Source organism: Equus asinus, chromosome 5 (genome assembly GCF_041296235.1).
Source record: "Equus asinus isolate D_3611 breed Donkey chromosome 5, EquAss-T2T_v2, whole genome shotgun sequence".
Taxonomy (NCBI): Eukaryota; Metazoa; Chordata; class Mammalia; order Perissodactyla; family Equidae; genus Equus; species Equus asinus.
This window is the reverse complement of record NC_091794.1, coordinates 101,100,490-101,170,773: the sequence shown is the minus strand read 5'-3', so window position 1 is coordinate 101,170,773 and position 70,284 is coordinate 101,100,490. Positions and strand designations below refer to the sequence as shown.

The 70,284-nt window shown below is 51.6% G+C and overlaps 1 protein-coding gene across 1 annotated transcript; it reads left to right on the top strand.

Moving 5' to 3' along the window:
• The first annotated feature begins 64,511 nt into the window (after positions 1–64,511).
• ACTL8 (actin like 8) lies at positions 64,512–67,844 on the top strand. Its single transcript, XM_014836258.3, has 2 exons — positions 64,512–64,859; positions 67,092–67,844. Exons 1-2 carry the CDS (start codon positions 64,512–64,514, stop codon positions 67,842–67,844), a joined length of 1,101 nt encoding a protein of 366 aa, XP_014691744.1.
• Positions 67,845–70,284: the final 2,440 nt, after the last annotated feature.

Genomic DNA, 70,284 nt, shown 5'->3' with positions numbered 1-70,284 from the left:
AGGAGCTGAGGACAAGCTTGGAAGTGAATTCTCCAGCCCCCGCTGAGCCTGCAGATGAGACAGCAGCCCCAGCTGGCGGCCTGACTGCAACCTCGTGGGAAACCCAGAGCCGTCCAGCGACGCCACTCCCGGATTCCTGACCCTCTGAAGCCACAGGAGATAGTCAATGTTTGTTGTCTTAAGCCGCTAGGTTTTGGGGTAATTTGGCACACAGGGGTGGATAAATAACACGTGGGGATAGTATCCATCTTGTAGATTTTGTGAGGCTGGGAGCCATGGAAGCACTTTGCACAGCACGTGGTGCGTGTTGAAGGCTGCGTGAAATGTACCAAGGCAGTGACAGCATAAATAATAAGATCACTGACAACCCCCAGGGTCACAGAGCAAGGGGGTGACAGCATTGAGGATCCTGTGGTTCCAGCTGCCCAGTTTTAGCCCTTTGTGCTCCTTAAACCTTCCTGACCTTGGTGGGCACTGAAGGCTTTGCCAAAAAGGAGACCGCAGGGTCAGAGGGTGGAGGGGCAGAAGACGTGATAGTGGCGGTGACAGTCACTGGGCCTCGGGGATGGGGAGCAGCCACCGTGTGTGCTGGAGGTGGGGAGGGCTGAGGCACAGGATTGGGGTGTGTGTGTGTGTGTGTGTGTGTGCAGGTCAGCTCTGAAGACCCTTCAGCCCAAGATCAGTTGATTATGTGATTCACGGCTTGTTTCTGGGCCTGCTCTCTGTGGAAGGCTCGGAAAAACCATGGCAACCAGGGCTAATTAATGAGCGGGGAGGGAGGAGGCCAGGAACCTGGGCATCTGTGAGGCCACAGAAAGAGAAGCTTGGGAGGAGTGTCTGCCACGTGGGTCTTCTTTGGTAGACAGATATCAGAGAGGGTCTGAGTGGGAGATAAGCCCCTGGACCTCCAGCCCCAACATTCCAGGAAGCACGGGGCTCTTTGGGCCCACCAGAAGGCTCCTTTGGGGTCACCTGCTCCAAGGTCCTGGACTGCTGACGTTAGATGCATTGTTCTTGGGAGGCTATCCATGGCTTCTACTAGGTTCTCAGATAGGTCTGTGACATGAACCGTGGAGACCTCCTGGATATTACTCATTGTAGAGACAAGAGAAATGGAGGCACAGAGAAGTTAAGGGACCTGCCTGAGGTCACACAGCAGGCTGTGGCAGAGTCAGGGCTGGAATCCAAGCCTCCTTGCTGAATACTCTGTCCCAGAGTGGGGCCTATGGTGGATGTTCCAGAACATGCTGGCCCAGAGGGGTCCTGTGCGTGTGGATCCCTTGGGCTGGTAGAGCCTCTGCCAGGAGAGCTGGCCCACCTCTGCTCCCTGCCTGGACCAGACAGGCAGGCTGCTCACCCCTCATCTTCTCCACCCTTGCCTTTTCACAGGGAAGAGCTGGGGCAGAAAATTCTGAGGGAGCATAAGGTCTGCCAAGCGTGAGCCTGGCACCAGCCTGGCCACCTGGATGCCAGGTGGGTTGGAAATAGACCTGGTAAGGCGGGGTCCCTGGGAGGCTGAGCTCTGGGAGCAGCTTGGCCACTGCCTCTCCTGGATCCTGCCAGACCTTCTGTTCCAGGGGTGTCTCCTCCTGCCAGATCTGGCCTGCCATGTGCCAGGAACACCTGGAAGAGATTTTCCTGGCAGATCCTGGGGACAGAAATGGGTTACAGGGGTCTCAGTCCTGTGTTCAATCACAAATGTCTATCAAGGAAAGGGAACCGGTGTGTGTCTGGAGCACCAGCTTGTGCAAGGCCCTGGGTGAGGGCCTGGTCCGTCCTTCGCTTCACTTCTCATCATGGGATGCTACAGGAGTCCCCATTTTACAGATGAGGAAACTGAGACTTGGAACTCTAAATGACTCGCCCATGGTCATCCAACTTTGAACTGGTGGAGCTGAGATCTGAATCCAGGTCCGTCTGACTCCCAAACCGTCCTTTTCATGTCTCTGAAGCTCTCTCTGAGTGTCCTCGACACCCACTACCTCCAGGATCCGTCTGGATACTGGACGTATGGAGGGAAATGAGCCATGGGCCTTGCCCTCAAAGCACTCATAATTTCGCAAGTGTATCAGCTATTGTGATTATGTTAACGCCGCCTAACAAAGAGCCCCCAACTCTCATGGCTTACATCTCATGGTTACAACTACAAGCTCCCAGAGGCTGGGTCAGCTGGGGTGGCTCTGCTTCAGGCTGTGGTTGGATCCGGGTCGGCTCACATGTCTCTCATTCTTGTACCAATGGCTACTCAGGGCCTGCTTTCACAGCTGGACAGAAATATGCTGCATCTCCTAAGGCTTCATCTTGGAAGTGGTGTGCTCTCCTGGCCAAGGCAAGTGACATGGCCAAGCCCTACATTGGTGGGGCGGGGAAATTTTCTTTGCCTGCTCTAGTGGGAGGCACTGCAAAGTCATGACAAAAGCACAGATGTCTATCTCTAACCGGGATGCCAGAAGAATAGGGAACAATAATCCAATCGTCCGTGGTGGGGAAGACAGACTTGAGATGATAATAGTGTAGTGCATGTCATCAAATCGAAAGAAGCCATCAGCTGTAAGACACACCATTAATTTATGTGCCACTAAGAAAGAAGGGCGGCTGCCAGCTGAAGAATGGCATCCTGCTTTTCAGCTCATCCTATTTGCATTTTATTCATAATGAAAGGGCTATTTGATGCTTAGACATGGAGGTGACAGCAGGATGGACTGTTCTGACCAGCTTTGCTCTCTCTCAGGCAGTGGTGTCTACATCACAATTGCCACTGCCCAAGGGGATCATGAGATGCCTTCAACGGTGGGACACATTCTGATCTCGGGGATGTTAAGATGTGAAAACCCATGTGGATCTTTTATGTGGATAAGATCACTGGTACCCCATGACGACCCACGGGGACAATCTTATTATCCCCATTTCAGAGATGAGTCGAGCAAGGCTCACAGTGGGGGGAACCGTTGTCTTGCCTATGACCCACAGTCAGCGAGGGGAAGAGCTGGGGTTGGGACCCAATATAGTTTGACCCCAGAGACAAAGCAGTTGAGAGTGTGGACATCGAGACAAACTGTATCTCAGTTTCCTCATCTGTAAAATGGGGATGATAGAAGCAACGACTGCATTGGTTGTATGAATTAGAGTTTTGAAGACAGTGTCAGGCACAGAGCGCTCAAGACATGCTGGTCACTTGGGTGGTACCTGGTACATTTTTCCTCTGAAGCTAATGCCAGCGTAATAAGAGCTGTGCCTGGACTGAGAGCAGAGGGCTACGGCTCAGTGATTTGGGGAAACAGTCAGAAATTTAATGTGAGGAAAGCAAAATGAGTGTGTGACTCATGAATGTGTTTCTTTGCTCAAAAATATTTGTTTGCCTACTGTGTGCAGGTAGTACACAGAGACTAGGCTGGAAACAAAAAATTGGGGGGCTAATTTTTAAAAATCGAGGTATAATTTATCTACAATGAAATGCACAGATCTTAAATGTTCAGAGTGAAGGGTTTTTGCAAATGTATACACCTGTATACACTGCCCAGATCACAATAAAGAGGAACTTGCAGAATTTGCTGTTTGGTGTGTTCTTTCACTCAACATCATATCTCTAAGATTAAGTTGTGTATCAGTAGCTCCTTCTTTTTCATTGCTGAGTGATATTTCATTGTTTGCTGGTTATTGATGATTACGTCTCAGCTCCCACTTCACCCTTCTTTGCCTGCTCCGTGAAAATGGAGCTGGGCCCTTTAAATTTCTGTCCCGGCCGGCTGGCGTGCTGCTCTCGGCCAGCAGAGGGCGCTGGGGGCCCGCCCCCCGAGGGCCCCTTCCTGCTCCGCGTGCTCCCAGGCGGCTGCACCCTCCAGGGCTCGGCTCCCGCGGCGCACGGCGGTCGGCGGCACCCTGCGGCCGGCAGCAGCTCCCCAGCACCCCCTTTCAGGCAGTCTGGCAATAGGGTGCCTCTTCTGACACCCCTCCCGGGAGCAGCTTTTGTGGCATCCTCCAGGGCTGATTTCTGGTAAGTTCCACGGGCTGGAGTCCTGGCTGGCTCCACCGTGTGGCCCCAGACCGGCTCTGGCACACGTGAGCCGTGGGCCTGCCCTGTTCCGCGGGCTCTGGGGGTCAGCCCTGGAGCAGGGGGTGTGGGCATTGCTTTGGGGGTTCTGCCTCAGCCTTGGGGGGGGCCCTTCCTTGGGAACTTTATTCCAGCTTTAGGACAGGACCCTTCCTTGGGGGCCCTATCTCAGCCCTGGGTGGGAGCTCCTCCTTAGGGGGGAGGTCTGTCTTGGTCTCGGCGGGGGGTGGTCTCTTTTTTCAGGCTGTATGCTCTCTATCAGCCCCGGGGGCTCCTCCTTGGGGACTCTGTCTCACTTTGGGGAGATGCTTTCTCCCCACCTCAGCCTGATGTGGGGGGCTCCATCTCAGTCCTGGGGTGGGGTCTCTTTCTCCGCTCTCTGGGTTGTGGCTGCTCCGTATAGCTGCGCCTTTTACGTTAGTTATAGTTGTCCTTATTCTCTGTTAGCCAATGCCTTGCTCATCCAATCCCCTATTATAAGCTAGTAATTCTTCATATGAAACTTCGCCAGTTAAAATATGTGTGGTTTCTTTTTTCTTGATTGGACCCAAACCATTGCAGCGTTGGTGTCAGGAGTGGTACCAGGAGGTGGGCCTGCTAAGCTGAGCCTTGTGGACTGGTTTCCTCAGCCTTGGGGCTTGAGCGTGGTGCTGAGCTCCTTGCCAGTGGGCAATGGGGTGCTAGGAACCCAAGGCGTGTAGCGGCCCTGCGGTTCGTCAGGCCGTCACCTGTGGTGGATCGGGATGAAGTGCCACTGAGGCACGTCCCTCGGGAGCTGCAGTCACGCTGCGCTTGACTGTTATGGCGGTGATGATGTCCGTGAGGACGGTGGGGTGGGACGGATTCTGCTGAGGGCTCTTGAGCACTTACAGAGAGAAAACGACAAGTGCAGGTCCGTTAACTCTCACCTCAAGTCACGGTCTGAGGACCAGAGAGCGTCCACGACAGCCCTTACGGAAGCTCTTATTTCTTGCAGCCCCTGGGCTGATACTGCGGAGAATCAAACACATAATTGAATTGTGCTCATGGCTGAATTATAACCACAACTGAATTCACATCTCGACAGATTTCTCATGTGAAAATTAGGGCATTAATTGGGAAAGAAAGGGGTCCCGAGAGGTGGAATGGTGACTCTGTGGGACCCAGATGACACTGATGGCCTTAAACCCCAAGTGGCTCTGAGCCTCCTGTATCATGGTGGTGGTTTAAACTCCAGTGTCTTCCTCTGTCTAAGACCCTGTGAGAACCTCAGCGAGGGCGATGCTCTGAGAGGGGTTGCCCGTTCTCCTTAAGGCTCACCACGACCACCCCCGTTGTCACTAGATGCTAAGCGTCAAATCTCAGCATGTTCCCTGGTGACAGGGACACACTAGGACCTATGAGGAAACACCAAAAGAATTGCAAGACTTTGCTAACATATTAGCAGGGACCGAGGGAATGTGGGGGAGTGGATTCCAAGGGTTTTAGAGCAAAGAGAGCAGCGTGTGGCACTGCAGTGGGCTGACTTCATTGCTGTGGGTGCACTTGCTGGAGAGTCTGGATTTGGTTGTTAGCATGTGCAGCTGGGGGCGGCTCTAACGACTTACCTGGCGGGTTGACTGAAATTTGGACTCAACAGTGGCCTGTGGTTAATGAGGCTGCAATGTCATGATGTGGAAGAGGGAATCCAAAAGCTTGGGGACAGGAATGTTGGGCTGGATGTGTTGTTACATGCCATCTGCACACCACTGTCCCCACCAGCTATGTTCCACGAGAAGGAGCAGAGGACGGCGGCAGGGAGAAAGCCACGAGTGCGGGGACCACCTCATCCTTGCAATGCTCTGTGGCTGCTCTTATTGTCAGGGGGCTGTGCCTGTAGAGGTCCCTCCAGGAGGATGGGCTCCTGACTTTGGTGGGGATCAGGGCATCCTGGGGGAGCAGAGACCAAGCGGCAGCACTGCCCTGCCGTGGTCAACGTGGGCGCACCTCCTGTGAGGCAGTAGAGATGTGCAAGTGACCAGAATGCCTCGGTCTTGGGGACCTTTGGTGGCAGCTAGTGGATCACAGTGTCCCTGGGAATGAGACACACAGGCAGCCTACTAGGGTGTCGCTGGAGATATACGACATCAAAAGCTCTGGGTGTGGTAGCCAAAACCTGCCTTGAGCTCCTGCAATCCTGGGGAGGCCAGGCTCCCTGCAGGAAGGAGCCTGAGTCATTGCTGCAAGTACTTGCTGTAAATCTTCCTCCAAACCTCCCCCAAAGGGACGTGCGGCCGTTTATCAGAGAGATTGGGCCCCAAGGAAGAGGGAGCATCCGATGGGTCTGTGATCAGGCAGCGGCTCTGAGTAAACATGAATTCCTAGGGATCTACAGTGCCCCCCCGTAAGTCAGTGGGGGCTGCTGAAATCAGGTGGTAGAAAGAGTCTCAGCTTCCGTCTGACTCCCAGTGGGCCCGCTCAGTCCACGGACCCACCCTGAGGTTACCTTCCCTGTTCCTGAGTGAATAATTAGAATAAACACCCCTGGTAGTGAACCATTTTCTTCTCATTCCTTTCCATTTTTATTTCATATGCAAGTTTTTGGAAGTTAACTTTGCAAGTTAGCTTCAGGGGACAGAATATTCTGTGGAACCGTGGCTGAAGTTGGGGAGTAATAAATGCAAGTCAGCGATGACTTGCGGGACTGCCGTTCATTTTATGCAAAGGATGAGGATGTCTCCGGAACGGATGAGAGCTGTGTCTTCTTAGGTGGAAATACAGAGTTGTGTTGTCATCCAGGAGTTCAGTTGTGTGTGAGGGGCTCGTGTGGCAGCTGAGTTGTCCAGGGGATGGAGGTTGCTGGTTATTGATGATTACGTCTCAGCTCCCACTTCACCCTTCTTTGCCTGCTCCGTGAAAATGGAGCTGGGCCCTTTAAATTTCTGTCCCGGCCGGCTGGCGTGCTGCGCTCGGCCAGCAGAGGGCGCTGGGGGCCCGCCCCCCGAGGGCCCCTTCCTGCTCCGCGTGCTCCCAGGCGGCTGCACCCTCCAGGGCTCGGCTCCCGCGGCGCACGGCGGTCGGCGGCACCCTGCGGCCGGCAGCAGCTCCCCAGCACCCCCTTTCAGGCAGTCTGGCAATAGGGTGCCTCTTCTGACACCCCTCCCGGGAGCAGCTTTTGTGGCATCCTCCAGGGCTGATTTCTGGTAAGTTCCACGGGCTGGAGTCCTGGCTGGCTCCACCGTGTGGCCCCAGACCGGCTCTGGCACGCGTGAGCCACGGGCCTGCCCTGTTCGGGGGGTCTGGGGGGGTCAGCCCTGGAGTGGGGGTGTGGGTATTGCTTTGGGGGTTCTGCCTCAGCTTTGGGGGGGCCATTCCTTGGGTGCTGTCTTGGCCTGGGGTGGGGGATGTCTCCTGGGGTCTCCGTTCAGCCCAGGGTGGGGGGGCCTGTTCCTCAGGGGCTCCATGTCAGCCCCGGGGGGGCTCTTCCTCCGTGCTATTCTCTAGAGCTCTCTCTGCTTTCTCTAGCCAGCCCCTTGTTAATTCCATGTCCTATTAGAGTTAATAATTCGTTATATGGAGCTTTCCCTGCTCCGATGACGGTGTGGCTTCTCCCTCCTCATTGGTTGCCAGGGGATTCGCGTTGTGCGTACAGATCAATTTCTTTGTCCATTTGTGTAGTGAGAGTGCTAATTTGGGGCTATGAATAGTCTGCTGTGCATATTCTCGGATGGACAGGCTTTTTGTGCAATGTTTCTCTCTCTCGGACCGGTACTTCGAGTGGGTTCCTTCGTGACGGCCAGGCTGAGCGGCTTTGCCTCTGTCCAGTGGGTGCTGAGCGTTACTGGGAGTTTTGTGGGTTTGTTTTTGCTGCCGTGATGGGGTTTGACGTGGGTTTAGAAGGGTCCCCCGGCCTTGTGTGAGCGGGAGAGGGGACACCGGCTGTCAATTCCCCAGATGAAGCTGGCAGCTCAGCCTAGTGACTCGGGGCCTGTGACTTTGCTCTGTCATCTATTTGCGAATCTGTGAAATGGGAATGTTCACGTGCGTCTTTAGGATTGTTGGCAGACTGAAGGGGATGAGGCCCACAGGGCAGTTGGCACGGGGCTGGCACGGAGAGGCGCACAGCAGATGGCAGCCAACGTGCTGTTATTATTGGGTGTTGAAGCCAGGACGTCCCAGTTTCTCCCTGGCCCCAGCCATCACGCGTCCAGAGACCAAGGCCTCCGGACCCAGAAAAGGCGGCACAGCTGTCTGTTGCTGCCCAGCGTCTGGCACTTTCCAACACCTTCTTGTGGCTTCCCTCTGAGGAGTGGACCCTCAAGGTGGCCTTGGGGCCTGGGCTCTTTGCCTGGCCTCCTGACAGTCACCTCAGATGGCGCCCTGCCAGTCTGCGCCCCGAGCCACTGCACCCCGGCAAGTCAAACGGCCATGATTAGTCAAATAAAATTCCCATCTGTTGAGGAATTTACGAGAGTTATTACCGGCTATAAAAGTGATTGGAGGAGAAGGATGGATCCGAGGGCTAAGTGCCTCTAATTACGTGCAGTAGTGACTTTTAAATAAGGTTGCAGATGTCCTTATCGGAGTGAGGCAGATCCCTACACTGTCTGGGCCGGAGCGGGGTGGGCTGGTGGCGGTGGGTCCTCCACCGCAGGGGGAGGGAGTGGAGGGGCCGCTGTCTTCGAACCTTGGGGGTCATCGTGGCGTTTGGAAAGACGCTGGATGCAAAGGGCCGTGCGCAGGGCCTGGCATGCTCCAGGTGCTTAAAGACTGCATGTGTCTGCTTTCCCTCCTTTCTCCCCTGGGGACCGCGCCGGGCTCCTGGACAGAGGCCGCAGTCTCTCCGGCCAGCTTCTTGCTGTCACAGACTCTGTGTGAACAGTCCCTGTGACCTTGCCAGGCCTCTACAGCTGCATCTTTAAAGTGGGACAGATGATTACCAAGTGTCTGTCCCAAAGAAACGGTGGGAGGGGAGGTTTTGGGGAACGTGGACCCAACCTTGTTCTGCTATTAATATAGGGCTCTGCTCCAGCACCCGACTCGTTTTAACCCCTCTGCTTCTGGGGACAGAGGTCCCCCATCCGGGACAGGAAGGTTTGGGGTGCCGAGGGGCTCATCTGGGGTCACCTGGACCCCACATGCTCCTGCTTTCTTGGAGGGACGTGGCTTTGGCTTTAGAAGTCCAACCCCTCCTTCACCCCACTGGAGATGCTGAGAACAAGACTGCTCTTTGGGGGCACATTTGGGCTCCTGGTGGCTGGGGAGGGCCAGGGAGGTGGTCCTGGGGGAAGGGGCTCAAACGTAGCTGAGTCCCCAGGCTGAGGGTGGAGGGCGTGACCCACCCCAGAGAAAGCCGCTCACAGGCTCTGAACCCTCAAGTGCGGGGCTTGGGCCTGAGGGTCTGAAGGCACAAGGTCTCCCGACCGCTAGGCCAGGGGTCTTCTCACGGCCACTCTCTGTCCCTCCCCTGCCTCCCTTGCCTACCTCCCCGCCAAGCACAAACCAGCCCCCGTTCCCTTCGGGCCCCTTAAAACCACGGGCACATGCCCAGGCCCCCCCGGCCTGTCACATGCTCATTCCTTAGAGTCGGCCATTGAAAAGCCCACACCTGTGGCCAGCAGCCACCGGGAGACAGTCGTCCCCAGGCCCCGGCTCACCTCCGGGCAGGTAATTGCCCCCTGGGTCCCTTTCCCTCTGCTGGGTGGTTTGGGTGTTACTGTTTAGCAGCGGTTTGCACTGTGTCTGGGGTCCCCTGGTGCCTGACTCGAGAGCCAAGGGCGCTGGGGCTGGGGTGGGAGGGCAGGGCCTGGCCAAGCCGGGCGGCTGGGTTTGCAGCCGGGTTGTCTGAGGAGCTGAGCCCTCCGGCCTGGCTGTGCCTGGGTGGGGTATGGCTGCTTCTCCCTGCGCCTCCCCAGTCTGTTAGTCCTCCCTGACGACTTGGTCCTTTGGGCTGATGGCAGGCGTGGAGGGGAGAATCCAGCCATGCCGGGCTCTCCGCTCTGCTGCTGGCTGTGTGACCTGGGCAGATCCCCTGACCTCAAGGGAACTCAGTTTCCCTCCCTGTGAGTGGGGATGACAAGGCTGCCTTGCAGGGGCCGGGCAACAAGGAAAGGAGAGCGTGTGTGTGAGGGACCCCCAGCCAGGAGTGGGTCTCTGATTTCTCATTCGCCTTTTCGGGTCAGGCCTGGAGGAGGGGCAGGGAGGTGCCTGCCTTGTCTTAAGCTGATGTCTCTGGGGACTGAGACCCATGGGAAGGGAGGCTTTTGGGGCTGGAGTGAGCTGAGTCTCTGGAATTCTCCCTGGCACCCTGTTGAGGATGAAAGGACCTGGAACGAGGCGGGCACCAGGGAAAGGCCGTGGTGCCTGTGGGCTCGGGAAAACAGTGGGATTTTTGTCTTTGGGTGAGCTTCCGTTGAGCTGATGACTTCATTCCTGCCTGGGGTTCATGGTGTCCAGTGGGTGGGAGGTGGGGTGTGTGGGGCCTTGTCGGTGTAGCTCTGTGGTTGTCCAGGGCTGGGCCCGTGACACACGTGTGTGCGCTCACTTGTGTTCCCCCCACCTGCTCCCGACCTCTTTGACTTCAAGGTGGCGACACAGCATCGTCACTCCTGTTTTACAAATGAGGAAACAGATGAGGGGTTCGGCTGTGTGGAGAGAGGGTACCATGGGTTTCAGGCCTCTGAGCTGGGACTTCCTGTCACTGTAAGGAATTCAGCACTTGTTTATGGAACTTGCTGTACCACGTGCTGTACCAGGGGCAGGAGAAGCAAGGGTGGCCGGAAGCCGGCCCTCGTGATGCCTCTGGTTGGGTCTCGAGACAGACGATGAGTGAGCAAACCCAGGCATAAAGATTCCAGATAATGGTCAGCGCTGTGACCTCTATGCCTGGATGTCATAGACGAAGCGTGGGGGGCGGGGAGGGGGTGCTTGGTGCTGTGGTCTTCAGAAAGGCTCCCCTGGGGAGATGACGTCCCTGTCATAGTACCCTTCGCATGTCCGTCCCCCACGGTGCTCCCAGCTCAAACTCGGGAAGGATGGGATCCTGTGCACCTGGCCTCCCCCTGCCCAGGTGCTGGGAGCCCCAGGCCTGGAGCCCGGCACCTCTGAGCCCCCACTGGGGCCTTCCCCAACCTCCTTCCCCATCGCTGAACCACGGAGGAAGGACCCCGGCCCCTCCTTCTGCCACGGCCAGGGCCCTTGCCTCCAGCCTGGGGAGAGAGTCTGGTGATTTCCCTCCCAAAAGGATGGCTTGGAGAGGCTTTTATAAGCTGCTGATTTCATTTTTCTCTTCCTAGGTCCTCACTAGCCAGAGCCCTTCCTTCTCCGTGAGGGGGATCCCTGGCCTTGGGCACGGGGAGGCTGGAGCAAAGTGTTCCTTAGTCTCTGCCCTGGATTCCCTCCACCCCCAAAGAACGGGAGGTTTGGAGCTGATGAGGTGTGTGGCGTGGTGGGCATCTGCCCTCAGGAAACCTGGGGCTCTGGTCTCACCAGCCGGGAGTGGGGACGGTGACCTCGCGGGGTTGTCACCAGGACTGTGAGACAGTGATTCCTCCGACGCTCTCTATCATCATCGTCGTGATTTTATGATGTGTCCCAACCCACATAGCCGAGGATGCAAACAGGGCCATGCGGGGTGGCACTGAGTGAGGTGCAGGGAGCCGGTGGCCGAGCTGTCGAAGGTGCTGGCCCCTTGATGTGGGCACGAGCCTCTGGCTGGCCCCCGCCTCGGGGTGCAGCTGTCTTTCCCTGAGAGTCTGGGTCCCCTGGCCCCATCGGCTTTGCAGTTCAACAGCGTCCCCTTCAACTCTGTGTTTCCCTTCTTGACCACAGGGAGGAATCAGAGCCCTTTCAGTAGGAGGCTGACAGCAGCTGTTCTCTGACCAGTTCCCTGAGGGCGAGGACTGTCCTGAACAAGCAGGTGACCACGTGGGACCAGGACCGCGTCCCGCCCACAGAATGCTTCGGGGAGCTCTCCGGTGGAGTTCGACGTGGAAGCACAGAATGTGCTACTTCCCCGGGGGGGGGGGGGGGAGCAGCAGGGAAGGCTTCCTGGAGGCGGTTACATCTGGCGTCTTTCAACACAGACAGAGAGAAGCCAGGCAGACAGGGGGGTTGAAAGAAGGACAGGCCAGGAGGCAAGAGGGCCCCCTGGGCAGGGATGACCTGTGCTTTGTTTGGCTGGAGGGTCAAGTATGGGGCAGGGAATGGGGAGCACTAGGCAAGGGAGCCAGGTCACATGGGCCTTGAATGTCAGGCCAGGGGTCATGGGCTCAGGGAAGGTTTGAAGCAGGGGACCAGCCAGTTCAGGCTTGTCCTTTAGTTGCTTTTGTCTCTTTAGCCCAATAGTTTTTTTTACTGGCAACAGTTTTGTCCTCCAGGGGACCTGTGGTTGTCATAACCGGTGCGGGGGGAGGGCTGGGGGATGGGGGGTGCTACTGGCATCCAGCGGACAGAGGCCAGGGATGCTCCGAGCATCCTACGGTGCGCAGGCCGGGCTCCTAACAGAGACCTATCTGGCCCCAAGTGTCATTAGTGCCAAGGTGAGACATCCTCCAGCTCTGGGCCTGGCACACCGCTGGCTCCTGGTGAAGGATCGGGGGTGATGCCAAGGGACGGCTGTGCGGTCACCCTGGAAGCTGGCAGTTTCCTTCCTCTTCGCACGTCATTCCTTCCTCCTGCTCTGTTGGTGGGGACAGGAACATTATGAGATTCTGACAGACCGGCTCCAGCCTGGGCATCCTGGCAGGGGGCAGGGCTGTGACCCCAGTGACCCACTTCCTGGGGCTCCTCTGCAGACGCCCATCCTGATGCTAACGTCCCATGCAGCCTCCTCCTTGTCTCCTCCACCTGCTGCTGGCAGCCCACCAGCCCCACTTGGTATGCAGGCCCAGGGTGGCCCCGAGCTTGGGTTTTAATAGCTGAATGTTTCTTTAAAAAAATTCTGCTTGTCTGGAGGCCCTTATTCCTCCAACTCCACCCGCCCGGCTCCCGGGGGGAGTTCGCGCAGAAACTGGTGTATTAATAGGCCGCAGAGGCTCTCTCCATGCCTCCCCACTTGGCCTCCTGCGGCGAGGGTGGTGGCCTCTCTGCTCGCTCGCTGCGCCCCTGCCCACAGCCCGAGAAGGGGCTTGATGTGGTCCCTGCGTCCAGGCAGCGGGGGCTGGGGGACATCAAATGTCAGAATCCGCCTAGGAAAAGCTGCCTCATGGAGACTTTCTCAGCCGTGTTGGTGGCGTGAGCTGTGGCCACCCAGGACTGCCAAGCTCTGGTCCGTTCTGGGGCGTGGTCATTTAACTGTGACTTGTCTGGCCAGCCCCTCTCTGTGAGAGAAGTGCAGGGAGGCCCTCACGGCTGTTCTGAGGACAAACCCGCCTTCCTTACCCCAGCGTTCAAGGCCCCGGCGTCTGCTACTTCCTACCCCTCCCCTCTCCTTGTGAAATTCCCCAGGCACTTAAACACGTGCACGGGGCACTGCGCTGGCCCCAGCCTGCCTTATGGTATTCAGTCCTCACGACAACCTCCCATAGTCACGGGCAGGCTATTATTTGCCCCATTTTAAATATGGGGCGGCGGAAAGTTGGAGGGTCACTTGCCCCAGGCTGAGTGGCGTTGTGGGGCTTGGACCCAGCTTGGTGCCCATGGAGGCTGCCGCTTGGGGCCATCTTTCGTGTGTCAGTCCTGGCAGGTTTCCTATTGCATCCCGTAGCTTCAGTTGGATGCAACGAAGAGCAGCCTTAATCTGTGGGGTCAAAGGGCACGACTGGCTTCCTGAGAGAGAACTTTCTAGCAATAGACCAGCCTGCCTCACGTTGTGATGGGATTTCTAGTGAGGTGGTGAGCATCCCATTGCTGGGAGTATTCAAGCAGGAGCCGATGACTATTGTTCAGGTGGAACAGAGGGGACCCTTCTCAGGGGTGAGGGGGCTGGACTGAAAGGTCTCTGAGCGGCCTTCGTGTCTGAGGAGCAAAATCCTCTGAGCCTTGAATTGTCCGAACCTTAGAGGGGATGGAGTCAATGCTCCCATTCTCACGATGAGGAGCTGAGGCTCAGATGCAGGCATTTCTGTGCCCAGGCCGCCTGCCCCTCCCCTACCTTCCACTCGCCCAGGTGGCCAGGTACAGAGCAGGTCACCCTCGTGTCTTGCTTGGTGGCAGCACAGTGGACCATTGGTGACCTGAGGTGGGGGCAGGCGGTTTGATCTGGACAGATTAGTTCTCGGTCCACTCTGCTGAGCATTCCGCTGACACCTACTGTGCGCCAGGCCCTGGGCGCCAGGCTGAGGGGAGGTGACTTCTGCACTCAGCGGGCTTGTGGTTGAGTGTGCTGGATGGGTGGGTCTGCTTGTGGTTCCTGAGCATCAGAATGAAGTGTTGGCCTGTCCTCAGGACCGCAGAATCCGTCACCTGGGGCAGGGCCCCGGCATCTACATTTTGTCACACGCTCCCCAGGGGATCGCGCTGAGGCCCTGATTCAGGAGCTGGGACACACAGCTCTCAGTGGGCAGCAGCTAGGGGCTCGGCTTGGGGGGAGATGGGAGGGTGCCACTGGGATCTAGAGTCGGTGGAGGGTCGGGGCTGACTGGAGGTGCTGGACGCTCCCCACCCCGTGGAGCGCAGCAGCAAGGGGCAGCGAGCTGGGGCTCTGGCGGGGGCGTGGCGGTGGGGGGTGGTGCTTTCCTTCCGCCTGGCTCCCTGGGGGCCAGGATTTTTATCTGCTCTGGTTCACTGCTGTCTCCCAGTGGCTGGGACGGGGCCTGGCAGCCAGGAGGGGCTCACACCTTTGTGGGGGTTGGCTTCATAAGGCAGCACAGCCCCTCCTTGTCCCCAAACCACAACTCTGCTTGAGCGCTGGGGACCAGACCCCGTGCTGTGTGCTTTGAAGTGGGCACCATAGTTATACCCATCTGATGGAGAAAGAAACTGAGGCTCGGGGAAGTGGGCTAACGTGCCCAAGGCCCCCTCCGTGGCCAGCTTCTCACCATCCCTTGGGTCTCAGCTGGGATTTGCCTCTTTGGAGGGGTCTGCCCTGAGCCCTGGGCCAATTCCACGGACATCCTCCTCCTCGCTTCCTTCACGTGTATAAATGTCTCATCTCCACTCCCCTGGGATGTCAGGTCTCTGAGGACACTGGCTGGCTCGTGGTGGCGCAGGGAGGGCAGGGCCAGCTGGTGACTTGACATCTGTGTTCCCAGCCACTAGGCTTTCTGCCGCTTGGCTTGGCAAGAGCCGTGAGTCCGTTAGATGACATTGGCGTCGTTTCCCAGGGACCCTGATGTAAGGTGGAGGTTCCCCGGGTTGCCCCCCACAACTCCAGGGAGTTAATTTCACCCCAGGTTTCGGATCAGCCGAAGTTCGCGCAGCCAGCCCTCCTGGAGTAATTACTGTAATTTCCCCTGCAGAGCCCTCTGCTCTCGGGTGATATTGTGAGCAAAATCTAAGATGCGGTGACACTCCCTGCCCTCATAATTGAGGCTTTGAAAGTGCTGCCGACGTCTCCAGAGGGAGCTGGGCTTGGTGGTGTGTGTTGGAGGCGTCGCTTTTGAACTCTGGCTTTTTGACTTTGTGGCTGCTCTGCAAATAGAATAATGACTAACGGGCGGGACGCGTCGATTACGGTCCCCCCAAGGTTGTGTTCACATCCCTGGTCCAGTTTGGAGGCTTGTGGCAGCCCTGTGAGCGGGGAGCGGCGCTGGGCCCTGACTTACGGGGTGGAGAAGTTGTGCGTTCCCCAAAGTTGCACAGTGTGTGAGTGGCAGGACCTGGCTCAAACCCGGGTCTCCTGCCCCACGTCACGTGTTCTCTGTCCCCATCCTTTCTGCTCAAATGTCCCATTAAAGAGGACCTCTGATGAGCCCTCTCATCAGGATGAAGAGCAATAACACAAGCAAAATGATAACGTTGGGCACCGAGGGTTTCCCAGGCACCGGCCTCCTTGCCTTGTAGGGGGTGACGCGTTAGTCCCCCCAGCAGCCGGCCCTGGTGGGGCTGTTATGACCCCCAGTTTACAGAGGAGGGAACTGAAGTCCAGGGAGGGCGTGCTGACCCGAGGGCAGGGAGCCAGGATGGGACAGAGCCCGATGGGAACCCTGGCCGTCTCTCCAGCCCACGCCTCTGACCATCCCGCCACGCACACTGTGCAGAAAGTCAGCATTTGTGGACATGCTGTGTTTTCCTTCGGAGAATTCCCTTGTTCACTTGTTCGTCCAGCCCTTGTTTACAGGCTCCTGTTACGTGCCAAGCATCGTTCTGGGTGGGGGGTATTTCGTCTTGGACAGAACCAAGTGCCCGCCCGTGTGCAGCTTCCATTCCAGCTGGGGGAGACAAACGCAAGAGACAAATAAGGCAGCTTCGGGTCGGGAGAGCGACGGAGAAAAACGCTTGGAAAGGGATACAGTGATGGGAGCGGGAGGACCGGAGTCCTCGGGGACGGGCTAGACAGACGCCTGGGGGCAGCAAGACGCAAGCCCGTGGGAACATGGTGGGAGGAGGGTCCAGACAGAGGGCGCAGCGTTGCAAAGGCCCTGATGTAGGACCGTGCAAGGCCCGGCAGGGACGGTGGTGGACGTGAGGCCAGGAGGAGGAGTCAGGAGATGCTGGCGGTGGTGGGGTTTGAGCAGAAGAATGAGGTGATCTGACTTCTGCTGTTGAGGACAGGCTGTGGGGGTGAGGCAGAGGCAGGGGACCACTGGGGGCTGTTGAGGTGGCGCAGGGGAGAGGTGACAGGGTGGCTCTAGGAGCCTCCTTTTCGCATCTCCCTTCTTCCCTCCCCTTGCCTGGCCGAGTTCTCCGCGTCCTTTCCTCGCGGCTGACACCTTCCCGCACTCCCGGTGGCATGAGTTTGGCTTCTTCTGTGCCCACGGCCCACGGGCGCTACTCTTTGGTGCCCGCTGGGCTGTTCGGTCCATTAGCCCCTTGGTGCATGGGAAGCCCTTTGCCCTTTGGATGGTGAATGAAGATCTGTGCACGCCGTGTTTATCCTACGTTGGCGCTCAATTCTTATTTTCGACATCTGCAGAAATACCTGTTTTATGTGTCATCTGCTCAATTGCATGTCCTTGTTGCCTTTGTTTATTTATTTTTTCAAACAAGAGGCACCCTCCCCCCGCCCCCGCCCGGGGTCTCGCCTCACTTGAATTCCGTTTGCTGACGCAGGGGAGGAGTTAAGCTGCTCAAGCGCTTGGCAGCTCGGCGTTTTCCCGGCTGCGTGATCATTTCGGCCTCTGGCTGTGCAGACGTGGTGCCCACGAGAGTCTCCGAGGGGGCTGGGGGTCCGTGGGTTTCGCTCTGGGAGGTGGATGTGAGCGTGCGTGTGTCATGGGGTCTAGAGAAGCAGTCGGGGCTCTTTTTGGGCAAACAGCAGAAACAGGCTTCGGCCAACTTTGGCAGGAAAGGAATTGATCAGGAGGAAGGGGGTGGGGTCTGAGGTGCTGCTGAAGGACTGGCGTGGAAGGGCCGGGAAGGGCCTCTGGGATCCCACCAGGATGGGCGGCCCAGCCTGCTTTTAAGGATCTTGCAGGACTGGAATTCCATGTTCCGGGAGAGACGGGATCAGTAGACAAGGCTTCAGCCATGTGACCAGTCTTGGCTCGGGAGTGTTCAGGGCCTCTTGATCAACACTCCCAGAAAACTGCATTTTGGAGGGGGGATCAGTCCTGGAAAGGCATCTGGGGTTGCTGGTACCAAAAGCAGAGGGGTGGGTGCTTGGCGGATGCAAATACCTAGTGTCCCCTAAGAAGATCTCACAGACGTGTGCCCCCGTGTCCTGGATCTTCGAGATGCTCAGGACAGAGGGCACCGCACGGCATGTGAAAGAACAGGACCAAATTCCTCCCACGGTGAAGCAGCTGCGCTCAGAGCGGGCGGAGGCTCCCGGGTCTGGGGAGGTGGGGGAAGCTCTGGGTCGGCTGGGCCTTGAGGGCTGGGGGGCATTGAGGGCTGAAGGGCCTTGAACGGGAGGGAGGGGGTGGGGCCGGTGCTCTGAGTGAGGCTCCCTGCGTGGCCAGAGTCTCGGAGCCTGGGACGTGCCCGCTGGCTTTTGTCGGGGTGGAGACGGGCTGGTGATTCACGGGTGGGGTGCTGGGAATGTGGCTGGAGCTGCGGGCTGAGGATGAACTGAACGCTAGGCAGAGGAGCCGGGACTCGGGAGGTGGCTGTGTCTGGCTGGGGTGGAAGCAGAGTTTGGGGAGTAAGAGAACACATTGCTTCCGTGGAGGCAGCTGCTGTGTACCTACACTCTACTAAGTGCTTGGTTGTGGCCTTATTTAACCTTCACCGCAATCCTACCTGATACTGCTGCTGTTACCGCTACTACACAGATATAGAGGGAGGGGCTCAGAGAGGTTAAGTGACTTGGCCAAGGTCACACAGCCAGCAAGTAGCACAGCAGGGATTTGAACCGAGGCCTGGCTGACATTCTCCACTTGTCTGCATTACAGAATCATCAGCTGTGAAGTTGGGGGCAGGCTGCTGACCTGTCCCGGGCTATTGGTGCCCCGATTCTTTTTCCTCCAGCCTTTTCTTCTTCCATATTCCTAGACATCACGGAGCATGGCTGTGGTAGGCAGGGGAGGCAGAAGTGCAGGGGAGTTGGATGTGGTCCGAGGAGACTTTCTCCTTGTCCCCACGGAGCTTTTTCCCTGCCCTCCCTTCCCCCTGCCAAGAGCTGGAACAAAGCTGGCGGAATTGGAGTCAGCAGAAAAATCTAATTTTCCCCTTAGACACGTTTGTAGCTGACAGATATTAACCCAGGCTCCAGACTGTCTTTCCAGACGGGTCCGAGCCGAGTCCTCCCCTGGACGCTGGGAGACCAGCTTGGTCCTGAATTCGCTGTTGTGTTTTAGGCAAGAAGTTTCTCCTCTATAGGCCTCAGTTTTTCTACCCATAAAATGGAGGGTGGTGGCATTTGAGGTGGAGTGTCACAAATTCACACGCCCACAGGGACCCACGGGAACGACAGAGGCGTGGGGTGGGCCAGGGGCAGGAGAGAAGAGGGTGTGAGGATGGAGGGGCCTGGCATGTGCCCCACCCACGGGGGCAGCCTCTGCTGTGGGCTCACCAGTTGCAGCTACGTACGGCTGCTATTGCCAGATCTTTGGATTATTTCAAGAAAAGCCAGAAATTGGAATTACGCTCTAAAATATTTCAAATTTTCAATGTTAGCAATTTATTGAGAAATTTTTGGAAAAAAGTCGTGTAGGCCAATAAAAGTAGCTTCCTGGGCTGAAACTTGCCTGTGGGTCCCCAGCTTGCAATGCCTGGACTGGATTATTTGGGTTTCTTCCAGCCAGATGAAATATGGACACATTTAATATGCATATAAATAAAAATCCAGTATTTGCCTCCTAGAGATATTGATTTGTATTTATTGATGAGCCCACGGTTTATAATGTGCATCTAAGCTCAGAGTTAATAATGGGGGGGAAACTTTAGTGACAGATTAGGGGTCCACGTGCCTGCGCCTCTCCCTCTGGACTACTTCCACCCCTGACGTCTGTCTTTAATCCTTCATGCTGCAGACCTAGCCTCGCTTGGTTTCTACGGCAACAGAACGTGCTACCTTCTCCCCTCCGACACTATTCAGGGAGAGAAAAGTGGGGCTGGTGGCCTTGAGGTTTCTGGAACCTGGACAGTCCCAGGGACTTCGACTTTCCACCTCTGCAAGACTGTGGCCGGGACAGGTTTATTTGAAGCCAGTAGGCAACCCAAGAGCGAGAGTTATTTACTCTCGTAAATTTTTAGAGAACTCTGGCTAGAGCCGCTGACTTTATCACATCAGCTGCTGTTTGCTGTCTAGAGGGTGCTTGTGGATCGATTTCTTTAGTATCCAGAGAACAATGTGTTTATAGGCCCTTTTAATGGTGGGCTTGGGAAAGACCTAAAAGAGCCGATAGAGTTAGAAGAGGATCTGGGGGTCATAGTGGCCAATGAGCTGAGTGGGTGCTCTGGTCATTCCCACTATGCACAGTGAGGCCAAGAGGGCCTATACGCAGGGGAGGGGGTGTCTACACTGGGACTGTGGTGTGTGATGGCTGCCAGCCCTGGGCTCTGACCAGGAAAAATAGGGGAGTGGGTAAGACACAGACGTTGGAGTCAAATTGCCTGGGTTCAAATCCTAGCTCCATCACTGTGACGCTGTGGGACTTGGGCAATTTACTTCACACCTCTGAGCTTCTCCTTTCTCATCTGTAAAGTGAAGATTTCTGGTACCAACCTCCTCGTCGGTTATCGTAAGGCTTGAGATATGATACACGGGAAATGTAGAGAATAGGAGTTGGCAAACTTCTTCTGTAAAGGACCAGAAAGGAAACATTTATGCTTTGCGGGCCGTATCGTTTCTGCCAAACTTCTCAACCCTGCTATAGTATCTTCGGAGGGACCGTAGACAATATGGAAATGATGGACGTGGCTGTGTTCCAGCAAAGCTTTATTTATGGGCACTGGAATTTGCATTTCATATACTTTTCATGTGTCACGAAAGAGTCTTCTTTTTCTGATTTTTTTCAACCGTTTAAAAATGCGAAAACCACTCTTGGCTGGCAGGATAAAAACAGGCCGCGAGCCGGAACTGGCCCCCGGCCGTGGTTTGCTGACCCGGATGACGAAGGCCTGTTGCGTGTTCGTTGAATGTCAGTCCCTGCTGCGACCTCTGTCTTCATCCTTGTTCTCTTCATCCTAGGAGGGCGGATCGAGGGCGGTAAAAGGTTTGGCCCAGAAAGAGATGTCTTGGGCTGGGGAGGGAGGGTGGACAATAACCGCCATTAGGAAGGGAAGATGGGGCTTGTCCTGTTGTCCCAATAGGGGTGTCCTCTGGGACGGGTGGGCAGACTGACGGGGGGCTGGGTTTTTGGCTCCGAGGTCCCTAGCAGCTGGAGGTACCTAAAGTTGGACCAGATGCCCTGGGCATAGCTCCTGTCACTAAGTACTCAAGTGGAGGCCCGATGCCCCTGACACGGGCTGCGGGGGAGGCTGGCTCGCTGGATGGACGGACGGGGGCTGAGGTGCTGGGGTCCCAGCGGGGTTCCTGCCGCTCCAGCCAGGAGGGAGGGGCGGGGGGAGATTGCTGTTCCTCCACGGTCCCTTTTCCTAATTCACCGGCACCTTGCCCTCTTCCTTGCTTTTTGAATAATCCAGCAATGTGTCCAGGGCCAGCATGGCCCCATTTTAACAGGTGGGTGAGCTGGGGGCCAGAGGACCAGCGGGACACCTGGACAGACCTGCCGGTTGGGTGGGGAGGCGTGGCTTGGTGGAAACACGTGGACTGTGGTCCAGGCCCTGGGTCAGCTCCCAGCTCTGCTGCTTCCTACCTTTGTGATCCTGGGTAGAAAGGCCTCTTAACCTCTCTGAGCCAGTTTCCCACCTGTGAAGTGGAGGTATAGGGTCTCCTTGGCGAAGGGCTTGTGAGGATGAAATGAGTTATTGCGTGTAGATGCCTAGCACGTACCTGGTACACAGCGGATATTCAAACAGCGCTGATTCAGGTCCGCCGGAGTCCCGGCCTCTGGCCTCAGGCCTGCTGGGGTGGCCTGGGCGGGTCAGGGAGGAGCCTGTCCTTTGGGACTTGGCAGTTTGCTGTAGTGGAGTCCTCCCCGGACCCCATGGTGCCGGCGTCTTCAGGGGAGGGATGAGGGTTAGGAGGCAGAGTCTGGGCCGCCCACAGGCCTGGTCGATGGGGCTGGGGACCTTCTCCACCGAGATGCAGGGACATGACCGCCGGGCAGGTCAGGGAAGCCTGGGGTCCCGAGGGCGGCCTCCAGACGGCCAGGGAACCAGAAGTGGATTCTCCTCCTGCACATGTGGGGCCTGGGGAGGGACGCTGTTGGGAGGGTAACTGGCAGAACGGATTGGGGGGGGTTTGGCTGAGGCGAGGCCCAGGCCCCCAGGCAGCGGCGGGTGGCCCAACCGTACCCCACCCTCAGCCCTCCTTCGTGTGCCGGCCCTCTGCGAGAGGGACCAGCACGGGGCATCCCATACGTCCTCACAGCTATCCTATGGGGAGCAGGCAACATTTACCTACTTTATGGGCACCAAACTGAGGCCGCAAGCCCAGATCACCCGTCTGGGGCCCCAAAGAAGGAAGTGAGAGAGTCCGGACTCGGACCCGGGTCTGACAGCACATGCCTGCACCACCAGCCCAGCAGCCCCACTTATCGTCGCCTTTGGCCGGCACTGGAGTCCACGGTGCGTCGGGTGAGCCCCAGTAATGAGAGTGGCCAACACGTTCGGGTGGTTACTGCACCCCAGACACTGTTCTGAGTTAGTGTAAAAGGGTAAATACCCTCTGAACATTGATTAATTGTGTGATCCTCACAATCTCCCTATGAGCTGTTCCCATTTACAGATGAGGAAACCGAGGCACAGAGAGGTTGCACAACTTGCTTGAGGTCACAAAGCTAAACCGTAGAGCTGGGATTCCGCCCAGGAATTCTAACTATGAAGGTTGTTCCCTCTCAGCTCTCCTGCCTTCAGCTTGGCCGTGAAATGCGTAGCCAGCATCGGGGACAGAGCAGGTGTGCAGTAAATGTGAAATTCCAAGACCAAGGGGCCAGTGGGCGTCTGTTAGGAGACTGGGGGGTCTGGGCCCCTCTGGACTTCACGTTCCCTTCTGTGTGACGGGGACATGGTCCCCCACCACACTGCACTTGCCTCACGGGGCGGTTTGTGCGTGCGAGGAACAGCCCCTTCTGCTGGAACACGACACACGCGTGCCTCAAAATCACCGTGTCGTGCAAAATTGCACAATTAAAACCACAGAATTTATGGGAAAATGGGGCTAGGGCACTTTGTCAGTGACACCTAAAGAAAAAGGGGGAATCTGCAGCAAAAAGACGATAGCCTAGTTTTATCCATGTTTAAGGTTAAGAAATACGTAAACACTAAAAAAAGTGTGACACTTCCTCTTGAAAAAGACCTGAAGATGGCTTCTGGGGAGTGTGTGCCCACTCTCCCTGCTGCCCACTGGCCGGTTCCCACGCCTGCCACCCGGTGTGCAAGAGGGAGAGAACGAAAGAGAGATAAAGAGAGAAAAAGACGAGGATGGAGAGAGAAAATACAAAATAGGCAGAGGGGAAATAGAGGGCGGGGCGTGAGGCTGCCCTGGGAAGTGGTAGAAGGAATGTTATGGGTGGTCAGGTGGACAGACGTCAGCCCAGGTGTGGGTGGGGCGGGGCCCAGTGTCTAGTGAGGCGTGTGCATTTCGTGTTCGTCCCTGGCTTGGTTCAGCCCGTGTGGCTTTCCGTTAACCTCATGTCTTTCCTCGCAGAGATCTTGAATAAACCAACACCATTTGCAGGATGCTCAGACTGTTGCCTGATATGTGGATTGCCTTGGAGCACATTTGCATTTTCAAAACAAGGGTTAGAGCAGAATGGACCGATCTTTGAGAAGTCAGCAGTTAGGAGTGGGAGGGTCTTTTCTAAACAGCAACTTCCTTCTAAGTGTCGCCTCGCCCCAGAAGATGGGCTTGTACCCCGCAGTTCGGGGCTGGGATGGCCTCTGGGACTGGAGTGAGCTTGGCCCTGCCCTAAAGTCTGTCCCCTCGCTGACCCCCAGCACACTAGGTCCCCTAGTAAATCCCGGGCCCACTGGTGCGTCCCCAGCTCTCTGGAGCCTCTGCCGTTGGCCAGTAATCCCAGTGCCCTGGAGCTACGGGGCCCGGGGGTCTGTCTGAGTCAGACCCAGCGGTCTAAGAGTCCGCCTTCCTTCGCAGCAGAGCCCGTGATGGGTCCTCCTGTGGGTAATGAGGTCTTGCGAGTGGCTCCTCCTTGGAGCAAAGAGGGACAAAAAAAAAAAAAAAGGATTGCCCAGAATTTATTAGACTAATTACATTTTCCTGATGTGGTTGACCCCCGCTCACAGCGGTGGGCTTATCAAAGCCGCAATCGCACCAGCATTATTGGAGTTTTAATGAGTCAATTGGTTATTGTCCCTGCTGCGTCAGACACTGCGGACGTAATCCCCCGGAGCCCCTCGGGGAGGCAGGGAGCTCGAGTCCTTTGCTGGGATACTATTTACATTAATAATAAGGATTAGAGGCCTGTTTTATGTAGTTAGGAGAAGCGGAGAATTTCTTTGTTCAGGCTGCTTCCGGCCGCCCGCCGGGTGCCCGCCAGCTCCCCCTGAAGTCAGGAGAGCACTGGGCTGGAGTCAGGCACTCACCGCTCACCATGCTTTGCTGTGTGAGCTTAGGCAAGCTGTTTCACCTCTCTGGTCCTTCCCTTGTAACATGAGAGGACACGAGTAATGACAGTGAAGTGAGAATGCACGAGGAGCACTTGCTGAGCACAAAGCACGTGTTAATAAATGCTGGCTGTTCTGTAAATAGCCAGAGAAAGACATAGCGGTAGCTAAGCCCCACCCCCACATATATATTTATTGTACTGCAGAGTCTAGCAGTTTTTCATCTGGAATGAGCCTTTCTAGAGTGCCAGGTTCTGTCGTAGTAACTTTGTGGAATGTAGGGGGCAGTCTCGCCTGGTGGAGAAGAGATGTGACTGCAAGAGCTCAGGTTTCTGCTATCCCATCAGCTGTGTGACTTTGGGCACCATTCTTGATCTCTCTGTGCCCGAGTTTCCCTGTCTGTATGATGTGGAGAGCAAGAACCTCTCTCATAGGGTTTCGGAGAGGGTTAAATGAGATAATCCATGCGAGTGTGTAGGGCAGCGCTTGGCCCACGCTGAGCAGATGCTGGTTATTGTGAGGTTAACAGGATTTCTAAGCTCCCGTTTTCTACTTTATAAAAGTGAAGGAGACGATGCCACCTCTGCAGGGTCGTCGCGAGGATGCCGTGGGATGGTGTTCATGCGATGCCTGCGCGTCGAGGGCAGTCAGAGGTGGTGGGCGTCGCTGCTGTGGTCTTTCGGTTCCCACAACGACCCTGGAAGTGGCTCTCCACTCTCTTTCCCCGACAAGGGCAGTCAGAAGTGCACACCGCAGACAGCAGCCTGGGAACTAAAGCCCGGGGTTTTCTGAGGCCCAAATCGGGGTTCATTTGGCTGCAGTGGGGGCAGGGGACGCTTCCATGACCAGGGGCTCGGCAGCCTTCCAGATTGCTTCCTGCCTTTGGTCCTGGTCCTGCATTTTCCCCGTTTTGCTGGTGGGGGAAACTCTTCCGCCAGCTGAGCGGCTACCGTGCCCTTGCTTTCGGTAGGCTGACTGTCTTGGTTTATCGCTGGCTCACACGTCAGAGCTGGGGGTAGCCTGGGCTGTCTCCTCCACTGCTGGGTCCTCAGGGCCAGACACAGCGCCTGGCACACAGTAGGTGCTCAGGATGTATCAGAGCGACGCCCCTGCCCACGTGGCGCTCAGACACAGCGCCTGGCACACAGTAGGTGCTCAGTAAGTGTCAGAGCGATGCCCCTGCCCACACGGCGCTCAGACACAGCGCCTGGCACACAGTAGGTGCTTAGTAAGTATCAGAGCAACTCCCCTGCCCACGTGGCACTCACAGTGTGTCAGGTGGTGATGAGTGTAATGGGGAAAATGAACCAGGGAGGGGGACGGGGGTACTGAAGAGCGTTATGGAGGCTTGCAACATTAACTCCCCAGGGGCCAAGGCGGGCCCGCGGAAAAGGTGCCGGCTGAGCAGAGACTCCAAGGCGGTAAAGGAGCAAGCAGGATGGCTGTCTGGGGGAAGGGCGTACCAGCAGAAGGAACAGCAAGTGCAAAGGCCCTGAGGTAGGCACATGCCTGGAGTGTTTGAGGAACAGACGGGAGCTAGGGATCCTGGAATGGAGTGAGCAAGGGGGATCGAGGATGAGGGCAGAGTTCTCCCCGCTGTGACAACTGAGGGCACCAGGCTGCAGGCCTGGTGATCCCCAGGACAGCTGGAAGGAGACTGAGGAGCTTCTCAGAGAGGACTTGTCAGATCAGAGCAGAATTAAGTCTGACTCTCTCAAAAGACAGAGAGGGAAACTGAGAATGGATGGGGCAGGGATTGGCCCAAGTTCACCCAGCAATCCAGGGCTGACATCAGGTCTTAGAGGCCATGTCCTGCTTTTCGAGGGACCTCTCGGCCTCTCCAGAGTGCTAGCTGGTTGTTGACAGCATAGAAGCCCCACCTTCCGAACCAGGGATGCTGTGTGTCCTGCATCTCTTGCTCAGCAGAGGGCCGCTGGAAATTCTTCATCCCGGGGCCCAGGCATGTGCAGTGCCCACTTCTAAGCACGTCCTCATTCTTCTGCTCACGCTCCAGATAAACGCGTGCCCAGAGGTGTCAGGCAGCCCTCCTATCTGGGATCCTTGGCCAGTGACAGCAGGTGTGCAGAGCGGCTCTCATCTCATGTGCCAGCTGCGATAGGTGGCTGTCACTAACTGTGCTTCTGCTCAAAGGGAAGGAATCTGGTGATCAATTAGTGATGTCTGCCATGACATGAGGGGGCAGAGTGGTGGCCTGTGTGCTAGAATGTGCCACCTGAGGCCAGGGCCCTTTCCTCTAGCCTTTTCCTCCTTTGTCCTGCTGTGTGTCCTGGAAGCTGGCACTGTGGCTAGGGGTGCCCGTTGGCTGCTTCGAGGGCTGAGTGGCGGACAACTTAGTCCCAACTGGTTTGGGGGAACAGCTGGGAATGGCTCCATCTTGAGACGTGTGTTTATCCAGGGCGTCTGGTCCCCAGCAATGAGCCATGCGGTGCCCCAGGCTGAGAGGGCTGAAGCACCTCGGGGAGACTGGGGCAAGCAGGAGCGGTTTGTCCAGGCCCCAGGCCTTGGGAGTCTTCCAGCCTCGGTGCAAAGGGCTTGCTCTTTCCTCGGTGGAGTCTCGCTGGGCAGAGGGGCTGCAAGGCTGAAGCATTTCTTGGGTCGCACACCAGGATGTCTTTCAGGCTTCTAGGGGCTGGGGGTGGGGAGGAGCACAGGGCTGGGGTCTCCACCAGAGCCCCTGCAGGGGCCCAAGCTCAGCTGTTCCCCTGAGACCCTGGACCAACCTTCCCTTCTTTCCTGTGTAAAAACTAGAACCGTTGCCCAGAGGCTGAAGGTGGGTCATTGGACGTGGCTGCTGATTCCGAGAAGGGCCAGTTTCTGGTGACACAGAAATCCCAAGGACCCTGGGATCTTAGGAAGTAGGGTAGTAAAAGAGAGAACAGTGTTCTTGGGACCCAGTCTGCGTTCTAGGCACAAAGCTGTGCCATGGATTTGCTGTGTGGCTTTAGGCAAGTTGCTTCCCCTTCTGTGCCTATCTTTCTTCTCTGTACAAGAAAGGGGGATGACTGGAGGCTAAGGGCCTTTTCTGCTCTAGCTGTGGAAATGGGCTGTCCTGGGCACAGCCCTGCATCTGATTAGCCTCAGGTGGGTGTCTGAGGGTTGAAGCCCAGCAGTGGGTGTGTTGCTGGTGTCCTCCCTGCCAGACATGGATTGCATGCTCCTGTGCGTGTGGGAGGTGGCGGGTGGGCTACTGAAGAAGGGCCTGAGCTGAGTGGTCAATGTGCAGATAACAGGGGGACTGATGGCACAGGCCTCTCCAGGGTCAGGGGCAGCTGGGCAGCGTTCTGGCAGGCCCTGTCTGCAGGCCCACTGCTCCCCAGGGCTGGAGTTGGTTGGAGGTGGGGTAGGCTCATGGAAAAGCCTCTGGCCACGTCCCCCTCCCTGGTGTTCCTTTCTCTGCCTCTCTAGCCCCCGTTTCCCCGGGACACACCTGAGATTCCACCGTGCTGAATGATTCGCAGCCCCTGGGCATTTGCACCTGCTGACCCTCTTTTGGATCACTTTCCTGCTTCTGCCCCTTCTCGCCTCCTTCAGCACTCAGCTTGGGTGGACCTCTGTGCAATGCTGTCTCTGCCCTCTGCCCTCTGCCTTGTGCCTGGCTTGAGTTAGAGGCCCTCCAAGACCCCCCACTTCCCACCTCCCTCGCCCGTTAAATTCTTTGCCATGCTGTCTGGATTTGACTGCTGTCAGTTTGTGAATGTGGGAAAGCCCCTTGTACCTGCTGCCCAGATTCCTCACCGTCAGATCCTTAAAAGCAAATAGCACTTGTGTTAGTCAGGCCAGGCCAGGCCAGGCTGCATTAACAAATGTGTCTTGAAATCTCAGTGGCTTCAAACAACCAAGCTCAGCTCTTGCTCATGCGAAGTCCGAGATGAGCTGCGTGACTCTCCAGGATGGATCCCTTCCAGGTTGTAACTCAGAGGTTCCAGGCGGATCTGTGGCTTCACCACTTCAACATGGGGCATCCATGGTCACTACTAAGGGCACAGTGTGTGGAGATGGCCCAGAGCCTCTTAAATGCCTCTGCCCAGAAGTGATCACTTCTGCTCATGTTTCATAGTCCAGAACTAGTCTCAGGGCCCCACCCGGGGCTGGCAAGTTAGTCTTCCATGTGCCTGGGGAGGGTGACCACCAGGGACTCTGTCACAGTCCGTGAATCCAAAAAGGGTTAGAACCTCTGGTTTCCTGACTGGCGGTAGCCAAGAAGTGGCATTAGCCTGGACAGACCTTGGGGTGCCTACCTTGTAACATCCCAGATGAGGGAGGGTGCTGGGGTCTTGTCTAGACGGCCCCCCGAGTCTGCAGAGGGCCAGGAGAGGATCCCGGGTCTCCCGTGGTCCAGGCGCTGCCCTTTCCTCCTGCTGTCCTGACGCTGTGGCCTGGAGGCCCGCTGTCTAATCCTGCTGGGCGACGCAGGCAGGGGTGGGGGCGGCGTCGCTGTGAAATTATTTTAAGACCTTGGAAAGCAAATTAGAATTTCAAACCATCCAACCCTCTTGAAAGCAGACCGGGGGTGTGTTGGAAGTAATTTAATTTTTACTTTGTTTTATTAATAGGATGTGGGAGGGGAGGGGAGGGTGAGAGTTGTGGCCGAGGGTGCTGGCTTCAGAGCCTAGGTTGATGGAACCAGTACTGCGTCAAGAACTTGGGAGAAGCGTGGGGGCGGGGGGCTCCCTGGGGCGGAAGGGCGAAGAGGCGGCCCCCGGGGGAGTGTCCAGGGAGCCCTGGCCTGCGCGTGCCGATTGGGGAGCTGCTGGCTTACGCCAAAGAGGTTCTAAGCTGGGCCCCCAGTCTGTCTGGGACTGGGGGCTGCGTCCGTTTCCCAGGGCCGCCATGACAAATTACCACAAATTTGGTGGCTGAAAACAACAGAAATGTATTCACTAGAGGCCGGAAGTGTGAAATCAGCATCACGGCACTGAAATCAAGGCGTCGGCAGGGCCGTGCTCCCTCCGAAGGCTCTTGGGGGGCGGGGGGGGAGGTTCTTCCTGGCCGTCTCCAGCCTCTGGCCGCTCCTGGTGGTCCTTGGCTCATGGCAGCGTCCACCCGGTCTCTGCCTCCGTCCTCACCTGGCCACCTCCTCGCGTGTCCCTTGTCTCCTCCTCTTCTAAGAACACCAGGAACTTACAAGTCATTGGATTTAGGGCCCAGCCGAAATCCAGGATGATTTCATCTCAAGATCCTCGACTAATTACATCTGCAAACACCCTATTTCCAAATAAGGTCATATTCTGAGGTTCTGGGTTTTGGGGGGACACTATTCAACCTACCACAGGGGCCATTCGTGGGTGGGCTTCAGAAGCGTGCAGGCCACCTAGATCCATAGTAAAATTCAATGTGTGCGTTTCCCCCCAGGAAGACACATGCTTTCTTTGATTTGTCAGAGACCCCAAATGAGTCACCAGCACTCTTGCAGGACACATCTTGGGCAGGTGGGACTATTAAGACAGAGGACAGGTCACAGTAAACACAGATAGAAGGGAGAATCTGGAAAATGGGCCACCCAGGAAGCAGCCTGATGGAACAAAGAGGAGAAGGGCGGAAGGGTGTTCTGGGGGGTCTGGGACAGTGGGCCGCACCTCTCAGGGGTCACAGGCATCTTTAAGAAGGTCAGTTTCTCGGATCCTTTCCCGGGAAAATGTACGTTATAAACACACACACCTTTGGGGTACAAAAGGAGGACATGTGCCTCCCCCACCCCAAAGCCCATCCCTGGACCTCCGAGACTCCGGTTAGGACCCCTGCCAGAGGAGAGAGTGTTGGAAGCACAGGCGGGAGGAGGCAGCACGAAATGCTGCAGACGCTCCGGTCGGATTGGCAGATAGGAGGCCGGGGTCGGGGCTGCTGCGTCTGCTTCTGGTTTTGAGGATTACAGGAGATAATACAGGTGTAAGTCCTCCCCAGTCTTAAAAGCTAAATTACTTATTTCATCTGTTTTTGTTAAACTGTACAGAGCAATATCTGTTCACGATAGGGAAAAAAAGGTGGACACGCAGATAAGCCAAGGAGGAAATCCTTTAATCTCATTACCCGCAGGTAGCCGCTTTGCTCTCTGACCTTGCAAACCTCTTTCTCCGTATTTTGTTTGACATGAAAGGGATGATAATATATGTAATAGGGAAGCTCACATTTTAACCTGAAATATTGAATACCTTTTCAGGTGAAGAAACGTTCAGGAAGCATCTTTCCTGTCTGTGTAGAATCGGTTACCATCGTAACGCATCTTCTGTTTCTGGATGAATTGCCCTCTTCCCTTTCCTCCCTTCTAAGCAATTCTGTTGTGAACATCTTTGCAGCTTCTCTTGTCTGTCTGCTTCTGTAGGGGACGGATGTTGCAAACCCTAGGCCCTGAAGTGCTTTACTGATGCACCCATTTTAAAAACCTTTATTCGATGCTGGATCTGCGTAGGGAGCGTGGGGGAGCCCAGGATGGAGGGTGAGGCACCGGTTTTTATGTTTCCCGTGATCCTTGCTGGTCCCTGTGTCAGATCGTGCCTGGAGGCTCTCTGTGAAGGTGGTGTTCATTGTCTAGAACATTCGTGACTCAGTGCTTGTGTCCTGGACTGAACTGGCTGGGGACAGAAGAATAGGAGTCCTATTGCTGTGCCCTTTGGCTCTCTGTGGTTTCTGCAGCTCTGGTCCCCTGGCATGTCCTAGAGGTGAGTTCTTGGTCTCTCGTGGGGTTTAAGAGATCTAGAACTGCATGGCCCTGCCACCAGAGCTGCTGTCTTCAGGCCTTTTCTGCAGACAAGTGCTCACTTCCATCCCAAGGAGAAGCTCTGTTTTCTGGGGGACGTGGCTCTCGGGCCCCAGCGGCCTGGAATTCTGGAATGAGAAAGAGCTCTTGGCCTGGGCTGGTACCATGGTGAGGTCTTGGCCACCTGGCTGCAAGCCTTAGAGCTGTTAGTGACTTGGAGCTTGGGGTGTCTGAGGAGCGCCCATGTCGCCCCCTGGGTCTAAACAGGAGTCCGTCTTCCATCCCGCCTCTCGCTGTGCAGCCTGGTCAAGATGCTCAGCCATTTCAGGCCTCAGTTGTCTCATCTCTGATGTGGGGAGATGGTCCCTCCCTAGCGTGCCTCGCAGGAGTGTTGGGAAGCTAGCTACGTTGGCCCCTGTGGGTGGAGAAAAGGCACCCTATGCTTGGAAGAAGGATTTATAACGACCCATTTTCCCAGGAGTAATCACTATTCAGAAATCGATCTTTCCTTCTTTTTGTCCTCATTTTTTGGAGAGAAGCAGAGAACAATAGGGGAGAGATTCCGCACTTTCCCCTTGCCAGGCCCTTTTCTGGATGCTGTATGCGCATTCACCCACCTGCTCCTCATGGTGTCAGCTCTGCGCCTCTCCCCATCTTACAGGTGGAGGAGACTGCGGCCAGGCACGCAGCGTGGGGTGTTAAGGGCGTGGGCTGTGGAGTTAGAGACCTAGCACTGGCTACATGGAAGGAACACCTGTGCTTGGTGGGTCTGTCCACGCCGCTTCAGCACGTGCTCACTCAGCGCTGGGCCCTGTGTGCTCAGCCTGTGCTGGCAAACCCGCAGAGAGCCGTTTTCACGGAAAGGGTTTCATCCTGCAGTGCGCCATTGATTCCTGGTGGGAGGATGTGCACTGTGCCCTTCCGTCCCAGGGGATGGGAAGAGCGCCTGTGCGAGAGGCTGTTGCACCGAGAATTGAGAGCTTGAGTGTTCACTGCTCCCTCCATCTCCTGCCTCCGTCCTGGTCCCTGGGGGTCTTAGGCATCAACCTGCTGCTGTGACAGGGACACTTGTAGGGTCCTTTGCCCTAACTCACAATGGCCCTAAACAGTTGATAGCTAGTTTCTATCTGCTATTCTTCCTCCTAATGCTCATTTCTTACCGTTCTTGGTATGTTTTTCTCAGTGCACCCTTTTACTTCTTAACTTGATGAGTATATTAGTTTTCTTCTGCTGTGTAACAAATAACTACAGATTGAGAGGCAGTTTCTGTGGGCTGGGAGCCCCGGCACGGCTAGCCGGGTCTTCTGCTGGGATCTGCGAAGGCGGCAGCCCAGCTGCGGACTGGGCTGTGCTCTCATTTGGAGCTCGGTCGGGGAAGGATAGCTTCCAACCTCATTCAGGCTGCTGACAGAGTTCATTTCCTCGTGGCTGTGTGACCGAGGGCTCACGCTCTTTTCTGGCTGCTGGCCTCCCTCAGGGCGTGCAGGACACCCTCAGCTCCTACAGGCTGCCCGCCAGCCTCTGCCGTGCGGCCTCCCCATTGGCAGTTCGCGACACCGCACTTTGCTTCCTCCAGGCCAGCAGGAGAGCCCCTCTCTCGTCAGCCTGCTGAGATGGAGTCTAACGCAGTGAAACACAATCCCAGGAGTGACGGTCCATCACCGTCGCAACTTTCTATTGGTTGGAAGCCAGCCGCAGGTCCCGCCCACATGCTGGGGGTCGTTATACAGAGATGGGACTCACTGGGTCACCGTCGGTGACGGCTGCCACAGTGAGTTTAATGAGCTTATTAAAACTGTGCAAAATAGAGTAATTAGCTCAAAGCACTTTCCTCAGAGTAAAGAATATGTAATCCTTTTTGGCTATCAGATCTCTGCTGCTTTGTAGTTCTAGGTAAGGATGCTGGATAAATAAGGGATTTAGCTTTTTATTTGGAATCTCTTTGTTTTTCTTGTCTGAATTGTGTGAAGTGAGAGGAAGAGTGAAGAAAACAGAGGATGACAGTGAGCACTAGGCCAAGAGGGATAAAGGAGGGAGGGGATTGTGTACGCAGACTTTCTTAACACGCACGTGTAAACGTCTGTCTCTGGACAGTTTTATATAAATGCGTAAATATTCTATTATACATTTTAGTGTAACTTTCCTTTGTTTATTCCCTAACCCTCCTTGAGTGACTTCATCCCCCTTCCTCCCACTGTGAAACCATGTTAACGATCTAGTATAGATCTTTTCATGTTTCTCCATGTTCTTGTAACCATACACAGGCACCCTCAGAGATACTGTGGGTTCTATTCCAGAACACCACAATAAAGCAAATGTTGCAATAAAGCGAGTCACACGAATTTTTTGGTTTCCAAGTGCATATAAAAGTTGTGTTTACACTAAACTGTAGTCTATTAAGTGTGTAACAGCATTATGTCTGAAAAAGCAATGTACATGCCTTAAGTAAAAAGTCCTTTATTGGGGCCGGCCAGGTGGCGTAGCGGTTAAGTGCACACATTCCGCTTCTCGATGGCCCAGGGTTTGCCGGTTCAGACCCCGGGTGCGGACATGGCACTGCTTGGCAAAAGCCATGCTGTGGTAGGCATCTCACATATAAAGTAGAGGAAGATGGGCATGGATGTTAGCCCAGGGCCAGTCTTCCTGAGCAAAAAGAGGAGGATTGGCAGCGGATGTTAGCTCAGGGCTAAGCTTCCTCAAAAAAAAAAAAGTACTTTATTGCTAAAAAATGCTCACTATCATCTGAGTCATAGTCAGTGAGTTCTAGTCTTTTTGCTGGTGGAGGGCCCTGGGGAGCACAGTACAGCAAAGTGCAATAAAACAAGGTATTAATGTTTTGTGTTCCCAGATTGTCTCTCACTACACAGTGCCCTGTGGAAATCCTTCTACACTGATAGCTACAGTTCTAATGCCTTCTTTTTAATGACTGTATAATATTCCAGAGCAGAGATGCACTGTAATTTCACTGCTCCTCTATTGATTATCATTGATTTCCCATTTGTTACCGTAATAAGCAGCCTGAAGGTACATCTCCGTGCACACACACATCCTTACGTATGTCCTTCGATTTTATTTCTCTGAAGTGTGATTCCAGAGGTTGAATTGCTGGGTCAAAAGGTTTGTGGACTTTTAATTTTAATAGCTGTTGCCATCTTGATTTCCCCAGAGGCTGCGCCATTTCACATTTACCCCGGGAATTTGAGAGTCGTCTTTTCCTTGTATCCCGCCGGCAAGAGCCGTTCCTGGTCTTCCTAGTTTTGACCAGTTTGGGAAGTATGAGGTGATAGCTCATTGTTACTTTTAATTTGCGTTTTCCCGACTATCAGTGAGTCTGAGCGGCTCTTCCTCTGGCATTTGGCCGCGCTCGCCTGTGAATCGCCTCTGTGAATCCTTTGCTCATTTGTCCGTGGCGTCGTGTGTCCCCTGCTTGGCGACTTGGCAGCTCTGCGTGCCATAGGTACGAACCTCTTTTGGCCTTTGCAGAGCAGCTGCATTGCCAGAGATAACGAGTTGTCTGTTGACTGTGTTTACGGTTTCTTTTGCTGTGCAGAAGTTCTGAATTGTTCTATGGTTAAAAATACCTGTCTTTTTCTTCCGTGGTTTCTGGGTCTCCAGGGTTGGTTAAGAAGGCTTCCTCACCCACACGTGTTTGCTTTCTTTCAATGTCAACAGTTCAGTCCAACAAACATTTGCCAAGTGTATGATCAGTGCCAGGCCCCGAGCCACACACCAGAGACGTGGGATAAATAAGAAACGGTCCCACCTCAAGGAGCTCAGTGTCACATAGATGATTACAACAGTGTGACGGCGCACCGGTGGCAGGTGGCAGGGTGGGCTGCTGCCTCAGCTCAGAGCCTCCTGGTCAGGGTACAGGGTGCAGATGTGCCAAGGCCTGATGCCCTCAGCCCTCAGAGCAGACAGGTGGGGCCTGGGGTGGCCCAAGTCCCCAGGAAGGTCACGCCTGCCATGGGCAGCCTCATCCATTTATGCCATACAAGGACCGTTTCTCTGTTCCATGTTCTTAGCTGATGCTACAGGGATGCTGGCTGAGGTGGCCAAGGAGGGTGGGAGGGGGAATCCTGGGAACAGCAGGAGAGGTGACAGCAGGGCTTGTCCTACCTGAGGGGTCCTGATCTGGGCCATAGGAAGAGGTGGGAGGCCTGGGAGGGGTGCCACCATGCTGCCGAAGGTCAAAGGCAAAACAGAAAGGACCCAGAGCTGATGGCCACTGCCAGGGGACGTGAGCGGAGAGAGCTGGGCTGGGGACTCGGAAGCTTTGCTCCCTTCTGGTGCGTCTGTGTTGGAGGCGCAGGCCCTGTGTCTGCCAGCTGACCTCCTGGCCGGCCTCGGGCCGTCTCTGGGGCTGCTGGCTGCTCTTTATCCATGGTCTCCAAAGTGGGCCATGTGGGGAGTGTGGGCCAGGAGAGTGGGAAAAGGACCACGGGGTGCAGGAGGCAGAATTAGGGCGTCATGTCTATTTATGTCCTCATCTCCTCCTCTAAAGGTGTATTTTTGTGTATGTTTACTGATGTACATAAAATGAGGAAGGCAGTGCATGCTTATAATTACAAACAAATGCATGTAGGGACGTGTGCACAATCGGAAATTTGGAAACCATTGATCTTAGTGGGATGAGCTGTTTCAGCCACCCCCAGCCACCCCCAAGAGTGAGGGGACCCCTTGACATGGGGGGGGGTGTTCCTGTGGGTGGGGGAGGCTGGCAGAGTGGTTGCCAGGAAGGAAATAGCTTCTCCCACACTTCTAGAAGGGCCGGCTCCGTCTCGTGTAGCCCCTCCTTATTTCAGTCTTTTCTTTTTCCTTTAGAAAATCTTTCATGATTTGTAGTTACTTTGTCTGTTTGAGATTTTGCGTATTTCCTTATTAGAACGTCAGCTCCCTGAGAGCAGGGGCTGAATGGCTCAGTCTTTGTGGGGGGGTGTCCTCAGCTCCTGGTGCAGCGCCTGGCACATAGTTGGTTCTCAGACCTAGCCACGGCATAAGGAATGGATGTGTTGAGCACATAGTAGGTGTTTTCCATGCCCCACAAAGGTAGACCTCACTATCTCCATTTTGTAGGTGAGAAACGTGGATCCAGGGAGGCTGAGTGACTGGCTGGAGGTCACACAGCTATTTGTGTAGGGGATGGGTGGGAGGGAACTCACATTTTCTAAGTGCCTGCTAAATGTCGGGCTCTCCCTCTACCTCAATACCACCTCATTGGCTGTGAAGAAGCCTGTTCACAGAAGAGTCAAGTGAGGCTCAGAGACGGGGAGTGACTTGCCCAAGGCCACTCACCTGGGAAATGGAAGAGCTGGGATTTGAACCCAGCTCTGTCTGGGTCCCAAGCACATTTTCCTTCCACCATCTTGACAGCGATTTCTTTCTTCTGGGTCAACTCAGGGGCCTGATGGTGGCTCTGAGGTCGAAAGGCGACACAGATGGGCACAAACTGAATGGCGGGCACCCTGGCAGACAGCTCCCTGTGGGCAGGTGGTGAAGGCGGCCGGCTGGATGGGGCCGCCCTGATGGTGGGCGCTGGTACCCCGGCCCCAGGCCCCAAAGCCTGGCTGATTTGCCTGCCTAACGAGGAGGCTGATGTTTTATGCATGGCGCCTGATTTTGCCCCGGCAGTCTCGCTATATTTAACACCATTAATCATTATTGTTGGCTCCCAGGGGGCTGGATCCCTGATTAGTGTCAGAAATACATCACACGAGGAAGAGGGAAAAAATAAGAGCTCGCCCCCAGCCTGCTTCCTCCTCACTGGAGGCGAGGTGCGTGCTCGTGGCACCTTCACTCCGCCATCTGGGAGGTCCGACGTGTGGCTTCCTTGGGTTGGATTCCTGCTCCTCCGTCACCAGGCTGCAGCCAGGCCCTGCCGCCCCCACAGGCCCCACCCGGCGCCTCAGTGCCCCCTCTCCGCCGCATGGGAGCACCGTGCAGCTCAGCCAAGCGAGGACAGCTGCCTCGGTCTGAGCTCAGGAGAGGGCGAGCCAAGCACTTATTAGGCTCCTACTGTAGGCAGATGTCCCCGCCCGGTGCCTTATCTACCTGGTCCCCATCACCGGAACTCTCTCCTTCCTAGAGGACGTGGTTTTAACCCTTCTTGACAAATGGGGAAACGGAGGCTCAGGGTTGGGTTTCACAGGCCTGTGGCTGGTTTGATCAAATCTGTGGAACCACTTCCCCTTCTATAAAGAACTGCTTGAGTGGGCGTGAGCGCGTGGCTGTGCCAGACATCCGGAAGGGTTTTCTGGATGCGTCGGGCACAGGAAAGAGCCCAGTCTTTGTCACGATCAAATGTAAACCTAGCGGAGACCAGGGATGTGGGTAAAGCATTTATTTTCTGCTCCCTCAGCCCTCAGGTGGGCGGCTGGAAGTCCCTTCTCGCCCGTCTCCATCCCCCTCCTGCTCCGCCCCGGTGTCTACCCCAGGACCCTGCTCTCCTGCCACCAGCTTTATGTTGACATCGGGGATGATGGCTCCTGTCTCATCCTGGGGTCCTAGGGGCTCCCTCCTGAGCCGAGTCTTCCCTCCCGCCCCTTTATCCGCGTCGCCGGTTAACTGAGGAGTGTTACTGCTTCGTGGGTAAAAACAGGGAACTGTTTTTATTTTCCTACTTGTTGCCCTAACCAGAGTTCCTTCAGGTTCTCCTTTCTTGAGCCTTCATGTCCTCAAGCAGACCTCACTATTTTCTGGCCCTTTCCAGTTATTGAGACATAGTCTAGTCTGTTTTAAAACCTCGGATCTCACATCTCATCTAAAGCTCTCTGTCCCCTCCACCAGCAAGCTCCTCGGGAGGAGGGCAAAGAAAGGGGCTCGCTCTATTGGACGAGGCAGGTTGTCGGGGCGAGGGGGGGGCACAGCACCTGGCCGGGATGGGGTCGGCTCCACGCACTCTGGTTGTCTCTGCTGCTCTGACGGCATCTCCTGGCGCCTGCTCCGTGATGACCCCCGTCTCTCTGCCTGCGTCACCTCTGCACGGCCGGGCCCTGCTCTCTGTAGGGCTGGCCTTCTGTGCACAACGGGTGTCGGGGGAGTTCTGTGGCCTCCTGGTAAATGCTGGCAGGAGACAAGAAGGGGCAGTCTGGCCCCAATTTTGGGTAGTTCCTGTAGAATCGGAGGGTACTCGCCTCTCTTTGTCTCTCATTTTGGCTTCAGCTGTAATTCCAGGGCACCAGGAGAAGACCCACCCACGTTCTGTCATGTGCACATCTCTCTTGCCGACTTCTCACAACCACCCTGTTTGGTTTATGAGATTATTCCCATCACAGGTGAGGAAACAGAAGCTCAGAGAGGTGGCTTGCCCAAGGCTGCTCAGAAGTGGCCAGTGGGCGAGATTTGAACCCAGGTTTGGCTAACCTTAAGGCCCGTGGTGAAGAGCCTGGATTAGGGGTCTGACTTCCTGCACTAGAATCTCAGCTCCGCCCTTTCCTAGCTCTGTGACCTTGGGCACAGTTACTTAACTTCCTTTGCTTTGGTTTCCTCATCTTTAAAACGTGAATGACAATTAACAACAATACCCAGGGTTATTGGGAGGATTAAATACGTATTCTGCAACACTGACACCAGGACTGTTGCTGGCATCATCCATCAACTGCTCTGTCCCCCTCCGGCCCCACAGGAGAAAGAGCTTTCAGGCCTTGAAGCCTGGAAAATAGTTGTTGGGCAACCCACAGTCACCATGAGTTGATTGTGTTTCCCTTTTTGCTTTGGCTACTAGGAAGCTCAGTCAAATTGCTGTAGTTTATAGGCCTTCCTGGTTTCATCTTATTTTTTCTACTTTTTTCTTTGCTGTAATCTTTTCACTGCATTGTGTCTCATTTCCTACTACATGAAGTTGTAGAATATTTTCTAAATTCTTACATGAAGCTCTGGCTGTCACAAGCTGATGTTGCCATCAGAGGGGAGGTTGAGGGCGATGTAGAGATCCTAGAGAATTCTCTTTCAGACAGTGTCCAGTTCTTCCCCTCAGACAAAATCATCTTTTTTTTTTTTTGAGGAATATTATTAGCCCTGAGCTAACATCCGCTGCCAATCTTCCTCTTTTTGCTGAGGAAGACTGGCCCTGAGCTCACATCCGTGCCCATCTTCCTCTACTTTATATGTGGGACGCCTACCACAACATGGTTTGCCAAGCGGTGCCATGTCTGCACCCGGGATCCGAACCAGCGAACCACAGGCCGCCAAAACGGAACGTGCGCACTTAACTGCTGCACCACCGGGCTGGTGCCCAGAGAAAATCGTCTTTGAAAATTGATCTGTAGTGGGTGGTTATTAGTCCTAGAAGTTCCCTCCAACGTCCCCTTTGCGTGTCGGGGTGGCAGGGCAATCTGTTTATAAAGTCTGCAGGAGGAGGATTACTTAGTAGGTCCCAGTATCAGTTTAAGAATAATGCAGAAAAACCCAAATAAGAGGCTTAAACCGTGGAGAAGGTTTCAGTCTCGTATTCAGATAGTTGAGCGGTGGGTCGGTTCCAACGTGTCAGGACGTGGTCTCTCTCTCTCTATTCCTGCTCTGTAAGGGCTTCCGATCTGCAAGTCACTCACGTTCTGGGGTGGTTCCCAGAGTTTGCCCTCGCATCTGCGCTCCAGCCCGCAGAAGGGGGGACAAAGAAGGGCGTGCTTCCCCATGCAGGACGCTCCCTAGAGGATGCAGACGGAGACGCGCCCCTCTGCCTCTCAGTGACCAGTTTCAGGACCACGCGGAGCTTCAAGGGGGGCTGGGAGAGGGTCTTCACCGTGCAAAGCCGGGTTTCTCTGAGCCTCTTTCCTCAACCATAAACACTCTCCCCACCTTGCAGGGTTCCTGTGAGGATTAAGTAAGAGTGTAGTAAAATATAACAGGTGTTCGCAAATGTAAATTCCCTTCTATTTTTAGTTTCCCCTTCCCTCCATTACTTGGGACTAAGAGGGAAGCTTCAGCTACACCAGGAAAGATTTAGGAGCAATAAAAAAAGAACACACTTTGGGAGGGATGTTATAGCACAAGCGGAACGCCGGGTAACACATTCCCTTTGGCTCCCATCCGTGAGGCTGTAAAAGGGAAACTAAAAAGCAGGACTGGGGGCGCGTCGATCGCTAGGGGTCAGATTGGTGTAGAAATGGGGTGTGGACGCGGTGACCTTGGAAGGGCTTCACCTGCCCTTTGATTCCCCCAAATCGCTGTAATTGTCTCCCCCAGTGCATGCCATCATTACACAAGGCAGATTGGGTTGAATGTGGCTGTTTTCCAGCTCAAGATGAGCGCGGGCAATTCCAAGACTGTTTGCGCACCGAGCAAACCGGCATGGGGTGCGGCATGCTGCAGCATCTCATTCCCCTGGCACCCCTTCCTGCCAGGGCTGGCCCCCTGGGAACCCCTCTGGGGCCTGGAAAAGCTGAGCTAGTGAGTCAGGAGCCCAGCAGGCGGCCGGCTCTGCTCAGCGGAGGCTGCTGGGAATGATGCTCCCCCCCGGGGGTCTCACCGGGGTGGGGATGTTGAAGTCAGCAGTGCGGGGCCAGGTCCTGGGGTCCTCCAGCTGCCCTGACTGCTGAGCATGCCCAGACCGACTCCACTGGGTGCGGTTTGGTTTCCTGGAGGATGAAGGCGAAGAGGAGGAACAGGAGGTGTTTGGGTGGGCTTTAACTGGATGGAAGGAGGAGGGGGTGTGTGTGTAAAGACCCTGGCACAGGGGGTGCTGCAACTTCCCGACCTCCAGGCTCACACAGCTACCACGTGGCCGGCCCAGGATTCCAGCCCCGGGTCCACGTGGCCTCACACCCAATGGTGTGTGTCTCCTCTCCTCTTCCGGCTGCGCCCTTCCTCGGCAGCTGGCACTCTGCTCTAAGGATTTGGGTTGCACCGAGTAGGGAGTTGAGGTGGCAGCTTGTTGGAGGGACTATTAACCTGTGCTCCTAACTTAGCTCATTCACGTCCAAGCTGGGAATTTCCAGCACCATAGAGTTGGCTTGTCTTTGGTGCTCCGGCGGGAACCAGATCAGCCCCGAGGGCCGAGGTGGGTGGCAGAGTCCACTGTGGCCACTGACTGGGTGCCCCTCTGCTCTGGCCTCTCCAGGGTGCAGCTGGTCGGGGGCCTTCCTGGGCAGCCCCGGGGCAGTATCCATCACTCCTGGACCCATGCCCGCCCCACCCCCCATAAGCTTATAGCCCAGTTGGGGAGCACCTGCTACTAAGAAGCCCTTGTTTCAGCAGAAAGAGCTCAGACTTCCAGCCAGGCCAGGGTGGAGAGCTGAATCTCTCCGGCCTCGCTGGTGGTCCAGGGCGGGTTCCCCAACGTCTTGGAGCCTCATTTTCTGCCCCTCTACAGGCCGGATGGCAGCAGCCACTGGGAGATTTGATGTGATGCTGATAACGGGCCCAAGGCCTGCTGTGATGGGTGCCGGATACGTAGTTAGGACCGCTATCCCCCATGAGCCCGTGATGGCTTGGTGCTGCGTACCCCCTCTCTGAAGCACCATCCAGTGCTGAGCTGACCTAGTGCCATGCTGGCATTTTGTAAGCCATGTTCTGGGGACGTGAATGTCCTGGAAAGGAGGGGTCTGTAGCCAAACGTGTGTGAGAAATGCTGCATTAAATGGGGTTCTCAGGGTCTTCAGTGAGCCAGACAGCATGGTGAGTCTCTAAGGGGGACGGGGCGAGGTACGCAGCATTTCTCAAACTTGCCCATCAGACCATCCTCTCACCCTCCCCACGGAACACAGTGTAGTGCATGGTTGAGAGAACATTCTGGAAGCCTGCGGGCCTGGGCCATGGTTCTAGCAGTGTCCTCCGCTTACTGGCGGTGTAACCTCTCCAAACCTCGGTTCGCTCATCTGTAAAAGGGGGAGGGGAGTCCCAGCTTTCCGGGTGCTGCGAGCATAGACGGGGTGACGTAGACAAAGCTGTGGTGGGGGCCCAGGGGACGGTAGCCTTATCACCAGCAGCAGGGGCGTGCGGGGTGGGGGGGCAAGAAGTCTGATGGCCCCGGGGAAGAGGAGGTGGGACCTGGAATAATTAAGAGCCCGGAATGCTATGGGATCGGAATGGGGAGAGGATGGAGGTGAGGGAGGGCGTCCCCTCTCCATCAAGGCTTTTTGTGCAGCCAAATCCTTGGGTAAATTCACAGGCCAAGTCATCCCCACCACTTTGCTGTGAGGACGCCTGGGTTCTCTCCAAGGATCTCAGAGAATTAGCCTATTAGGCCGGTTCTGCCTAGAAGGCAGAGGTCCTATCAGTTTGTAACTGTGTGAAATGTGCAGTGTAACCAAGCAGTTTAACCAGCCCGGCCCTGCGTCTGTCTCGTCCTGAATTATGCAGTGACAGTGCTGTGGGGTGGAGCGCATGCCGTCACTTCACCCCACAAGCGCTGGCCACCTTCGAGGTGCCCAGAACCAGGGCGGAGTGGGGTGCCCCAAAGAGCTCACCGTCTAGTGGGGGAGCTGGGCAGCGAATGTGCAATTAGGATAGACGGCCAGGCGGGGTCTAGGAGGGCAGGGGACCCTATGATACAGGAGACAGGACCTGCACAGCGTCTTGGACGGGGTGCTGGCTCTCAAAGGAAGACTAGCAGCTTCCCTGGCAGGTGCTGAATGCAGGGAAGGACATTTTAGCCTGAGAGAGACACAGAGAGAGAGGGATAGAGAGATCTGAAAGGCCTGTAGAGTTTTCTTTTCTTTTTTTTTGCTGAGGAAGATTGGCCCTGAGCTAACATCTGTGTCAGTCTTCCTCTACTTTTTGTATGTGGGACGCCACCACAGCATGGTTTGATGAGCGGTGCTAGGTCCACGCCCGGCATCTGAATCTGCGAACCCTGGTTGCCGAAGCGGAGCATGTGAACTTAACCACTACGTCACCGGGCTGGCCCCAAGTTTTCTTGTGAGCTCTGGTTTTAAGGTTTGTTAGTCTAATTTGTGTCCTAATTTCTACCAGGATGCTTGAGATTCACGCACTTGCTTTGCATTCATTCCACACGTGCTTTTCAAACGCCAAAACTAGCTTTTCAAAATTCTTCTATTTTTGCTCCCCAGGTGAAGCAAGATCATGTCATTCTACCCTTTGAAGCTAGAGAGGGTCAAGGGCCTTCTCTGGCTTCACGTTTTACAAATCTTTCGTTCCCAGTCCCTGCCCCCACACCCTCCCCACAGGAATACATGTGCTTGTTGTCTGTCCTGAGGTGCGTGTGCATCCGTATAAAACATGTAGGCTTTTGTGTTAACGTGTCCCCGGTAGTGTCCTATTGAACAGTTTGTTTTATTTTTTAATTGTTTCTACTCAACACTCTGTTTTAAAGATGTGTCTGTGTTGCTGGTGCATCCGCCGACAAGCAAGCGTTCATGGATGCATCCTGGGCTCCGTCTCTCCTGAGTGGTACCCACATTAGTTGCATCCCCCATTCCTGCTCCACAAACAGTGCTGCAGGGGGCGTCCTTGTAAAGCCCCCTCGCAGGCTTGGCGAGGGAGTGTTGTTTCTCTGGGGTGTAGACGAGGAGTGTGAATGCCGAGTCACCAGGATGCACACATGGAATTCACCATGTTCCGCGGGACAATCTTCCAGAAGGTTCCACTGGGCTCACTCTCACCAGCAGGGCTGGGAGCTTCCTTTTCCCCACATCCTTGCCAGCATTTGTTGGTGATTTTCTACTTTCGTTGATCTGATGTGTGTAAAACATCTTCCCACTTCACCCTGTGTGTTGCTGATCAACGTGTGGTTGAACACTCGATACCCCTTGCAGCCCATTTGGACGTCTGGATGTGAGTTGGCTCATCGTACACTTTGTCCATTTCCCCATTTTTTTAGTCTTTTTTTCTTGTTGGTTTCTAAGAGTTCCTTACTTATCACTTTTAGACATTGCCAGTATCTTGTCCCATTTTGATACGTTTCTATTAAACGTGCCTGTGCTTTCATTAAACAGAAATCTATCATTTTTATGTTGCTACATCTCTCCTTTTTTCCTCTTAGAAATTGTGTGAATGTGTGTATTTTCTGTCTTGGTTTTAGAAGTCCTTCCCATGCTGAGGCCAAAAACATTCTCCCACATTCCTTCCCTTAGCTTTATAGCTTTACTTTTTAAATTGAGGACTTTAATCCATCTGGATTCTGGCCTGTGTTCTCTGGATGGCCAGCCCACGACTTTATTTTTCTCCATACTGTAGGTCAGTTCCACCCCCTGCTCCCCACCGCCCGCATTCCATCCTTTCTCCTCCAGTTTCGTGAACCACCTTGATCACGATTCAACTTTCCACACACAGGAGCTTCTCTTCCGGGCTCTCTCCTCTGTTCTGCTGGCTCATCTGTTTGTCTAGAAGCATCGTAGTTGGTTTTATTACTGTACCTCTGGGATGTCTCTTAAACCCTCGGAGGCCAGAGGCTTTGCTCTTCCTTTTCAAGATTGAGCAATTGGTGTGTCTTTTCTTCTTCCAGATAATTTTAGAATTAGCTGATCACACTCCTTAAAAACCCCACTGTAGTTTTTATTGAAATTGCGTTAAAATTTCTTGATTACTTTGGGGAGTTAGCGTATTAACAATGTTAACATGACATTTAGGTTTCCTTTTTTTGGGTCATTTAATAACTTAAAACTTTTCCCCGTACAAGTCTTGGCCATTTGGGTCAATTCTGAAATAGTTTCTAGTTTCAATTGATAATGTGAATGGTCGCTCATTTTCTATTATGTTTCTAGTTGCTTATTGCCAGCGTAAAAGAATCCTGTTAATTTTTAAGTTGCCTGTTCTGAAGATGTTCAGATTCTGTTGGATGTTTTTTCTCTAAATCCTGACTTTTTATCTTAAATGTGAATGATGATAGTTTTCTCTCTCTCCTTCCCGTTATTTTGCATTTTCTTTCTTCGTGTCCTCCTGCGTGGGCCAGGACCTCGAGTGGATGTGGAGTGGTGGCATCAAGTGGCGGGCTTCCCTGGCTTTATTCTCAGTCTTAGAGGAATATGGCTAAGATTCTGAGCCAAGGATGGCACTTGCTGTTGAGTTTACAGTGTAGCATTGATCCAGTTAAAGAAATTCTCTTCAATCCTTGTTTGAGGTTTTAAAAAGAAATAGATGTTAAATTTGACCAAGTGCTTTTGTAAATCTATTGAAATAACCCTTTCCTTCTGTGCTAAACCCTGCTCTAACAGTACTTGTAAAGCTCTACGTGCCAGACTGCGTTATAAATATTAACTTTCTTAATCCTTCTAACAACTCTATGAGCTGGGCACTATTCATTATTCCCTTCTTGGATGAGACGACATAGACACAGAAAGGCTAATTAACTTGCCCAAAGCCACACAGCTATTCAGGCCCACCTCTAGCATTTGCAGGACCAGGGGAAGAGTATAAATAGACACTCATATACCAATTATAAATATTTAAAGTAATAAAACAAGCTAACAAACTGTTAAATAAAATATATCTATCCTCCTGAGAAATATACTTTGATAAAAATCTCATCTACAAGATCCAAGATGACTAAATTTAATTATTATCGCACGTTTTTGTATTCTCTTGATAAGTCTAAGATATCTCGACGAGTAATAGTGTCATACATAATTCATAAATTATATATTCCATAAAGCTTACTTTTCTTGCCTCCAATTCAATAAAATAACGAAATTTTGTCATAATCGAGGCTTTCACATTATGTTCAAAGTATACAAAATTGAACTTTTATCCACTATAAATTTAAGTAAATGTAAAAAAATAAAAAAGAATTTTCCATCTAAAATTTAAAATTCTCTGCCAGCATTGAAAGGCGAAATATAAATCGATAAAAATTCAATATTCTTCAGAGCTTAAACTTACTTGCCCTTTGAATATATACTTCTAGCATTCACTGGCCATGTAGTTCCCAATAAAAATAATTAGTATCATGCTTTTTGCCTTATTACATCAAGATCTAGTCACATACAAATGCGAGTCCTATCAATTGTTCACAAAATGCCCCTGAGCTGCCACGTACAGCTGCTGTGCATACTGCTCTGCTCCAGCTCATCCCTGAGTACCTCGACCACCACCGACTGGAGCCGGAAGAGAAGCGAGGACACGGATGCCCCGCGCCTCTAGGAAATGGTACTTCCTTCTGTGGGAATCCATCGCGTGAGTGCTGAGAGGAAGATCCGACAAGCTGGTTCATTTGTCTTTTCTCTTATCAAAGTGCTTCTGCTGCTCAATTCTTCCTGCACCTCCGAGCCGTGTCCTTCTGTCGTCCGCAGCGGCATGTCCAACAGACGCCCATGGCATCCGGACTCAGGTTGTCCCTTGTTTCTGTGACGCTGGGCAGGAGCTGCTGCAAAGCACTTCTGTGGGGCCTGGACGGTGTTAGGAGAGTGGACGTTGAGTTAGGGGATGGGTTGTGCTGGCGCTGAGTGAAGGACCTGTGTGTGTGTGTATGTACTTGTGGGGCCCACGGCAGGGTCCCCTCGTACCTGGGTCTGGGGACTTAGTCTAGGAAGGAGGGGAGGAGTTGCGATTTGAATGCAGGCTGCCTGACTCCGGTCCGCGCTCTCAGCGGTGACAACCTGCTGCCTCTCTGCCGGGCTGTATTTAATTAACTCCTACACTCAGTTAACTGATTCTTTTGGAGTTTTGAAAATTTCTTTATAGGTGAAGTGGGCCTCCAATTTAATTTCCTTTGCTTCTACTGTCCTTATTCAGTTGGGGAATTCTGATCATACCAGCCTCAAAAAACGAGTTTGGTAACTTTCCTTTTTCCTATTCCTATTAAGCTGGGGATAACCAATTTGCTAAAACTCGCCCGTACGGTCCTTTGGGTGAGGGTGTCTTTGATTACTGTTTCAATTTATTTAATGGTTTAGTCTGCTCAACATTTTTGTTTCTTCTTTTACCAATGTTGAGGTTTTGTATTTTTCTGGAAACTTTCGTTGGTTTTCAAATTGGTGACCCGACTAGGGCAATGCGGAGGGAGAGGATGCAGTCATTGTGTCCGGCTTTCCCTTGGGTGGTGGCCGGCTGTCTCCTCTGGCTGCTGTTTCCCCACAGGCGGCTCAGCCACCATCCATCTCCTAGCGGCTTCTCCTAGTTTTCAGCGTCAACGTCCATCTTCCTTCTATGGCGCCAGCAGGACGGGCTCGGGTGGCTTGCGTTGGCTGGGGAGCCGTAGTTCAGGGCTGGTGTTAGTTCTCGATCCTGTCGTGACTGTGTTTAGTTCTTACCTCATGTGGGAACTGCAAGTGACTGGGAGTGTGTGACGAGGTTCCGCGATGCCTCCAGGCCCCATGGGCAAGAGTTCTTCCAACGGTTAGTGATGTCTGCTGAGGGCGCTGCGGGCCGTGTGCGCTGTACCCACCCATCCTGAATTAAGTCATTCCGCCCAGCTGAAGGCCCCCGTGACTTTAAAGATCGAGAAAGTGAGAGAGAGAGAGAATGAGAATATATGCTCAAAGCAAGAGTTTTTAAGCCAGCAAGACTTGGGGTCAAATTCCAGCTTTACCAAATTCTAGCGATATATCATTGGGCAATTTATTTTTCTGAGCCTGTTTTCTTATCTGTAAATTGGGAAATTGGATATAATACTTACTTCATAAGGCACTTATTAAGCCTAAGTGAAATAATATACGTAGCGTAAGAATTCTGTGTCAGGAATGTAACCTACCCAAATTGGCTTAAAGAAGAACAAGGAGATTGATCGACACAAAGAACTGAAAACCCAGAGGTGGTCTGGCTTCAGGAGCAGTTTGATCCAGAAATTCATGATGTCGTGCCCTGGCCCTGTTCCTCTGGGATGTTCTTGGCTCTGCCCTTCTCCATGGGCCTCCTATCCTCAGGCTGTAGCTGTGTCTTGGAAATGGCTGTGGCAGTTTCAGACCTGACATCCATGCACTAAACAAGAGAAAATGGTTCTTCTGTGGGGTCCTCCTGTGATAAGAGAAAGAAAGGTTCTTTCCTAGAAGCCCTGAGTTAATGTCTCCTCATCTCGTCGGCTTAAAGTGGGTCACGTGTTTCTCCCTGAACCAGTCCCTGTGGTCGAAGGTTGGGATTAAGCCTGTTGGGATGCCCCCCTGAGCTGAGAGTTGAGCAAACCCCATCCAAGGCACAGGGGGAAATGGGGGAGGCAGGTCCAAAGCAGGATGTAGGTGCTGTTGACGGGGCAGGGTGACGCGAATACAGGGGAGGCAACAGGTGGCTGCCCCTGATGCTGCAGCCGCCTCCTAACTGGGCTTCCTGCTCCCACCTTTGCCCCATCGCCCATCCTCCTCCAACAGCCTGCACAATTCTCCTAACACACAGGCTGAGCAGGACAGGCTCCTCTCACCTCCACTCAGAAACCTTCAATGGCAACATCTTCCAGGGGCAGAAGCCGGAGTCGTTATAATTTCCTGACCAGGCCCTGGGTGCTCTGTGCCCTGTGCTCCCCATTGCTGTCCCCTTCCGGACAACCACACTTCTGGTCACTCCCTTCCAGCCACTGGGTCCACGCCCACCTCGGGGCCTTTCCCACTCCCTTCCTCAGACATCTGTATGCTTTGTGCCCTCGCTTCTTCTGGGTCTCAGTCAAATGGCACCTCTTCAGAGAGGCCTTTTCTGATCAGCCCGACTAAATGAGGGACTGTCTTCCCCTATAATATCTACCCCTGTCCATTGCTTTATTTTTCTTTATAGTCAACGTTTTAGAAAATGAATATGTTTTCTGCCTCCCTCCAGCACACACACCCACAAACAGTGGCTCCACTGTCTCCTTGCTCCATCTGCAGAGCCCAGCGCATGGCCTGGCGCACAGTAGGTGTTCGAGAAATGTTTGCCAAAGGTTGTAGCTCTAACACGCCACCTCCTCCTAAGGTCCCAGTGAGGCTTCCTCGCTCTCACTCGTCTGCCCGCCCTTGTCCTAGGGCCAGGACAGGAGGCCCCAGGGACCAGATGTCACCTGCCCCATGGTCTGTGATATGTGGCCTGGACACGGGTGTGTCCACTGTGGTCTTTGAGGGCAGCTGGTGAAAGGCATTGCTTCCCGTCCTTTCTCCTTTTCCTCCTCACGCGAGGCTGCCAGGATCTTATTAGCCCTGTTTACACGGCCGGGATGTCGAGCGATTAATTTTTAATGGCTTGGTTTATTGCATGTTTGAACGGTTTATTGAGTAATTCCCACATTTAAGTGATTAATTCCCCAGAGTTCAGAACGACTGGTTAGTTTTACATTAATCAGGGTTTCTGAATGCCAAGAGACAATCAATCAATGCTTCCTGCCAGGGAGAGTGATGTTAAAGCACCTCGAGGTACCACGAGGTTAGGAAAGGGGGCAATTAAAACCCTGTCTGCCCCTCATGCCCATTTGATGTCTCTGTCTCTCTCTATTCTGCCCCCCGCTTCCTCGATAAAGGCACTCCCTGAACCAGATGCTCCTGGGAAGGACCCACCCCACCCCTGCCCTTGGATGTCCTGCAAGGCGGTTCCGCCCATGTGCCGGTGGGAGGGGCCTGCTCCCCGCCCCAGGGAGGGGACTCTGGACCCAATGAGGCCTCTTGCTTGGCCCCTGGCTTCTGTCCTCCCAGCTTGGTTCCCGGTTTCTAGGGACGCTGTGCCATGTCTGGCCTAGGGATTAAATGTCTGGTTTCCCCTGGTAGCCAGACGAAGCCGGAGCGGGCCTCGGGTGGGCTCTCCCCACAGTGGGCATGGGGTGGGTGTTTGGGATGGGGGCCTTGCCTTTGGACCCCACCACAGAGCCCCTGTGTCCTGGTCAGCTATGAGCAGGAAAGAAATGTGAGTTGCTTTTGCCTCTGTGTCCTGCGGCTGCTGTGACAAATGACCACAAATTCGTGCTTAAAACAACACAGACTTATTCTCTTACGGCTCTGGAGGTCAGAAGCTAAAATGAGTCTCAGGCTAAAGTAGGGGTATCATCAGGGCTGGTTCCCTTTGGAGCCCTGGGGAAGAATCCGTCTTTTTGCCTTTTCCAGCTTCTAGAGGCCGCCCGCATTCCCTGGCTCGTGGCCCCTTCCTCCGTCTTCAAAGGAGGCAGTGTTGTTGCATCTTCAGGTCTTTCTCTGACTCTGACCTCCTGCCTCTCTCTTCCACATTTAAAGGACCCTTGTGGTTGCGTCCAGCTCACCTGAACGATCCAGGATACTCTCCTCAACCCAGGGTCAGAGGATTCGTAACCTTAATTCCACCTGCAGCCTTAATTCCCCTTTGCCATGTAACCTGACGTGCTCACAGGTTCCGGGATTGGGATGCAGATGCCTTTGTGCTGTGCTGACCGCAGCATCCATAGGATGAGAGGCAACGTGACTGCCTGGTGGGAGGCACGGACTCTGGAGCCAAAGACTCTGGGTGCAAATCCTTGCCCTGACCCTCAACAGCTGTGGGAGCCTGAGTACATTTCCTAACTGTGCTCAGTTTCCTAACATAGAAAACCGAGGCCCACGATAGTGCGTGCCCCCCAGAGTGTCTGTGCTGGTGCAACGAGGAGCAAATTGCCCAGCCTGGTGCTCGGATCATAGGAATTACGCTCAGTGTTCCCTAGCAGCAATAGAGAGCCGATATCTGTAAACTGGATAAAATCCTCATGAGGTCGTTTAGGATTCAGTGAGAAAGTTGATAAAAGTGCTGAGTGAAGAGCTCCTTGCAAAATGTTTACAACCACAGAGCAATTCGTAGGGGCCCCAGATGGAGCCTTGATAGACAAACCCTCAAGTGCCCCGCGTGTACAAACCCTGACGGGGAGCGACAGCCCCGGAAGGGAGAGAAGACCCCAGGCAGACCATTAGCAGGAGCAGATGGCAGGGAGGGGCTCCCCAGACTGACAGCTGGCGTGTTATGGTTCTGCACCCCATCTCGTCCAAATGATATTGCCAGTCCTTGGAGCATCCCTGAAAGGTAGTTATTCTCATCTGAAAACAAAGGCTTAGAGAATTGATTGACCTAAGGCCACAGGGTTACTCCTGGTGGTGGTTTGGAGCATGGGTTCTGGAAACCCACAGGCTTGGATTCGGATCCTGATTGCCCTGTAGACGGGGTGTCTTGGGGCCAATTCCTTCACTGCTCTGAACTTTGATCGCTCCATCCATAAACTGGACCTGGTACCACGCCCTTGTTGTTGGGTGCTTGTGCAGATTAATGAGATGATAAGTGGAAAGCACCTTGCCAGGACCTGGCACATGGTAAGCACTGAGCTAGTGTTCTGGTTTGCGGTGGTCCGTGGAAGAAGTTTGCTGTGGTCTGTCTGCTGTTAGAAGCCTTTTGGAAGAAAGATGTGATTTGGATCTTAAAGAGCTGAGAGCTGTGGTGGGAGGGACCTTCAGGCAGAGAAGAGATGTAGGAAAGGCACATTTCTCAGCAGCAAATATCCGAGTGTGGCTTTAGCTTCAAGAGCATGGAGTGGGGGAAAGAGGTGAGGCCAACCAGGGGCCGCAGCCCCCTGCCTCTGCACGTCGAGCTGAGTTCAGACTTCATCTTATTGGCAGTGGGAGCTGTCAAAGGGTTTTGAGCAGGAAAGTAACCAGAAACCTACAGAAGAAATGAGCATTGAGACATGGGAGTGGAGTCCATGTGGAACCATCCTGCCGCCAGCAAAGCAATGCATTTTTAAAAATTTATTCACTCGACACAAATTGATTTAACAAAAATATGCTGGTTATGTGATGGGAATATGGAAGCGAAAGACAAATAAAAACTTGTCCACCTTGGAGCCTTGATTCCATTGACGCTTACAGGGAGACAGACAACAAGCCAGAAAACACGCAACGTAATTATGCATTGGGATAAATGCTACTAGAATGATAAAAGTAGTTGATGTGATATTGGTGGGAGCAGAGTGAGTAGTCAGGGAAGGCCCTGTGGGGGTGACCCTTGGGTTGGGGCCGGAATGACGAGAAGCAGTTGTTTCTAGAAGAGCTGCGACGGGTGTTCCAGACAGAAGGTAAAGCAAATGCAAGACCCCTAGCGAGGATGGAATAGGCTGTGGTCCAGGGGCAGAAAGAACAGGAAGAAGTCAGCGGGGCTGGAGGCCTGTGATCGAGCGGAAAGGGTAGAAGATGATGCTGGAGAAATAGACAAAAGCTTAATGTATAGAATCTAGATTTAACTGTGGTTTGTTCTGGTTTTATTCAACTTTATTTTCCTCTGGATTATTCCCATCAGCACAAAACCTTAACACACTATTTCTCATCTCAAGAAAAGCCCCCAAACATCCTTGGGCCCCCTATCTCACCACATCTGCTGTTGTATTTCTTTGCCTTCTTTTGTAGCAGAATGCATTGAAATTGTCTATACTCGCTGTCTCCAATTTCTCTCCTCCCATCCTTTCTTTTCCTAAAACCTTCAATTTTAAGAACTGTTCATACTTAGAGAAGGTGCCGAAATAGTTCAATGCACTCTTGAAAATCCATCAGCCATATGCAGTACTTGCTATCTTTTGGCCACATTTGCTTTGAGACTTTTTTCTGTATATACGCTGTTTTTTTTCCTTATCTCCTTGAAAGTAAATTGCATGACATTTTCCCTATAAATACTTCTTCGTATATCTCCTTAGCATCAAGGATAGTCTCTTTCAAAGCCACAACATAGTGATCAAATGCTGACATTTAATGTTGAAAATATAACCCATATTCAAATCTCACCAATAGTTCTCAAAATATTCTTTTTAAAAATGCACTTAAAAATTTGCATGCAGTAAGATTCACTCTTTTTGCTGTGGAGTTCTAAATTTTGTTGAATGCATACAGGCATGTAACTACTACTACAGTCAAGATATCGTATGGTTCCATCACCACCCAAATTCTTCCATGCCCCTGTGTAGCCGACCCTTCCCGCAACCCCCAGCCCTTTTCAACCACTGGCCTGTTCTCTGTCCTTATAGTTTTGCCTTTTCCAGAATGTCGTATGAATGGAACCAGGCAGCGTGTAGGTCTGACTTCTCTGAGTTAGCATACTGATTTTGGAAGTCATCCATGTGAGGAGTGTTTCAGCCGTCTGCTCTTCTTTACTGCTGAGTAGTATTCTATCGTATGGACGTACCACAGTTGGTCCCTTCACCAGTTGAAGAACATTGAGGATGTTTCCTGTTTTTAGTTATTTACATTGGTACACAGTGACTTTTATATTGGTGTGAAGGCTTTTGTGTGAGCATAAATTTTTCTTTCTCTCAAGCAGAGGGTTGCTGGGTCGAATGGTAAGTGTGCATTTAACTTTATGAGAAACTTCCAAGCTGGCTTCCTGATTGTGCCTTTTCGTCTTCCCACCAGCAGCGTATGAGAGTTCCAGCTCTTCCACATCTTTGCCAGCTGTTGGGATTGTCCTTTTTTTTAATTTTTAATTTTAACCCTTCTAATACACATGTAGTAGTATCTCACTGTGGTTTCACTTTGCATTTCCCTAATGACTAATGATATTTACCATCTATTCTTGTGCTTATTTACCATCTATATAGGATGAAGTGTCCAAATCTTTAAAATTTTTTTCATATTATTGATTTTTTCCAGTTATTTTATTGAAATCATAAAGGTTTATAACATTGTGTAATTTCGGGTGTACATTATTTATCAATTTCTGTATAGACTGCATCGTGCTCACTACCAGTAGTCTAATTTTTATCCATCGTCATATATATGTGCCCCTATACCCCTTTCACCTATGCCCAAACCCCCTACCCCTCTGGTAACCACTAATCTGTTCTCTTTATCCTTGTGTTTGTTTATCTTCCACATATGAGTGAAATAATGTAGTATTTGTCTTTCTCTGTCTGGCTTATTTCTCTTGACATCATGCCCTCAAGGTCCATCCATGTTGTTGCAAATAGGACAATTTTGTCTTTTTTATGGCTGAGTAGTGTTCCATTGTATATATATATACCACATCTTCTTTATCCATTCATCCGTCAATGGGCACTTGGGTTGCTTCCACGTCTTGGCTATTGTGAATAGTGCTGCAGTGAACATAGGGGTGCATGAGTCTCTTTGGATTGCTGATTTCAAGTTCTTTGGATGAATACCCAGTAGTGGGATAGCTGGATGGTATGGTGTTTCTACTTTTGGTTTTTTGAGGAGTCTCCGTACTGTTTTCCCCAGTGTACCAGTTTGCTGTACCAGTTTGCATTCCCACCAGCAGTGTGTGAGTGTTCCCTTTTCTTGACACCCTCTCCAACGTTTCTTACTTCCTGTCTTGTTAATTATAGCCATTCTGACAGGTGTAAGGTGATATTTCATTGTGGTTTTGATTTGCATTTCCCTAATAACTAGTGATATTGAACATCTTTTCATGTGTCTGTTGGCCATCTGTAATATCTTTGGAGAAATGTCTGTTCCTATCCTCTGCCCATTTTTTGATTGGGTGGTTTGTTTTTTTGTTGTTGAGTTGTGTGAGTTCTTTATATATATGGGAAATTAGCCCCTTGTCAGATACATGATTTGCAAATATTTTCTCCTAGTTGGTGGGTTGTCTTTTTGTTTTGTTGTTATTGATTTTTGATAGTTCTTTATATATTCTAGATACAAGTTGTATATCAGAAATGTGAGGGGGCTGGCCCCGTGGCTGAGTGGTTAAGTTTGCGCACTCCACTTTGGTGGCCAGGGGTTTGTTGGTTTGGATTCAGGGCGCGGACCTATGCACTGCTCATCAAGCCATGCTGTGGCGGCATCCCACATAGAACTGGATGACCTATGACTATGTCCTGGGGCTTTGGGGAGAAAAGAAAAAGAAATGTGATTTGCAGATATTTTCTACCAGTCTGTGGCTTATCTTTTTTTATTCCTATAATAGCGTGTTTCAAAGAGCAGAAGTTTTTAATTTTGATGAAGTCTAGCATAAAAAGTTTTCCTTTTATGGATTGTACTTTTGGCATTGTGTCCAAGAACACTTAGATGTTCTAAGATAAGGTCACAAAGATTTTCTTTTAGGGTTTCTTTTACAAGTCTTACAGTTTTTGGTTTTATAGTTACAGTTTACGTGATTCATTTTGAGTTAATTTTTTGTGTAAGAGGTGAAGAACGGGTTGAGGTTTTTTTTCCCCCCACAGAGAGGTCAGATCTTTTCCAACCCCATTTGTTGAGCAGGCTATCTTCATCACTGAAATGTCCTTGCAGCTTGGTCAAAATCAATTGGCTGTATCTATCTGAGTCTGTTCTGGACTCGATGCTTTTCCCCTGGTCTATGTGGCTGCCTTTCCACCGACACCATATTGTCTTGATTACAGTAGGATTATATTGGGGTCTTCAAATCAGATTGTGTGAGTCTTCCAACTTTGTTCTTTTTTAAAATTGTTTTGGCTATTCTAATTCCTTTGCCTTCCTATATAAATTTTAGAATCATCTTATTGATAAGTAAAAAAACTCCTACTGGAATTTTCATTGTGATTAAATCTATAAATCAATTCTGAGGGAATTAACATCTTAATGATGTTGAATCTTCTAATCTATGCACATGGCATATCTACTCATGTAGGTTTTCTTTGATTTCTTTCATCAGTGTTTGTAGTTTTTAGCATATTTTATAACATATTTTGTTAGATTTATGCCAACGTATCTTGTGGTTTTTGTTGCTATTATGAATGGTACTGCTTTAAAAATTTCAATTTCCAATTATTTATTGCTAGCACATAAATATAATTGATTTTTAAAATATTGCACTTGTGTCATGTGAATTGCCCAAGCTCACTTATTAGTTCTAGGGTCTTTTTTTTGTAGATTCTTTGAGATTTTCTACGTAGACAGTGATGTCTTCTGTAAATAGGGATTGTTTTACTTCTTTCTTTCCAATTTCTATGCTCTTTATTTCTTTTTCTTGCCTTATTGTACTAGCTAAGACTTCCAGTTAATTGTTGAATACGAATATGAATGGCGAGAGTTGATCTCTTTACTTCGTTCCTGATCTTAGGGGGAAAGCTTTCAGACCTTCCTGATTATCTTATCTGTAGGTTTTTCGTAGATGCCCTTTATCAGGTTAAGGAAATTCCCTTCTCTTCCCAGTTGTTGAGAGTTTATATTAGGAATGTGTGTTGAATTTTATCCAGTGGTTTCATTTTTGCATTCGTTGAGATGGTCCTGTGGTTTTGCTTCTTTAGTCTGTTGGCAAGTTGAATTACATTGATCTTGAATGTTGAACCAGCCTCACATTTCTGGGATAAGCCCAATTTAGTTGATGAGTATTATCCTTTTTATATATTGCTGGGTTTGCTAATATTTTACTGAGAAAGTTTTATCTATGTTCATGATCTGTGTTTATTATCTACGTTCATGAGAGATTTGGGTTTGCAGTTTTCTTTTTTTGGTAATATCTTTGATTTTGATGTCTCACAAAATGCTGGACTCACAAAATGTGTTAGAACTTGTTCCGTCCTCTTCTGCTTTCTGGAAGAGATTGTGTACAATTAGTATCATTTCTTCCCTCAATGTTTGGTAGAATTTACCAGTGAAGGCTTTTAGGCCTGGAGTTTTCTTTATTGGAAGGGTTTTAACTAAAAATTCAATCTCTTTAGTAGTTATAAGGCTGTTGAGGTTACGTATTTTTGAGTGAACTTAGATAGGTTATGTCTTTGAAGGAACTGCTGTTTTTAAACTTAGGTAGTTTGTGTCCGTTTCACCTAAGTTGTCAAATTGATAGGCACAAAGTTGATCATAATATTTCCTTGTTATTTTTTTCATGTCTGTTGAGTCAAAGTAATGTCACTTCATTCCTGATATCAATCCTTGTGTTCTATCTCCTTTTTTCTTAGTCTGACTAGAGGGGTATCAATTTATTGATCTTTTCTAAGAACCAGCCTTTGGTTTTATTGATGTTTGTCTATTGGTTTCCTGTTTCCAGTTTCAATGATTTTGTTCTTTATTATTTCCACCCTCTGCTTTTTTTGGGTTTAATGAGTTCCTTTTCTAGTTTCTTAAGCATTGCTTTAGCTGCATCCCACAAACTTTGATAGATTGCATGTTTACTTTCTTTTACTTCAAAATATCTTCTCATTTTTTCTTTGACCCATGCACTATTTAGACTTGCACTGTTTAATTTCCAAATATTTGGGGATTTTCCAGATATCATTCTGCTTTTGGTTTCTAGTTGAATTTCTGTATGATCAGAGAACATGCTGTATATGATTTCTATATTTCTGATTTTGTTATTTTTGGCTTATAATGCGGCCTATTTTTTGTGAGTCTTCCATGTGTTCTTGAAAAGAACGTGCATTCTGCTGTTTGATGAAGTGTTCTAAAAATGGCAGAAAATTGGCAAAGATAGGGAATTTCTCAACAACCAGCTTGACTTATCTACTTTTTCTATCAATTATTGAAAAAGGAGTTGAAGTCTACAAGTTGAATGGTAGATTTTTCTATTTATCTTTGCATGTCTTTCAGTTTTTGCTTAAAGAGCTTTGAATATGTGTTGTTAGATGCGTTACGCATTTAGGATTGTTACGTCCTTTTGGTGAATTGACCCTCTTATCATTATGCAGTGTTATCTCTATTCCTGGTAATACTCCTTGTTCTGAAGTTTACTTTGTCTGATGTTAAGACAGCTGCTCTGGCTTTCATTTGATTTATTTTTACACGGTATATCCTTTTCCATCCTTTTGCTTTTAACCAATCTTTATCCTTTTATTTAAATTTAATTTTATCTTTTAATTTTATCCATTTATTTAAAGTAGGTTTCTTGTAGCCTATGGTTAGCTCTTTTTGTGGTTCTTATTCCAGTCTGACATCTCTGCCTTTCGAGTGCTGTGTCTTGGGACATTTTATCTTACTGTAATTGTTCATATGGTTGGATACAGACCTACCATTTTAGTCCGCCCCCCTGCCCCCCTTCTTTTGTTTCTCTCTTCCACCTTTCCCGCCATGTTTTAAATTATTTAAATATTTTTTAGTATTCCATTTTAATTTATCTATTGGGTTTTTGGCTTTATCTCTTTGTATTACCTTTTTTATTGATTGCTCTTGGGATTACCATATACATACCTAACCTTCAATTGTCTAATTAAATTAATATTTACGCTTCAAGTGACGTGTAGAACTTGTCATCCTGTCGGTTCCTTTACCTCTTTTCCATAGTAGTTGTATGTTACATCTACATACACTGGAAACCCCATCAGACATTGTTATACTTTTTTGCTTTCAATGACCATACATATTTTAAGAGAATAAAAATATCCTTTTCTAATGACCCAGAGATTTACCATTTCTGTTGCCCTTTCTTCATTCCTGAAGTTCCCGGTTCTGGTATCATTTCCCTTCAACCCGAAGAGCTTTCATTCACATTTCTTTTAAAGAAGTTCTGCTGGTGATTAATTTTCTTAGTTTTCCTTCATCTAAGAATGTCTAATTTTGTCTTCATTCCTGAAGGATGTTTTTGGTGGGTGGGTATAGAATTCTGGGTTGACTCGTCTTTTCTTTCAGTGCATTAGAGATGATCCACGGTCTTCTGGCCCCCATGTTCTCTGATGAGAGATCTGTGGTCATTCTAATTGTTGTTTCCCTGTATATAATGTTTTTATTTTTCTCTAGATGCTTTCAAGATTGTTAAAAAATGTCTTTGGGGGGCCAGCCCCATGGCCAAGTGGTTTGGCTGCCCGGGGTTTTGCCAGTTCGAATCCTGGGCTCGGACATGGCACTGCTCATCAAGCCATGCTGAGGCGGCGTCCCACATGCCACAACTAGGACCCACAACTAAAAATACACAACTATGTACCAGGGGGCTTTGGGGAGAAAAAGGAAAAATTAAAAAAAATCTAAAAAAAAATGTCTTTGGTGTTCAGCAATTGACTATGATGTGTTTGTGCATTTAAAAAAAATTATTCTCTTTGGGATGTCCTGAGCTTTCCAAATCTGTAGATTTATATCTTTCACCAAAATTGTTTTTTAGTTATTATTTCTTCAGATATTTTTACTGTGCCAATCTTTCTTCTCTCCATCTGGGTCTTAGTGATATGAATGTTAGACCTTTTTATATTGTCCTACAGGTCCCTGAGGCTCTTTTCATTAAATTATTTTTTTTCCAGTTTTTCAGTTTGGATAATTTCTACTGACATCTTAGCTTCTGTTACTTATTCCTCTGCCATCTCCATTCTGCTATTGAGCAGAATTAAAAAAAAAACTTCAGATAGTGTATCTGTCTCTTCTCAAATTTCTATTTATGGTTTCTATTTCTGAAATTTCCCCATTCATTTCACATATATCTACCTTTAGGTCATGGGCATTGTTATATTAGCTGCTTTAACATCTTTGATAATTCCAGCATCTGGGTCATCTCAGGGCTGGCATCTTTATCTTTGCCCCATAGAATCAGTCACCTTTTCCTGATTCTTTGTATGCTGAGTATTTTGGTTTCTATCCTGGATATTTTGATACCCTGGTGAAACTCTGCGTTGTGTTGAAATCCTTGGGAGAACATTGCTTTTTCTTTGTTATGTTCAACGTGCCGTCACGCCTGCTGGGCCCACACTCTTATCTGTCTTTCTCTGCATGTGATGGTTCCAGTGTCAGCTCAGCTCGTGAGGCCTGTGCTGTGCTGCTTTGGGTCTGGCCCCCATGCACAGGTGAGCTGGGACGTGAGCCATATTATACAGAACTAGGGGAGTCCTTTCTCTGCTCTCTTCTCTCCATCCTCTTTGACTTTCGCAGGCCCTTTTCCTCATCTTGTGGCCAGGTTTTCTGTTAGTCTTGGCTGCCAGTCACCCGCTCCTGAAGCTCTGCTGGGCACCTGCCTCAGGTCGACGCTGCCAGAGAAAAGAGGAACACAGAACAAAGGAGAACCTCACTCCTGCGTGGGTTGCTTCTCTAAGTTTTGACTCTTCTCCTCAACCTGCCTGTTTTGCTTTTCAGAATCCTCAGGGAATTGCTTTTTGTATTTCCTCTGAAACTGTTAGTCATCTTCCATGGGAGAGAGGGCCGTAGTGGGCTTACTCCGCCTTGATGGGTACCAGAAGCCTGCGTGAATGCTCTTTAGGGTACTTTTGTCCTGACCCAGGATTAGAAAACATGCATCGCGTGGGCGGCCATGTTTACTTTTGAGCATCCCTTAACCTTGTTGGGTTTGTACCTGCTGATGTTTCTGAGAACTGGGGCCAGTTGCGTAGACTCTCTTTCAGCCTCCCACCCCTCAGGCTTTTCTCTTCACTCCAATGAAACTCTGTTGCTGAGGCTGCTGATGACTCTGTGTTGCTAAATCCAATGGGTATTTCTTTGTCTTCATCTTAATTTCTCAGCACATTCGATTCCTCTCCTTGAAATACTTCCTCTGCTTGGCTTCTGAGACTTGACTCCCTCCGGTTGCCTCCTACCTCCCTGGCCACTCCTTCTCATCCTCTTTACTCACTCCTTCTCGGGGTGCATGCAGCCTCCAGACCTTAGCGTACCCTCAGGCATCAGTCTTTATCTACACTGAGTCCCTTCATGATCTTATCTATCCCCATAACTTGCAATTCCATCCATTTGGTGATTCCCAGTGATGTCTCCAGCTCAGACATCTGTCAATTCTGCGTTCGGACGTCTTCGTGGGTGTCTAATAGGCATCACGAACTCTTATCATGTCCAAAATAATTTCCTCCCTGATTTCCTCCCCACCCCAGATCTGTTCCTTCTATAGTCTTCTCCATCTCAGTAAATGGATACTTCATTCTTCCAACTTTTCAGGCTAGAACTCTTGGCGTCTTCCTTCATTCCCCATCTCATCTCATATGCTGTTGTATCAGTCTTTCTTAAATATATGCAGATTTTGACCAGCTCTCACCCTCTTCACTGCTACCACCTTAGGGCGGGCCGCTGTCATCTTTCACGTCCTTCCTTTCTATCTCCTGCTCCTTCTCTTGCCCTCTACAGTCTATTCTTCATATCAGTCCAAATGGTCCTTTTACAACTCAAGTCAGATCATGTCATTCTGCTGTTCAAACCCCCAGTGGCTTCCCACGTCTCTAAGCAAAATACAGAGGCCTGCAAGGCCCGCCCAAGATCTTCAGCACCCTTCCCCTTGCCCACTACATTCCCACTGTACTGGTCTCCTGGCTGTTCCTGGAACGCATCTAGCAGCTTCTTTCTCAGAGCCTTTGCACTTGCTGTTCCTTTGGTTTGGAATGCTTTTCTGTGTAATCACATGCCTTATTCCCTCACTCCATTCAGTTCTCTGCTCAAATGTCACCTGATAGAGAGGCCTTTTCTGATTGCCCCATTTAGAATAATACCGTGCCTCTGTATCCCTTCTAATCCCTGTCCTTCTTACCGGATTTTATTTTTCTTCATTGTGCAAGTCCCCCTGGCATGACACATTTGATCTGGTGCTTACTGACAGTCTCTCTGAGTAGCATGTGAGCTCTGGGAGGGCAGGAACTGTGTTAGTCTGGAATAGTTTTGGTGCGTAGTGGGTGCCCAGTAAGGATTTGTAGAGTAGACGACTCAGTGAAAATCTTTTGAATGTGTAGATTTTATCTTTATCCTTGGAGCCATCCACACTTTCTTCCTTCCCCATGGTCCAGGGGGATGGCCCCTTGCCTCGTACCCTAACGCTCCCCGGCCAGGTCATTGCACCACCGACCTGGAGTCCCCCTCAGTGGACATCCTGATCGAGAACGACAGTGGACATCACCCTCCTGCATCTCCTGTGATTCCAAGTGCCAGGGCCAGGGAGGCACGTACCAGTCACCCTGCCCTTGTGATGGGGCGGTCCAGGGCAGAGCCACTTCCCAGAATGTCGTCTAGGCTCCTGGTTCTCCATCACTCTGGGTGATTCGGTGCAAGGACTCCGTCACTCATCCTGCCAGCAGATGAAAGAGGAGACTGGCGCCTCAGCTCCATCTCTCTCCTTTTTGCTCTACCCCATCTGATGCCAGAGCCAATGCAAGGCAGTGAAGCCTAATGACTACCCCAAGGCTGGTGGCAGTGGGGAACCACTGGCCAGGGCCAGGCGGTGGCTGCCGTGGCTGATGGTGACGGGGAGATGCAGCTGCTGCCCAGAAACAAGCAGACCAGCTAGCTGGCGGAGTGATAGCCCCAGAATGTGGCCATCGAGCTGAGTGGCCTCCCTGGATGTCTCTCTTATACGAAACACCCACATGCCTTCTAGGCACCGAGGCTGCTGTTTGCGTGACGATTTGTATTCTGCAAGGTGATTTCATAAACCTTTCATATGTCTGCACACCCACTGGGTTTTTCCCTTAATTTTTTTTTACTTAGGGTAAAAGTCACTCTTTTTAGTGTAAAGTTGCAAGAGTTTTGACAAGTGCATACACTTAGGTACCCGTTTCCACATTCCAGATATAGCACAGTTCCATCATCACCCCCAAATTCTACTATGACCCTTTGTGGTCAACCCCTCTCTCCACCTCCGGCTGCCGGCAGCCACTGTCTGTTTTCCATCCTTACAGTTTTGCCTTTTCCAGAGTGTGTCTTTTGCATGGAGTTGTGCAGTGTCCTGCCTTTGAGTCTGGCTTCTTTCATTCAGCTTAATGCATTTGAGATTCCTTCATGGTATTGGGCGTTTCAGTTACTTGTTCCTTTTTATGGCTATTATTCCATTGAATGGAGATCTGTTTATTCATTCCTCAGATGAAGGATATTGAGGTTGTTTCTAGTTTTTGGTGATTATGAGTAAAGCTGTTATAAACGTATGCATGAAGGTTTTTGTGTGAACATAAGCTTTCATTTCCCTTGGGTAAATACCTAGGAGTGGAAATACTAGGTTGTATGGTATGTGTAAATTTAACTTTTTAAGAAGCTGCCAAACTGTTTTCCAACGTGGTTGTAACCTTTCACGTTGCCCAGTGATGTCTGAGGGTTCCAGTTCCTCCACCTCCTTGTCAGCACTTGGCATAGTCAGCTTTTTGCTTTAGCCATTCTCGTAGGTGTGTAGTGGTATCTCCTTGTGGTTTTAATTTCCATTTTCCTAATTCCTAATGATGTTGAACGTCTTTTCGTGTCTTTATTTGCCATCCATCTTTCTGCTTTTGTGAAGTGTTTAAATCTTTTGCCGATTTTAAAAATTAGACTGTTTTTCTTATTATTGGATCTGTGAGTTCTTTATATTTTTTGGATAAAAGCTCTTTATCAGATGTATGATTTGTAAATATTTCTTCCCAGCCTATGGCTGTCTTTTTATTCTCTTAACAGTGCCTTTTGAAGAGCAAAAGTTCTCAAATTTAGCCACAACTAGAAGGGCCCACAACTAAAAATACACAACTGCGTGCTGAGGGGGATTTGGGGAGATTAAAAAAAAAGTTCTTAAATTTGGCAAAGTCCAGTTTATCAATTTGTTCTCTTATGGAATCAGGCTATTGATGTTATATCTAAGAAAACTTTACCTAAGGTCATGGGAATTTTCTCCTATGGTTTTTTAGAAAAGTTTTATGGTTTTAGGTTTTATGTGTAGGTCTATGATCCATGTTGGGTTAATTTTTTGTAAGGTGTGAGGTCTGGATGAAGGTTCATATGTTTGCATAGGGACATCCAGTGTTTCCTATCATTTATTGTAGAGACTCATCTTCCTCCATTTACTTGTTTGTGCACCTTGTCAAGGATCAGTTGACCTTTTAGTGCGGCTCTCTTTCTGGGCCCTCCATTCTGTCCCGTGCATCTATGGGATCTATGTGACTGTCCTTTCATCAATACCACGTTGTCTTGGCTACTGTAGTATAATAGTAAGTCTGGAAGTCAGGCAGTGGCCACAGCTACCTTTTCAGCATGGCATTAGTATTCCCCCCCACTTTACAGGTAAGGAAACTGACCATCGTGGGTAGATGTCCTGCTACAGACTCCCTTATATGATAAGTTAGCTGCTCAGCTCATACTCAAAACCCACGTCGTCTCAAGCCTAGCCTGGTGCTCAGAGTGTGGCCTTTGGAGTCTGGTTTGGGTTTAACTCTCAGCTCTGCTTTTATTAATATGTGGCCCTGGGCAAGAAAGTTTGCCCCCTTGTGCCTCAGTTTCCTTATCTCTAAAATGAGTGTAATGATGCTACCGGTCTTATAGATTAGGCTAAAGATTAAGTGAGTTCATATATCGGGTCAAACCATATGAAATTGCTGATATTTGATCATTTTTGACCGACACAAATGGCAGTTTTACATAGTTCAACCTAATATTCAAACATTCCTTGTAGTACTAGATAGAGGGCAAGCACTCCAGAAATGCTGGCTACAGCTGTCGTCATTGTCGTCGTTGTCGTTGCCATCATCGCTATTATTACTACTGCTCCTGGGCCTGCTGCTGCCGTACTCTGACTGGTGAGGGCAGTGGCCTGAGGCTGATGGTTTGTGTTCTGTGTGTCCTCAGTTCAGGCAGCCAACGTCCCCAAGTATTCCTGTGTGACAAGCTTCTTTCCGAGTCTGAAGAGTAATAGGGCCCAACCTCTGCTCTTGTGGAGTGGAAGTGCCCACCTGGTGTAACAGATGAGTCTGCAAAGGGCAACGGGAGGAGCTTGGTGGGCAGAAGGGGTTGGCAGGACTTCACAGATGCGTCCATTAGGTGGGCCCTGTAGGATGGTTAGGAGTTTGGGATGGGAGGAACATTCCATGGGCAACTGACAGCTTGTGCAAAGTCTTAGAAGGGGGGATAGATCGGCTTCAGGGGAGCCTGAGATCTGACTCTGGGCTGGAGAATGGGAAGCAGCCCATGGTGGCCGAGAATGGGTTCACAGCCCCATCCTTTCCCTCCATAGGTGGCCCTAGTCCCCCAAACATCCTTGAGGAGCCAAGTCCGGAAGACCTCTCCCACCTCTGCCTCTGCCATGGCCGCGAGAACCATCATCATCGACCACGGGTCCGGCTTTCTGAAGGCTGGCTTGTCGGGGTGGAACGAACCCCAGATGGTCTTCCCGAGCGTTGTCAACTACATCCCGTGCAGAGAGAACCCCGGCCCTAGCTACGCCCGCAGGCGCGTGAGTCTAGGCATCGACATTTACCATCCTGACACCTTCAGCTACCCCGTCCAGCGTGGCCGCATCCTCAACTGGGAGGGCGTGGAGCACATCTGGTCCTTCGTCCTGGAGACACACAGACGGGAACATGAGGACTCCTCTGTGATAGTCACAGAGTCCCCCCTGAGGGAGCCTGTGGACCGACAGAAAACCCTGGAGGTAAGGCCTTCTCGGGGCTGCCCTTACTGGGGAGTGGGGAACAGCCTGGCACTGTGTATTCAGACGTGGCTGGGCATCAGGAACTCTGCTTTCTAAATAATTTGCCCCGCACATGTTTACTGCGTACCTGGTGTGTGGCCCGCACAGTGCTAGGCGAGAGGGGGCTCGCAGAGGCTCCTCCTGCAGGTAGAGATGAGGCAGGTCAAATGCTCCGTGGAAAGGGTGCTGCTGGGGAACACCAGGCATTCATTCATGGGGTCCGCACATGTCCACAGGTCATATTCTGGCCCTCAGAGAGCTTACATTCTAGGGGAAGACTTGACCGTGTGTGAATAAGTTGACAGCTAAAAATCCAGAGAGTGGTCAGTTCTAAAAAAAAATGAAATGGGGTGATAGCTGACTGGTGGGGGCAGAGGAAGCCCCTTTGAAGGGTGACGAGGGCTTCTCTAAGGAAGCGATTTCAGCCAGTGGGGCTGAAGCCCAGTGAACCAGGGAGGGTGGCAAGAGGGACACAGGAAGATGAGGCCGCAGGGGCAGGACCTCGCAGGCCTGGTCAACTGTGGGAAGCACGTGAATTTCACCCTGAATCAAGGGTTGGCAGACTACCGCCAGTGGCCAAATCTGGCCCTCCATCTGATTTTGTAAATCAAGTCTTAGTGGAACAGAGCCCCTCCCGCTCCTTTCTGTCCTCTGTGGCCGCTTTCACGCTGCGGTAGCAGAGTTGACTAGTTCCAACAGAGACTATATAGCATGTAAAGCCTAAAGTAGTTAGTATTATTTAGGTTTGCTGGATAAAACACATGATACCTAGTTAGATTTGAATTTCAGATCAACAGCAAGTAATGTTTTAGTATAAGTATGTCCCAAATATTGCATGGGACATACTTACCGTAAAACATTATTTGTTGTTGATCGGAAAGTCGAATTTAACTGGGCATCCTCTATTTTCATTTGTTGAATCTGGCAATCCTGAGTGTCTAGCCCTTTACAGAAAATGCTTGCCAATCCCTGCTTTAAGTGAGTAGAAAGCTCCTGGCGAGTTTTAAGTGGGGGAGTCATGTTTGATTTTCTATTTGAAAAGAGGGGCCTTGGCTTCTATTTAGGGAGGGGGTGGTGGGGGGACAATATTCTGAGCATGGGAATGAGGGAGCCCCTGCCACTGAGGGAGAACGTGGGCGTGCCAGGGCCTGAAGGGGGAGGTGAGCGGCTGAGGGCTGCCCTGGGCTGGACTGTTGCTGCCTCTCTGCATCTGTAGTGTCAGAAACTTGGGGGTGCGACCAGAGCCGAGACTTGGGGAGGCGGCGGGGGTGCTCTGTAAAGATCTAGGGGTGATGGGCGTGGGGAACATCGGCCTAGACACTTTGCCCAACCCTGAATATCAGAATTCTAGTTTTATCTTGATGTTTGAAAAGCTTTTATTTGTTGTTGTCGTTTTTAAAGATTGGCACTTGAATTAACAACTGTTGCCCATCTTGTTTTTTTTGTTTTTTTTTTCTGCTTTTTCTCCCCAAATCCCTCCAGTACATAGCTGTATATTTTAGTTGTGGGTCCCTCTAGTTGTGGTGTGTGGGACGCCACCTCAGCGTGGCCTCACGAGTGGTGCCATGTCCACGCCCAGGATCTGAACCAGTGAAACCCTGGGCTGCCAAAGCAGAGTGCGTGAACTTAACCACTTGGCCATGGGGCCGGCCCCCTGAAAGGTTTTATTTAAAAAAAACTAAGGCTTCACATACCAGGAGGTGGGTGTATTTTTTCTTTTCTTTATACCCCAATTTTGGGATCCAGTGGTGAAGCTGCTGCACTTGTTTCTTATGTCTTATTCCTTCTTCTAAAGAAACGGTTCAGCCTGTGAACCTGCCCCTTGCCCGTGTAGTGTCCCGCCCTGCCCACCCCCTCTGCCCAGAGCCAGTGCCATTTCTTGCCACCTGATGGCTCTTCCCACCCCTAAACTAAACTGGTCTTTGGAAAGGCCCAAATCAAACCAGCCCCTGAGGGCAAATCCGACTCTTTCTCACCCTCTAGAGCCCCTCCCTTATTCCCACCGCATGAGCTCCAGGCGTCCTAGGACCAATGTCCTGGGGCAGCCCGCCAGTCCCTTGAGGACAGGTGTCTGTGCTGATTTCAATTTTGGGAGCTGAGCCCGTAGCATGGTCTTGGGGAAAACAGAAATAGATCAGGGCCCTTTGTTTGGAGAAAACACCCTGAGTGTGTCAGTCTTCTCCCTTCTTGCAGATTATGTTTGAGTTACTGGATGTCCGGTCCCTACTCCTGGCTGACCAGCTGGAGATGTCCCTGTACGCCTCTGGCCTCCTGACCGGCGTGGTGGTCGATTCTGGTTACGGCTTGACCCGTGTGCAGCCTTTCCATCTGGGCCGCCCCTTACGGCCCAGTGGTAAGACGCTGGAGTTCGCCGGCCAGGATCTCTCCGCCTATCTCTTCAAGAGCCTCTTTAAGGAAGATAGCAACCAACACAACCTGTTTCAGCTGGACACGGTCACCAACACTCAGATGAACAAGTGCTACGTGCCGCAGAATTTGGGGGAGGCGCTGGACTTTCGTCAGAGCCTGCCCAGTGGCTCAGATGAGACCAACACCTATCAGCTCCCCGATGGCACCCCCGTGGAGCTGACCCCCATGCAGCGGCTGGCTCCCGAGATGTTCTTCAGCCCCCAGGTGTTCGACCTGGAAGGGCCCAGCATCTCTCAGGCTGTGCTGGATTCCATCCAGACCTGCGAAGCCTATGTGCACCCACTGCTCATCTCCCATGTGGTGGCCTGTGGGGGCAACACCCTCTATCCGGGCTTCACCAACCGCCTGTACAAGGAGCTCATCGAAGATCATTTCTCCTCCACCAAGACCACAGTATGGGTGGGTTCCAACAGAAACTTTAGCGTCTGGTTAGGAGCGTCTGTTGTGGCTCATCTGTCTACTTACAAGTCCGAGTGGATGACCAAAGAGAAGTATGATGAGAGTCTGAGGCAGTGACCTGCTGCTTGGCTCCTGGGACCCGGCTCCTGCTGGATAGGCTTGAGTGAATTAATTGCGGTGAAAAGGTCTGGGCAGGGGTGGGGTGAGCAGGCTTTGGAATTCTCAGGTCATGGAGGATTGTTTTAGGTTCTAGAGTTTTATCTTGTTTCAAGAGAGGGATCTAATCCATAGGTGGACAGGGTGTCGTCCCTGGAAGCCCTTCAGGGGACAGTTTTTCTGGGGATGGTCTGTCATTGGGATGGGAGTGGCCAGCTGCCATCTCTATGCCTAAAAGCCATTTGTTTGTCACTGGCATCTCCCTTGGGTTGTCCCGTTCTTCTTGGTTGAATAGGTTTTAACTGGGGCAAGAGAGAATTATTTTTGGATGGGGACAGACAGGGCAGGGAGGAGGAGAGTTGAAGTCTCTAGTCTCGTGTGCTCTCGCTGGCCAGGGAGGAGCTGCTGTGGGTGAGTCTGGAGTGCTCTTCCCCGCTGTGGCCAGTGTCTTGTTTTATGTACGCAAATAAACAAAATTGTTTGGAACCATTGCTGCCTTCTGTGATGGATGGAGGTAGGGTGGGCAGTCCCTTGAGGAGAGCTAGGGAGTGTAAGTATGCAGGACCCAGGGTGGGGCCAGGGCATCCTCTGAGGAATTCGGGGGCCTATGAGCAGTGGTTACTGCTGAGCAGAATGGATACGGGCCTCTTACAGTGCCACGTTCTCTCCATTCATCAGATGTCCCAGTATTCTGTTAAAGTTTGAGTTCCTATTAGTGTAATATTTATTTGATAAACATTTGAGAACCTACTATGTGCCAGGTACTGTGCTAGGCACTGGGGACTTTGAGGTGAAAAAGATATATGAGGCTTCCGAGGACATAGGCAATAAATAAGTAAATATATTTCAGACGAAGAAGAATGAAATGAATCAAGTATAACAAGGTCATATGATCTAGGGGGTGGAAGGATGCCTGCTTTCGATGGAGTGGACTGAGATGGAGACCACTGGGGACTGTCAGTGACTGTGCCCCCTCCTTCCGTGGCACACTGTGAGGTTACACTTCCCAGTCCCCCTGGCAGTTAGGTAGGGCCACATGACCGTACCATAGGTTCCAGCCTGTTCAGTGTGTGCCTGACCCTTAAAATAGCCCCATGAGCCTGTGGAATGCTGAGGATCATATGGAAGAACTGCAGAGATGCAGATGGAAGGAGGTAAATGACGGGATGGAACAGAGCTCCTTCCCCAACCTGCACTGCACTGGGGCATGAGGAAGAATCTACTATGTTTGGCCACTGGGATTTGGGGGTTGTTTGTTACAGCAGCTATTTTGCTTACTCTGACTAATACAGAGAAAGGAGCCATAACATACTATTTATTTAACAAATATTTTTTCTTGTAAGTGGCAGAAGTGGGGTTCAAATCTAGTCTGGGTTTTCCACCGCCATGTTGTATGGCTGCTTCTGAAAAGTCTCTTGGTTCCTGGTGTCAGCTAGAATTGAGTAACAAGTATGGTGGGTGGGGGATGGAAGCACAAGGAGCCCCAGTGTTTCAGGGGCAGGCAGAGGAATTTAGAGGCCAGAGTCCAGCTCACCTTGTCTTTGACACACGAACCATATTCTCTCAGCCACAAGGTAGCTAAAAGAGACAGGAGGCACATGGGCACTGGGTGAGCTGACCCACAGCATCTGTCCTTTGGCAGAGGAGAGATTTGAACCTAGGTCCATCCATACTAAAGCACATGTTGTTACCCACAGTGCCAGACCACCTTCCTACTTTTCTGGACCCTGTTGGACTTCTTGGCCTGAGAGGTGAAGACGTGTGGTTTTTCCAAGCATGAGTGAATGCTGTTTTTGGGTGGTAATCTGGTGTTGACATACTGATCGGTAGTCTTTGTGCTCCAGACTGGTTTATTTGTGTACTCCTGAGCCTTAAAAGGCGAGGAGGGGAACACAGAAGTGAGAATGAGGGAGAAGAGGGAGCTGGAGGAGAGATGGGCAAGGAGTCTTTTTTTCCCCTTATTTAGCTCTGGGCAACTGTCATCAGAACTCTTTTTCTCATTTTATTCCAAATGTAACATTTAACCTTTCTGTTCAAGCATCAAATCTGGCTGCCTGGTGTATAATTATGAACTTTTCTTCGCTTTCTCTCCCCCCTCCCCCATCCTGAAAGCTTTTAAAACTCCCTCACTGGGTACCATCTCTCTCTTCTGACTCTCCAATTAAATTAAAAATAGCAGCTCCATGGGGCTGTGCAGGGCCATCAACCTAACGTGAAACTGCTGGCACACTAGGCCTGGCGGGGTGGTGAGTGGTGCCCAGAAGATGCCTGCCGGCTCTGGCATGGCCTGCAGCTGCTCAGAGCTGGGGAAGCTTAACCTCCGTGAGGGGTCTGGGGCTGCCTGCCAGGGGCAGCCAGGTGCAGAGGGGTGGGAGGCAGGGTCTTGGCAGCTGGGGTGGGT

Coding starts and splice junctions, on each gene's coding strand:
- ACTL8 (XM_014836258.3), top strand. CDS start 64,512: ATGGCCGCGAGAACCATCATCATCGACCACGGGTCCGGCTTTCTGAAG. Junction 64,860..67,091: donor ACCGACAGAAAACCCTGGAG/GTAAGGCCTTCT, acceptor CCCTTCTTGCAG/ATTATGTTTGAGTTACTGGA.